General features: G+C 46.1%; 2 protein-coding genes across 3 annotated transcripts; both read right to left on the reverse strand.

The window, feature by feature from the left end:
- Positions 1-226: 226 nt before the first annotated feature.
- On the reverse strand, positions 227-26459 carry PABPC1L (poly(A) binding protein cytoplasmic 1 like). Of its 2 annotated transcripts, XM_055437677.2 has the most exons (15): positions 24300-26459; positions 21851-22044; positions 16076-16191; positions 14386-14525; positions 14138-14232; positions 11351-11488; positions 10954-11049; positions 6249-6515; positions 5270-5354; positions 4509-4637; positions 3876-3982; positions 2751-2844; positions 1202-1332; positions 718-795; positions 227-361 (listed from the first exon to the last, which is right to left on the reverse strand). In XM_055437677.2, the coding sequence occupies exons 1-14, from the start codon at positions 24490-24492 to the stop codon at positions 724-726; spliced, it is 1857 nt and encodes a 618-aa protein (XP_055293652.1). In that variant the 5' UTR covers positions 24493-26459; the 3' UTR covers positions 227-361; positions 718-723. The 2 variants fall into 2 exon arrangements, with proteins under 2 accessions (XP_055293652.1, XP_088699870.1); XM_088843744.1 differs by lacking the exons at positions 227-361; positions 718-795; positions 1202-1332; ... (2 more) ...; positions 4509-4637; positions 5270-5354 and having other exon boundaries at positions 6305-6457.
- Positions 26460-26587: 128 nt separating this feature from the next.
- YWHAB (tyrosine 3-monooxygenase/tryptophan 5-monooxygenase activation protein beta) lies at positions 26588-48402 on the reverse strand. The gene is made up of 6 exons (XM_055437671.2): positions 48219-48402; positions 33373-33675; positions 31034-31157; positions 29784-29947; positions 28760-28855; positions 26588-28504 (listed from the first exon to the last, which is right to left on the reverse strand). Exons 2-6 carry the CDS (start codon positions 33670-33672, stop codon positions 28448-28450), a joined length of 741 nt encoding a protein of 246 aa, XP_055293646.1. The 5' UTR covers positions 33673-33675; positions 48219-48402; the 3' UTR covers positions 26588-28447.
- Between the last annotated feature and the right edge of the window lie 22915 nt (positions 48403-71317).

Below are 71317 nucleotides of genomic sequence, written 5' to 3' on the forward strand. Positions count from 1 at the left end.
CTGTTTAGCACCCCGAAGCACCGTCAGCGGGTGGCCCAGCTCAGTCCCTGGCAGCTCTACTGTCAGGTTGACAGGCCCTCTGTGTACATTACCACACATCCAAAGCCCCCACCAACCAAGGCTCCCCTCCCTCTGCCCTGCCCATCTCCCTCTGACACAAGGCCTCCTGAGAGACAAGGTGAAGTTTGCAACATTTTTAATACATAAAGCAACAGGCAAGAGGTTGGCTGGGTGACCAGCCTTCACTCCACAAAAAGCTTAAGTACAGATACACCCCAATTGGGAAGTCACGGCTCACAGGGCCTTAGAGACAAGAGCAGGAAACGCTGTTCCTCAGCCAAGGGAGTGAGGATTCCATTTTCTAGGGATGAAAAGATAAGATGTTTCTAAAACAAGCACAGTAGTCTTTAAGTAAGGATGCAGACTAGCCCAAGCACCACCAGACGGGCCCCAGGGCAGGGCCGGCTTGTTCTGAGCTAGGCCCCCACGGTGGGCAGCCAGTGAGAAAACCACCCCTCCACTGGGCACCAGAGTCCATGCCAGTTCCCATCACAGTCTGTCCTCCTTGCCTCTCATCCTCACCGCCTCCCCTGAACGCCTCCTCGGGTGTCTCCGAGATAAGCCGGTGCCACCACAGGCTTCTCAGGGAGTCTGAACGTCCCTGCCCTGTCCTTACAGCCTCTGGGCTCAGCTCGCCCTTCTCCTGCCCCCACCCACCTGGTCTCAGCGCAGGTCCACTCCTCGTGTGTGCTCCGTGGCCTGGTGGGCCTGCAGCACTGCCAGAGCCTCTTCGACCTGTGGGGTACATGGCGGGGTGTGGTGCAGCAGCCCCAGCAGAGTCCTGAGACGGCCTCTCTTCCCCCACTTCTCCAGCATTGCTGCAGAGCTGTCATCTGACTGCTCACCAGCTCCCATGACATAAACCCCCCACGGCCACCTTCTACCCTAGCCAGACAGCGGTGGGGGGAATCCTTCCCCTAGGCTGGGTCAGAACACAACTCCCTGTTACACATTCCTGCCTGCAGAACTGCAGAGCATGGGAGGGGCCGAAGCTGCAGGCCCTTTACCAGGCTCTCCCCAACCCCCACCTCCAGCAGGTATTAGCAAGAAAACCCACCTCCCCTGTCCCAGCAGCAGATGCCTGGCTCCGTAACCGTCCTCCACCCTCAGGCCTCCCCGCTCCCCCCAGGCTCCAGGCCACCTTGGCGTTGAGGGACTCTGGGGACTCCAGCATGAGCAGCAGCTCCGAGTTGTCAATCTCCAGCAGCATGCCCGTGATCTTGCCAGCCAAGTGGGGGTGGACATTGTAGACAAGCGGGAAGAGACGCTCACCTGTACAGAACAGCTTCTGAGGCTTAGGCACACACCTGGTGGACAGCCCAGCATCCCCGGGGCAGGGGGTGGGAAGGGGATGGTGTATATCGTGGAACCAGAGAGGCATTTCAGGTTTCCGCCCCAGATCGGCTCCTTCCACGTGTGTCACTGAACCTTCTTAGGAGCCTCTTCCCCAAGTGTAAAGTGAGCACAGCAAGCCCCACCTTGGAGGCTGGTTTGAAGAATCAAATTTGACATTATACGTTATACTGCATAGGTGCTCTGGCACAGCCTTGATTGCAGTTTAAAGACTACACTTCCTGGACTTCCCTTGCACTCCATTGGTTAAGACTCTGCTTCCAGTGCAGGGGGCGCGGGTTCAATCCCTGCTCGGGACACTTAAGATCTCACATGCCTTGTGGTATGGAGGGGAAAAAACCAAACTACTCTTGTTCTTGGGCAAGAAGTCATGTGAAGGATCACATGGAATTCTAGACAGGATACAATAATGTGGAACTTGATTTTTTGGAGGGACGGTGGAGCCAAACACATAAGATAAATTCACCTTCCACCAGCGGGCATTTCCAGGGACAGGGCCTCGTGCTGGTGGCGATGTGTGGAGGGTGTAGCCAGGACAGGGCGTTAGATGCCATTAGTGGGGGCGGGAGGGCTTCTCCCACGAGGAGAGTGAAGAAGTTTCCAGGGCACTGCCCACAGAGCCTTCCCCCTCAATGAAGCCCATTTAGGTTTTCTTTGAGGGGTGGGTAGGAAAGTGACAGAAGCCCCAGTGAGCTGAGTAAACAATAGGGTGACGGCAATGGGGGCCTTCAGAGAAGAGCCTGGAGGTCTTGGTGAAGAGAGCCTGGGGACCATGGTGAGCTTGCTCATTCACTCATTCTTTTAATTAACCCTAACCCTTCAGCAGGGCCTGCCAGATGCCGGGAGAGAGATGCATGTACAGGAGTTCAGGTGTGGGGGATACCATTTATTTCCCCAATGAATGTCTATATCCTGCCTCCCAGCAATGGGCACTGGGTAACTGATGAAACATGGTGACAGCCTGCTCCCATCAGGAGGGGTGTGAAGAACCACAGCAGCCACCCTATAGGCCATCTGTTGGCAGAAACCCAAGACCCTACCTTCCTGCTCCTCCTCCTACCCCCTCGAGCTCCCCCAACCCATCTCCCCACATCTGGGGTTTCTCCCAGCCTAAGTCAAAGTCACTGAAGAGCGAAGCTGAAAGAAATCTCGGACTGCCTGGTCTGACCAGTGTTTGAAGATGAACAGGAGCCTGGGAAGTAAAGGCGCTTTGGACAAGGTCACCCAGCAGGCAGGTCAGCTTGAGGCTGGGGACCTGGTCTCTACAGCTGGTGAGTCAGCTGGTGGCACAGCACCCCCACCACTCCTGCTCCAGGGTAGGGAAACCAGCCACTCACCGATCATCTGCTTCTGCTCGTGCAGCGGTGCTGCAGCCAGCATGGACGCGGTCAGGGGCTCCTGTCCGGGGACACGCACGGCGGGCTCCTGGACCTGCACATGGCACGGGAACACATCCCTTAACCACACAGCTGGGCAAAGCTATCCCTGGCGGGTGAGCACAGGCCTCCAAGGAAGTCTCTGGAAGAAGGGGAGCAGGGGGCAAGATATGGACAATCGGGGGGTGGGGGGTGGGCAGAATCCCTAACAAGGGCACTGTGGACTAGAAGACAAAGTGACATTCGAATGCAGACGTGTTCCATGGTGCTAGGAACCAACGCATGCGGCCAACTGGAGCTACCTACTACTTACTGACCACCTGGTGCCAAATAAGCACTTTAATCAGGTAGCTTTATGGCTGCATCCTCAGCATGATTTCTGACCCTTTCTTGGTGGGCTTTCCCTGGTAAAGAATCTGCCTGCAATGTGGGAGACCTAGGTTTGATCCGTGGGTCAGGAAGGTTCCCTGGAGAAAAGAAGGGCAGCCCACTCCAGTATTCTTGCCTGGAGAATCCCATGGACAAAGGACCTTGGGGAATACGGTCCATGTCACTGCAGAGTCAGACTCAACTTTCACTTTTCACATCTTGGTAACTTTAAAACTGTTTTGCTCTCTAAAGCCTACTTTTGTTCATTCTGCAGGAAATAGTTTGAAGTATATACACAGAAATTCTAGACAGGATATGAAAATGCTGACTTGGAGACATTTTTAGGGGGCAGGGAGATAAACACAGTCTTTTAATTAAAGAAGATGTTTTCAGTTCCGTTCAGCAGACTGATCACATTCTCACTGCTCACCATGTAAATACTAAGGAAACCCAAGTTAATTCTGGTAATAACCCAGGCAAAGCAGCTTGTGGTGAACAAACAAAATGTGATCCTAACCTTTTCTCCCTTTCTGTTAGTAAGGGTGGGATGCGGCGGGGGAGGGCGGAATATCTCTTCTGATGGTACACATTAACAAATGAAACTTTACAAGCCAAGAAAAAGAAAGCCAAGGCCCAGAGACCAGCAACGCCTTAGACGAGGTTCTGAGCCAGGCACCCCTGGAGCCCAAACTAAGAGGGCAGCTGGGCCAGCCTTACCCTGTCAGTGCAGTGTGCTGGCGTGGAGTATTTGTGTGTCAGGAGAGGCCTGCTAGGGGTAGAGCATCCTGTCACACCGGGTCCTGTGGTCTGGGTGCCAATGTTGGCTGGAAGAAATAAGTAGGGATGATAAGGCCCAACAGCAACTCAAAAGCCTAACAGCTCAAAACCAGCATTCACACCGAATTCCCTAAACGGTGTAAAGGGTCAACACACAGGTGTGCAAACATCTGCCAGGAGAAGGAACAGACGCTTGCCTTATAGCCAGCACCTATGCCCCTGTTCACAGCTGCTGAGGTACTTAAGATTCAGATCTGGTGCTGAGTCCCTGCAGGTATGACTGCATTCACTCACATAACACAGCAGGAATACTGTTTTCACCCGGATTTTAGGGAAGAGGATACCAGGTACAGCAGCAAGCGAGATCAGAGTGAGTCAGTCCCAGAACGAGGTCTGTAGGACCCTGAAGCCCACGCCGACTACCACGCTGCACGGCCTCCAGTGCCGGCACTGCCCTCCAAGGCGGCCAGCGGCAGGGTCACCATGCAGGCCGGGTCTGACTCCCCACCAGCAGCAAGCCCGTGCCCCCCACCTGCCCTCCACTCGGTTCCTCTTGGCCCTGCCCACACTCACCCACTCGCCGGGTATGGGGCACCAGCTGTGGCCCATGGGTGGAGAGCTGCCTGGAGCTTCCAACAGGGGCCGACGGGCGCCGAGACACGGCTGCTGGCCGGACCACCGCGGCCCCGGGCGGGTAAGCGGCTTGTGGCACAGGGAACACGGTGAAAGTTTAGTGGGGTGGGACAATCAGAGGGACACACTGCACCCTGACGGTTCCAAGGTGAGGAAGGGGGTGGCAAGGTGAACATGAAGGGCAGACAGAGGAGGGAGGGAATTCACCGGAGACCCAGACCTCCAGGGGAGGGGGATGGAAATCTGCAATTACAAAGCCAACCCAACTCCTGTCTACCCGGGACCCCAAGAGGCATAGGTATCAGGACCACACACCCTGGTCCCCCAAAGTCAGCTTCAGGTCAGGATGAACTCCCCTCTGAAGAGAAGGACCATCCTCAACAGGACTGCCAATGGGGTTTCGCTTTCTCAGCTTTGCAGGAACTTTCACCACCACCAATCAGGAGAGCCTCTGGAGCTCACTGAAGGTAACAGCTCACGCGTGCGTGTCTTCTACATGCACACAGCCCTGTCCCTGGTGTTTTACACACATCTCACCCAGGCTCACGTTCACAAGAGGAAACAGGCTCAGAGGGGTGACACCACCCACCCAAATGACTAGGACGCAGCCGAGCCAGGCTTGACCCCCAAGTCCACATCTTGAACACATGCTGCCCCCCCGGGGGTGGGGCACATGAGGGGGGAGGGGCTGGGTCACTCACATGACGGTCTGGGTGGCTGGGCCGTCCACCTGGGGGCAGGCTGGATGGGTGGGCCAGAGCCATAGTACGGAGCCTGGGCTGGAGGCTGCATAGGAGAGAAAGACCTAGACTGAAGGGGGGTGGCAGCAGCGGGGGGTGCAGGGGGAGGGGGTGAGCACCTGCATCCTCAAGGACACCACTGCAGGAATGCCAGTCTGCCCTCCAGGGGACTGGTCAGCAAACACCCAGAAAGTTGGGGTGAAGGCTCCTGCTTCCTATCTCAGGAGGTCCGTTAGCCCTGAGCCCTTCAGGGCAAGATCTCAGGCTCAGTCCTTGCTCTACTGATCAGTGGTACTAGCCCAGTGACCTGGATAAAATGGTGACACATCCCACTGTCCCTCATGCCAGCTTAAGTAATCACAAGGGGAAGGAATGTTCCCATTCTCTGAGCCATTCATCTTCCGACAGACATCTTCCTACCCCTCCAGGTCACACAAGCTCCTTCCTCAAACAAGACCCCTCAGGACATTAACATTCAGGAGCGATGTTAGCAGAGAGCCCACAAAAATGACCACCTCAGTTGAGAGAATCTGTAAATCCTGCCAGTTTGGGAAAGTCACGGTGCCTGCTGGCATATTAGGGTAGAAGAAGGTACACGGCAAAGAAATCTAGGCTTGTCTGGCTTAATGCAATCTTTTCCCAATGTATTGGGTTGGCCAAAAAGTTTGTTCAGGTTTTTTCATCACAGCTCATGGAAAAACCCAAATGAACTTTTTGGCCAACCCAGTATTTGACCACAGAGTATCTTTCTCTGCACAATATTCACAAATCTCTCCCAGATCAGGAAGCACTGTTGGACACACTATTATGCCTTTCAGAGATGGGGTGACCACGGCTTCTTGCCGAGTGAGTTGCACCCTGGGAATCCCTTTCTGCCAGCAAAGCTCAGATCTACATGCTCTCCCTGGCCATCAGGGAAGGGGGGCAGGCAGGCAGTCACCTGGGGCACAGCGGGCAGGAAGTAGCTGGCAGGCTGCTGGAAGGAGCCCAGGATGGGGCCGCCCAGGGCCCGCATGGTGGAGAGGCGCTGCATGTACTGGTTGGTCAGAATGGCCTTCCGCTCTTCCTTGCGCTGGGCCAGCGCCACGTACAGTGGCTTGGTGCCCACGATGCGCCCGTTCATCTCTGTCACGGCCTTGGTCGCCTCTTCTGGAGAGGAAAAACACACAAAGCCAAACCCTTTGCTGTGGCCACCCTCTGTCATCACCTAAAAGCAAGACAAGACAAGGGCTGCTGGGGGTGAAGGAGGAAGACTCCTGGGGTCAAGCTCCCCTCCCTCCCCGGGAAGGGGGCCGGCCTGGTGCAGAGGGCACCCAGGAGAAGTTGCAATTGATGGAGGTCCTCTCACCCTTAAATTTACTGAGGCCCACCGCATGCCAGATGCTTGACAGGCCTTCTCATTTGACAGGCAGAGCCAACTGAGCGGGGAGGCATGGCCACTCCCACTTTACAGGTGATGGAAGCGAGGCTCAGAATGACTTGTCCAAGACCAGCCCACCTGCTACCTGGGGACTGATCCTCAATTACTAGACCATTCCCCAGTGTTAGTGAGAATAGGTACATTTCAGAGTTCATTTAGACTTCTAAATTTTTCTCCTAAAGATTTCCGTGGGACTTCCCTGGGGGTCCAGTGGTTTAAGAATCCACCACACAATGCAGATGATGTGGGTTCAATCCCTGGTCAGGGAACTAAGATTCCCACATGCCTCAGAGGTATTAAGCCCATGAGCTGCAACCACAGAAGCCACAACTAGAGAGCCCACGCTCTGCAACTAGACCCGAAACAGTCAAATAGATAAATAAATATTTTTAAAAAGATTTTCCTAAGTAGTGATGGGAAGCTGCCTTAAATTGTTACTATTTCTGCCTTCATCAGCGAGGCTATAATGAAGTGGGTTGATAGTTTGGGACAGGTTAAAATTTAGGAGCAGGGTTCTTCAGCCAGGTTACAATCTTAAACCTTTTGGTGGGCGTCACTATGATGAAAAATCTGTATTTCAACTACTCCCTGGGTTTCATTAAAACTACCCATATAGTTCTTTAGTTCATTTGTGAATTATGGACAAAGTGAGATGCTCTTAAGAGCTGTAGTTTCTGGAGACTCCATTAAAGGGATCTGTATTGAACAGGAAAATAATTTGAATTGTATTTTTGGTGCTTTATCACGTTGATTTTCTTTGCAATAGAAACAAAAATCCTATTATGAAAAAAATAATAATAACTTGTCCATGGTCACCCAGCCAGCGGTGACCACAACTCAAAAACCAATGCACAGTGCTGGAAAACCTCCACTGCCTCGGCAAGGCATGAGCAAGTTCTCTGGAAATCTCGGGAAGAGGTTCTTAGTCTTTTTTTCAAACTATTAAAGTAACCTTTCTGGGACTTCCCTGCTGGTTCGGTGGCTAAGACTCTGTGCTCCCAATTCTAGGGGCCCAGGTTCAACCCCTGGTCAGGGAACTAGATCCTGAATGCCCCAACTAAGACCCCGAGCAGTCAAATACAAACATATTTAAAAAGAAAAAAGAAGCCACTTTTCCAACCGGGCTCATATCGGTCATAAAGGTGATATTTAAAAAAAAAAAACAAACCTTTCTATTGTGGAAGGACTTTAGATTTATAGAAAAGTTGCAAAAGTAGTACAGACTTAGTACATACCTTTCACCTAGCTTGACAAATGTACCATGTTAACATGGGGACAAAACTACAGTATCAACTGATTGGGACTATACTATGAATTATTATCTACAATGCTAGTAACTGAACCACAGATTTCATTCAGATTTCACTGGCCTTTCTAACATTTCTCTTTCCCAAGATCCAATCCATATTGCATTTACGATTCCTGATTATTTTTTTTAGGATCGAGCCACTGGCCTGACTCCATGAGGACTTGAGCTGAGAACATTGTAAATCTGCTCTATTAGAGCCCACACCCAAACATCAGTGACTTTCAGCTGCACTTTGCTACCCATTCATATAAGGCCTTGACCTGAGGGTTCACAGATCCCCTCAGAAAGATCACTGGATAGAATTCTAGGGGGAACTTCGATGGGGAAAAAAATGGCGTATTTTCACATTAGCATTTCCTTCTATTCTGAATATAGGCAAAGAAAAAATAAAGTAGCATTAGCTGTGCAGACTTTGTCAAGAAGAATATTTTCCTATCACATTAATTATTGCTGACCTTGATCTTTTAGGCTCATTGCCAGTTCACTAGTCTTACAGTTGTTTTTCTTTTGGCCATGCCACGTGGCTTATGGGAATCTTGGCTCCCCGACCAGTGATTGAACCTGGGCTCTCAGCAGTGACAGCGCAGAGTCCTAACCACTGGACAGCCAAGGAATTTCCCCATATCTTAGTTGTTGTTTTTTTTTTAGATCTTATAGCTTGAGGCATTACTAAAGGAACACATACTGCTGTCACCTTAGTATTTTAACAAATATATTTCAATACAGCTGATTTTTGTAATCCTATGAATTTTCTTTTATGCATTTAAAAATATCTTCAGAAGGCATCCATAAGCTTTATCAGACAGCCAAATTTTCTTGGCACAAAAATAGCATTTTAACAAGTTAATAAGAACTCCTATTAGGTAGTTTTAAAAAGAAGAGAAAATTATACAATGAATACTTATGCAGAGCTTACTATGAACTTAATCTATGTAACATGCTTAAAACACTGTCATCTCATTTTCAAGCACTATTATATAAAATAGAAAATAAATTATATAAGTTTATGTAAGATTATATAAAATTCCCATTTTATAACAAGATAATCACCCCAGTGTGCCTCATCTCTAAGCAACCCAGATTTTAACAGTTTCCTTCAAGAGTTCCTCAAGGAGGTCAGTGAGCCTCCTGAAGTTATATGCAAGAAGTGTAAACAATTAGATCATTATTTCACTACTTATTGAGGGCAGCTGCTCCACTTGTAGGCCTTTTAGTTCTTAGGACACCTCTCAAAGTCGGTAGTATTACCCCCGTATTTTACAAATGGGTAAGTAAACCAAATGGCTTCCTTCAGGCTCTTTAACTAGTTAATGCTACGACTGGGATTTAGACCTAGTTCTGATTAACTTTAAAATCCCAGCTTCCAACCACAATACTATATAAAGTATGTATTTGCCAGGAAAGAGGGCCCAGAGCTTTATATAAATCAAAATTATCAGTTTACTGATTGTTCAATTGAATCAGAGTTACTGGTGTTTAATTCACATGTCCCATAGCTTTCTATCACGTTTTTTTTGAGAAAGGGTCCTTAACTCCAAAACTGTTAGAACCTCGTCCCCACTGGTCGGGGAGCCAAGATTCCCATAAGAACATTTAAAAAGGATTCAACAGGCAAAAGAACTTCTAGACCATTTCCTAAGAAACCAACTATCACCCTACATGTGCAGGTCCCAAGGCCCTCACCCATACTGATCTCTTTGGAAAGTTCTTCATTCCCACCTGCAGCTCCTACCTCTTCACAGCCAAGGCAAATGCTGTTGCCACTGCCACTTCTTACAGGAAGTCCTCCTTCCTGTTCTGCTAAGCTACCACAACTCTGCCTCCTATACTGACCTCACCCCCACCACCCCCTACAGTAGACTTGAGTTAGTGATGCATCTGACTTCCCCACAAGGCTATAAGCTACTCAAAAGCAAGGACTACATCTGACTTATTCCTCTGTGCTCCCCACAGGGCCTGGCAAAACAGTAGGTGCTCAAGTATGGAATGAATGATCATTGTGTCTTTCTTCTTAAAAATAATCTGGGGAGGGACTTCCCTGGTGGTCTAGTGGTTAAGAATCCACCTTGCAATGCCATGGACACGGGTTCAATTCTTGGTCAGGGATCTGAGATTTTACATTCCTTGGGGCAACGAAGCCCACGAACTTCAACAACTGAGCCTGCGTGCCATGACTAGAGAATCTGTGCACCGCAAAGACCCACGTGCCACAACTAAGACTTGAGACAGCCTAATAAATATTTTTTAAAATCTGGGGAGCTTTTAAAATTAAGATGCCCAGAGATCTACATTCAGGTTCTCTGACTTGGGTGTCTACTTTAGAACTCTCCAGGGGATTTTAATGAGAAGCCAGGGTTCAAAACCATCCAGGGAGTCCATCACCCTCATCTTACAGAGGAGGCTAGGAAGACATCTGCTCAAGGTCACAAAGTCAACATCACGTCTCTGATGCTACAAGGGCTGAGCACACAGCAGATGCTCAATAAATAATGAGCCAAGAATGATGTAGGCCAACTCTTTCATTTTCCGTATGGGGAAACTGAGGCCCAGAAAGGGGTTATATCACCGGCCAGGGCCAGACAACAGAAGTCAATGGAAATTTCGAGAGATAAATTTCTGGTATCTGGCATACAGTAGGCACTCAATAAATGCTTGTTGAATGAACCTAGGTTACAGTGAGCCCCAATAAGTCCAGCTGTGTGAGTGGGAGTATATTTCTACCCTCTTCCCCTCCCGTCCAGATAAGATGCAGATAAACAAGCTTCAGCTGAGTCAGACCCAGTTCCCACTCCAGAAGGAGCGGCATAGCACCGCCAACTCCCTGAAAGCCACAAGGCAGGGCGGGGGTGGGGTGTTCAGGGCAGTGAGGATGGGAGGGAAGGCCACAGACCCCCTGTGAGTGCCCCGGGCCCTCACCTTGGCACTGGTGATCACTCCATAGGGAGAGAACTCTTTCCTCAGTTTCTCATCATCTATGGAGTCATCCAGGTTCTTCACATACAAGTTCACGCCCTAGAAGGAAAAGGATACCCGATAGATGCGCCCCTTCCCCTCCAAGTCCCAGAATGCCTTGGGATGGAAGGAGGGGCTTATACGGGCTCCACCCACCAAGCCTCCAGTTCCCAGCAGGCAGCGCCCCGGCACCCCACCCGTCACTCAGCCAGCCCAGCACCTGGAAGCGGCAACCCCTTCCCCTCCCACCATCTCCAAAGCCAAGTTTCTGGAAGTGGGACTGCTGGGGGAGGGAGCCACATTCGGGGCGGCACACACACTGTCACATCGAAGCAGCTGCCCCAGGAAGCCTGACCCTCACCTGGTAACGGGTCAGCCGGTCCTGCTTCATCTGCTCGAACCTGCGCTTCAGCTCATTCTGCCGCTCCACCCGCTTCTGGGCCCGGCCCACGTAGAGCAGCCGCCCGCTCACCTCCCTCCCGTTCATGTTCACCACAGCCTGTGCAGAGAAGAGGCAGCCAATTACCTCACTGGTAACCACTCTCGTGAGCCCTTGGCCTTAACCTGGCCTCCAGTCCCATCTCCCTGGTCCAGGGGGCACCACCTGCAAGCCAGGCCAGCCTCGTTAGCTGAGAGTAACTGGTACCAGGATCAAGGCCATTTAAAGTTAATCCATTTTTTTTAAAAAAAAAACATGGGACAAAATTTCAGAGTAAACTGTAGATATTTAAATTGCTTTGAACTTTACTTTAAAAAGTAAAATTTTAATTTGCGACGTTTCCCATACTTAATATTTAGGTTCCAAGGGTAACTACACACTTATGATTTGAACAAAGCAACAAGGATAATTCTTTCAAAATGGTGTGATGCCATCATCCACAGCCTTCATGTTGGGGTTTCACAGCACAGAGAACCCTTTTTGCTAACTATGAAGGCTTTAGATTAGAAGCACTGACTTCTTAACCCTTGTTGATTTTTCTTCAGTTAACTGACCTAAGCCTACCAGATCCCAAACTGTTAGTGGTTTTGATTCCATGAAATCCCACATCTTCTGTAAGAGGTACAGTATCTTTCTGCAACCCATTCATAGTGAACTGAATCTGCATCAGTTCATCTGCAAAAATCTGCAAAAGGCAGACCCATATGTGTATTGACTCAAAGATGGGGATCAGACACTGGTGTTAGGGAGGAGAAATGTTTGGAAGGGAACTGAATTTTTAAGTGGTCAGTTCATTAGTAAACACTTTCACATGATGATGAGTTGCTTCTCTACCTAAACATGCAGATGAATGTAAATATATGTAAAAACACAGGGCCCCCAAGAACTGTCTGTCTACATTAGTCTCAGGTCATTACCTAAGACCTTGGAGACTACAGTTCCCCCTGCCAGCTTCATCCATCTACCCCAACTTATCATTTTATAGTTGGGACAATCAAAGTCTACATAAAGGACAGGGCACACAAAAAGTTCGTTTTCAAAGGAGCCCTTTACTTAAGAACAAAACTTCAGAGAAAGAAAGAATTGGTTCTAACTCCACTGATCTGTCTTCTTAGCTGCAACCTACTGGATCCTGATAATTACAGTAGAGCCCACCTTGGTGGGAGAGACAGGAGAGCATATGAAAAACCAGGCAGCGCCTGGCCCGTGGTACATGCTCAGTGAGAAGTGGCTGCTCTCAAGATGGGCCCAGGATCCCACCATAGGCTGAGCTCTTCTATGACCAGTGAGCTTAATGGGGCAGCAGCCATGGAACCAGCTTCACGGTGGGAGGCAAAATAGGACATTAACCCTTTGATACTCATGGTGCGACCTTGAACCTTTCCCTAGCTCAGGATATATATACTTAGTACCTACCAGCAATACTAGCGGAGAAGGCAATGGCAAGCCACTCCAGTACTCTTGCCTAGAAAATCCCATGGATGGAGGAGCCTGGTAGGCTGCAGTCCGTGGGGTTGCTAAGGGTCGGACACGACTGAGCGACTTCACTTTTCACTTTCCACTTTTACACATTGGAGAAGGAAATGGCAACCCACTCCAGTGTTCTTGCCTGGAGAATCCCAGGGACGGGGGAGCCTGGTGGGCTGCCGTCTATGGGGTCACACAGAGTCGGACACAACTGAAGTGACTTAGCAGCAGCAGCAGCAATACTAGAGATTTAACGGTGACACAAGACCCAGTCCCTGCCCTCAGTTCTATCCAAGGAGAATCTGTGCTAAAGATGCAGACAGACAGGAGGGGCACCTCAGCAGAAGCATTGAGGACAGGAAGAGGTGGCTTCCTGAGGAGGGAAGAGTATAAGCTGAGACCCATCAATAATCTACAGTTATACTGTCCAACATGGCAGTCACTTGTCACAGGCAGTTTCTGAATACTTGAAATATGACGTCTGAACTGACATGTGCTAGAGGCACCAGATTTCAAAGAATTAGTACAAAAAAGGCAATGTAAAAATCTCAGTGTTTATCAATACAAATTTTGTATCACAATCCATTGTATCACTTATATCACATTGAAGTGATCATTTGAATAACAAAATATATTATTAAAATTAAAGGAGTTTCTTTATCCTTGCTAGCATGGCTGTTGGACAGTTTTGAACTGCACACGTGGCCCATGTTATATTTCCAGTGGACAGCACTGGTATAAAGAAAATGGGAGGGGGAAGTGTTTTGAGAAAACGTTTGCAAAGTGCTTGGAAGCAAGGAATAACACGGCACTGTCCCTCTCTGGCCTCAATCCCACCATCAAGTCAAGAAGAGGGTAATGGCTAGGACTTCCCTGGTGGTCCAGTGGTTAAGACTCAGCACTTCCACTGCAGGGAGTGAGGGTTAGATCCCTAGTCAGGGAACTAAGATCCCACATGCCATGTGCAGGGCCAAAACAATGGCTGTCTCAAAGGCCCCTACTAGCTCTCGTGTAGTAAGATTCTGTGAAAAGCCAGCCAACCTCAGGGTATAGAAGCAACCAGAGGAGGCAGAAGGTATCTGCCTTCACCACAGGCATGAAGGGCCCTGGCTCCTGTGGACCCAATCTGGGGAGGGACTTTTTCCTCCATGGGCAGCTGGAGCCCTCTGCTCCTAATCTCCCTTGTTCCCAGGCCTGGCTCTGCACCTCCTCCATGAAACAGGGCCATGGGGATGCTCCTACCTTCTGGGCTTCCTCATGCTTCTCGAAGTTGACAAAGCCAAAGCCGCGGGAGTGGCCACTGTCATCCCTCATCACCTTGACACTCAGCGTCTTCCCTAGGAAGGGCAACTCAGCTCAAAGGGGTGTCAAGGAAGCCTCGAGATGTCCCCCACCCTCCCCCCAAGCATTCTGGAAGCCCCACGGGGCCCTCCCCACAGCCTGAGCTGGGAGTAGAAGTGATCCTCAACTCCCTTGGGTAATGCGCCCACCAAACTGGGAGAAGAGGTCCTGCAGGCGCTGCTCATCCATGTCTGCGTGGAGGTTCTTCACGTAGATGTTGGTGAACTCCATGGCCCGAGCACCCAGCTCCACCTCCCGCTCCCGTCGGGACTTGAAGTGGCCAACGAAGCTGTGGACACACCGACAGGGTAGGCAGCTGCCTATGGCTGCCATCAACCACTCCCATTCCTGCTCCAGCCCACCCAGCAGGCCTGGGTCACTTGAGTCAATTGCCGCCAGCCTTAGGGCCTCTGTACTCCTCATCCCGGGACTGGGCAGGACAATACTCCAAGACCCAACCACCTCCAACAGCCAAGATTCTGTCCCAGAGTAAGGTTCAGCTGACTTTCCTCTTTTGACAAATGCACTGGATCTCCTATTGCACATGAGGCAGCTGAGTGCCCAAGAGACAAGAGCACCAAGTTGGGAGTCACACAGAAAAGGGCTTGAATTCTTACTTGGTAGTTGCCAAGCTGTGTGATCCCAGACAAGTTACTAACCTCTCTGAGCCTCAATGGTCATTCCAGTAAAACGGGAGATCAAACTCACATCACAGGGATTTGCTTATTCATTTAACATGTATTGGGTGTGCTGGTTGTGAGAGAACAAGATGCAGTTTATGCCAGTGTCGCTGGGGCAGGTGGCAGGGTGGGGGTGGGGGGCCCTGAAATAATTTAAATGTAATATGAAGTTTAAAAATTGTAATTTCTAAGTCCACATAAACGTAAAATCTAAGAAACTATCCTAGATTAAGGAAAACAAAGCAAGCATAAGAAAACTTGAGGTACCTATAAGATATTTAGCACAGGATAGTTATAGCTGGCACCAAAAATAGAAGGAAACCCAGTAACAGGAAAACAGGCAACTAAAGCTGCCAAAAATAGAATCACGCTTCTGGAGATTCAGGAAAAGCCCACCAAAGTTCAGGTTTACTGATAGAGAAACTCTGGACAAAATGACCCTTGGCATTTCCCAGCTCAAAGTCTCCTCCACTGCTCAGTCTCAGGCTTAGGGCTGGGCCATCTGATGAGCAGAACCAGAACTAGAGGGGAATTCCCTCATGGTCCAGTGGCTAAGACACCACACTCCCAATGCAAGGGGCTGGGCTTGATCCCCGGTCAGGGAACTTGATCCCATATGCTGCTAAGACTCGGTGCAGCCAGAAAAAAAAAAAAAAAAAAAACAGAATTAAGTGAGAATCACCGGAGCAGATTCTCTCCAGCACCTGTGACTCAATTTTCCCATCTGTAAAGTGGGAAAGACGCCAAACTTAAAGGCATAAAAGTGGCAGGGTAAGCGTATGCCAACCTTCCTTCCTGTCTCCAACTCCCAGGAAACAAAAGGTTTAATAAAGTTCACAGCCATACCGAGAAGGCTGGAAAACAGACACCGATCACTGAGTCCATGGATGACTTGGCCATTAGCTGGAATCTCCAAAGCATCCCCTCATTTACTATTCAGAATCACCCTCCAACACATGTCAGCAGCCCCGTGTTTTACTTGAGGAAAGGAAGTCCCCGGGAGATCGAGCAGCTCATGCGAGGTCCCACTGCCAGTAACACCGCAGCCGCTCTGCGTACGGTGTCCGTTAGCTGGAAGCACTAGCACTGGTCCCAGGCTGGTGGTACCATGATTCTGCTCCTTTAGCCCTGACCCCATGCCCCCGACCTCCTCACTTACACTTTGCGGTCATTCAGCAGCATTCCGTTCATGGTGCCGATGGCATTCTGCGCAGCCTCATGGGTCTCAAAATGCACAAAGCCGAAGCCGCGGGAGCCGTGCTCATCACACACCACCTGCACCTCAGGAAACAGGACACAGAGCATCCAACAGGAGGCTCCCGCAGAAAAGAATGGCGGTCGCGATAAACGACCGATAACTGAGTGCTGGCTCCCTGCCTGTCAAGACAATCCTGCATCATGCAACAGCCCTGTTTTACAGATGGGAAACGAAAGCTCAGAGAGGTCAATCTATTTGCTTAAGATCAAGTGGGCATCTACACATTTGAGAACATTTTTTTGGCATTTTGCCTCTTGAGAAACCTGTATGCAGGTCAGGAAGCAACAGTCAGAACTGGACATGGAACAACAGACTGGTTCCAAATAGGAAAAGGAGTACGTCAAGGCTGTATATTGTCACCTTGCTTATTTAACTTATATGCAGAGTACATCATGAGGAACGCTGGGCTGGAAGAAGCACAAGCTGGAATCAAGATTGCTGGGAGAAATATCAATAATCTCAGATATGCAGATGACACCACCTTTATGGCAGAAAGTGAAGAGGAACTCAAAAGCCTCTTGATGAAAGTGAAAGAGGAGAGTGAAAAGGTTGGCTTGAAGTTCAACATTCAGAAAACGAAGATCATGGCATCTGGTCCCATCACTTCATGGGAAATAGATGGAAAAACAGTGGAAATAGTGTCAGACTTAATTTTTGGGGGCTCCAAAATCACTGCAGATGCTGACTGCAGCCATGAAATTAAAAGATGCTTACTCCTTGGAAGGAAAGTTATGACCAACCTTGATAGTATATTAAAAAGCAGAGACATTACTTTGCCAACAAAGGTCCATCTAATCAAGGCTATGGTTTTTCCCGTGGTCATGTATGGATGTGAGAGTTGGACTGTGAAGAAAGCTGATCGCCGAAGAATTGATGCTTTTGAACTGTGGTGTTGGAGAAGACTCTTGAGAGTCCCTTGGACTGCAAGGAGATCCAACCAGTCCATTCTAAAGGAGATCAATCCTGGGTGTTCATTGGAAGGACTGATGCTAAAGCTGAAACTGCAATACTTTGGCCACCTCATGCGACGAGTTGACTCCCTGGAAAAGACTCTGATGCTGGGAAAGGTTGGGGCCGGGAGGAGAAGGGGACGACAGAGGATGAGATGGCTGGATGGCATCACTGACTCTGTGGACATGAGTTTGAGTGAACTCCGGGAGTTGGTGATCGACAGGGAGGCCTGGCGTGCTGTGTGATTCATGGGGTCGCGGAGAGTCGGACACGACTGAGCGACTGAACTGAAGTTTCTGCTAACACAAGAAATACACATGTAGTGGAAAACATCTGGACAGTGAAAGAGGCAAAGAGAGAAAGAATGGAAAAGTGACAGAGAGAGGGGAAAGATAAAACAAGGAAGGAAAGAAAGTAGGGAGAGAGAAAGTGTGGGATGGCTATATTTTTATATAATTTTTAAAGGTTGCTTTCTATTTACAGTGATTACAAAATATTGGTTATATTCTGTGTGCTATACAACATACCCCTGAGCAATCCTACACCCAACACTTTGTACCTTCCACCCCCCACCTCTATACTGTCTCTCCTCCTCTCCCCATTGGTAAGCACTAGTTTGTTCCCTATATCTGTGAGGCTGCTGCTTTTTTAAATTATATTCACTCATCTGTTGTATTTTTTAGATTCACATATAAATGATATCATATAGTATTTGTTTTTTCCTGACTTATTTTACTTGGAATAATGCCTTCCACATTCATCCACATTCCTGCAAAGTGGCAACATTTCATTCTTTTTTATGGCTGAGTAGGAGGAGCCTGGTAGGCTGCAGTCCGTGGGGTCGCTAAGGGTCGGACACGACTGAGCGACGACTGAGCGACTTCTGAGCGACTTCACTTTCACTTTTCACTTTCACACATTGGAGAAGGAAATGGCAACCCACTCCAGTGTTCTTGCCTGGAGAACCCCAGGGACGGGGGAGCCTGGTGGGCTTTCGTCTATGGGGTCACACAGAGTCGGACACAACTGAAGTGACTTAGCAGTAGCAGCAGCAGTATTCCATTGCATATATAAACCACATCATTTTTATCCATTCATCTGTTGATGGACACTTAGGTTGCTTCCATACCTTGGCAAAGAAATTTTTGAACAGACACACAAAACTGTCAAGAATGACTATTTTGGGGAACTAGAGTTGCAAGTGATGGAATCTTTTTTATTTCTTTCCATATTGTTTCAGTTCAGTTCAGTCGCGTCCGACTCTCCGAGACCCCATGAATCACAGCACGCCACACTGTAGCAATTAACGGGACTTCCCTGGTGGTCCAGTGGCTAAGACTCCATGCTCCCAATGCAGGGGGCCTGGGTTCGATCTCTGGTCAAGGAACTAGATCCCACATGCCACAACTAAGACTTCACATGCTTCAACAAAAATTGTAGCCAAATAATGTTTTCAAAAAACATTTACCAATTAGTTATTTCAACAGCACACTTGTTTCAAATTTTGAAAAGATCCACAAACATCCTACTCCCATTCTGTAAGGTTCCCCTCTCAAGTTAGGAGAGACCTCAAGAACAGGAAAGATCTTGGGTTCATAGTCAGTTCCTCTGACTGAATTTGTACTAAGACCCCTAGTGACCATGTCATGGGGTCCCCAGCTCCCCTCACTGAGGAGACCGCCCCACTCAGCTAAGTGACAATTTTCTACCTTGACCACCATCCCATCCCAGTTTCCCAACCCAGTTTCTTTCTGGGCTGACCTGTGCGACACTTTTTCTAAAATGTAACTGTGACCATGTCTCTCCGGGAATAACGCCCAGCAGCTCCTACAATCCACAGAACTACACCAACCTGATAACTGAGGCTCTCCAACTGGCGCTGCGCAAGTCCTGCCTCCAACTCCATAACCAACACAAGCCCCTCCAGCCCCAAGTAGGGCCCCTCCACGTTCAACTCAAGCCCATCTCTCCCATTCAGATTTCATCACAACTGAGCCTCACTCCGAGCCAAACACCTGCTAAGGGCATCCCATACTGATATATTTGTCATAAGAACCCTTCCATGCAATTCTTATCCTCTGAGCCTCAAATGCCCAATTGGGAAAAATGGGAATAAATGACTTGTCCAAGGTCAGCCAGCCAGCAGAAATAATTATTTGATTCTTGTAGATGCTTAATGGGTTTCCCCACTGGTTCAGCGGTAAAGAATCTGCCTGCAATGCAGAAGAGCCTAGTTCAATTCCTGGGTTGGGAAGATCTCCTAGAGGAGGGTATGGCAACCCACTCCAGTATTCTTGCCTGGGAAATCCTATGGAAAGAGGAGCCTGGCAGGCTACAGTCCGTGGGGTCGCAAAGAGTCGGACACGAATGAGCAAGTAACATTTTGACATATGCTTAATGGGAAGTCCACTACTCTTTCAAGGGCTATCCGTGTTGTGAAAATTACCTGAGTTAACACTGGGTGGCCAAAAATTTCATTCAAGGGGTTCTGTAAGATGTTATGGAAACACACAAATGAAACTTTCGGCCAACCAATACATTCACCGCCACCCTACGAGGCAGGCTGTCATCGCCCCCTTTTGGAGGAAACTGAGGTAGAGAGCTTAAACAGCCAAACCAAGGTCATACTGCCCCAAGGTCATACCGCCGGAAGGTGGAAGAGGCAGGATTTGAACCCAGGACTCTTGGTCCCAAAGTCCAAGATCTAACCAACTATGTTACATTGCCCCTCTGCTTGGTAGGCTGGGCTGATGTCTGCACTTGGGGAGCCTGGCTAGAGATCAGGGGGAGTCCCACCATGCCTCACAAACCTTTCCTCAGCCACTCAGGGCACTGTCCTTCCTGGGCCTTTGTCTCCCTGGATCCCAGTGCATCTCCCTCAGAGCTCAATCTCCTGCTGTTGCTAAAAGTCTCACCATTTCCCAACAGCCTGAGAGCATGCAAGGGAGAGTTCTAACACAGAGGGTGCCGTCACTCCCAACCTCTCTTCCGCCCTCGCCATCTCCCCCAGAAGGCTGGATATGCCAGGGTCTTGGGTAGGATAACTGACCAGCCATCCTCATAAAATATAAAGGCAAACACTCAGGGTAATGGACCACATTGAATGCTTTGTACCTAAACAGGCCCCCAGCAGGGCTTCATTAGGCCTGCAAAGACTTGCCCAAGTCACACACAGCTTTTGTTCCAATCCTCAGTGACCCAGAGGGAGCCTCAAGCCCTCAATGATGGGGACAGACATACTCACCCCTGTTATAGCTTCAACTAAGCCGGCAAACCCACTGCTTCAGGTCCTGGCTTAGCCACTTACTTCCCGTAACATATAACTGGGAATAAGTGATCCCAATTCTGAGCCTCTCTGCCCTCCACAGTAACTCAGAGATCCTCCTGTTCACATCTTAAGAGGCCACTGTAGGAAATTCAATGAGGATGTATATGCAGAAGATCTGCACACGGAAAGTACTAGGAAAATCTGCTATTCTTATTGTAGGAACTTAGCACACAGTTAAGACTAGCCCTTCCACTGATCCTCAGAGATAGGAAACAGCCCTCTCCATCAGGGAGCACCTTTAGCAGCTAATGCACCTCCTCCAGGCTGTGTGCCCCTCCGAGTCACGAGAATACCCCCTCACTCAAAGAGAGGGTGTAAGTCCTCACTTGAGAACTTCAGGACTGTGCCTGGCACACAGTAGGAGTCAAGGAAAAGTTCTAACACATGGGGGTGCCATCACTCCCACCTCCCCAGAAGGCTGGACATACCAAGGGCTGCAAGGTAACTGACCAACCATCCTCATAAAATCAGGGAGCAAAAACACCCAGCGTTAGGCCTGTCAGGACAGACTAGCCGGCTGTATGGCCCCCTGACCCTCAACTATAAGTCAGAGAAATGCCCACATCTCTTCCCAAATGATAATACAGCCGTTAGCTCAACAAATATTTACTGAGCACTGACTATATTTCCATATCTCATGTAGGTACTGGGAGACAGTGGTGAACAACATCCCTATTCTTAGGAAATTTCCATTCTATCATAAGAGAAATGCTACAGACATGATGTCCACTGCCATCATGGCCCCAGTTAAGGGCCTTCTTGCATCTACTTGTTCTGTCCTATAATATCTACTGTCCTCTCATTCTGAATTTGGGTTGTTCTCATGACTTACTTTGGCCAGTAGAATGCAATGAAATGACAGTGTGCTAGTTCTGAGCCTAGGTCTCAGAAGGCCTGACGAGCTTCCACTCTCTATCTGCTGAGACCCTACTATTGCCATAAGAACAGCCTGAGCCAGCCTGCTGGAGGATGAAAGCCCACAGGAAGGAAAGCCAGGACAGTCCAACTGATGACCACTCACTCCCTAGAAGCAGAGCCATCCAGTTCTCAGTGGGCATACGAAGGATCCAGCCAAGAGCAGAAGAACTGCCCAGCTGAACTCAGCCCAAACCACCAATGGCAGAATTATGAGCAAAATAAATGGTTGCCGTTGACACCTGCTATCTTCAGAGGTGGTTATTCGGCAATAGTTAGCCGATCCATAGGTGAACACTTAATAGTTCTATGAAGATAAAACTGAGAACGACTATCATTCAGGTGCTAGCTGAACCTGGAACTTTACTGATAAGACCTTGTAAAGTGTAAAGTGAGGTGCTGCTTCCTAATCCTCTACCATCATTCAGGTGTCTAACCCAGAACCACCCCCCACCCCCCACCGCTGCAACAGGCACGCCCACCTTACAAGAGAGGATGCTCCCAAAGGTGGAGAAGGTGTCGTACAAGGCCTTGTTATCAATGGAGTCCTCCAGGTTCTTGATGAAGATGTTGCCCACACCTGACTTACGAAGTCCTGGGTCTCGCTGGGACCACATGATGCGGATGGGCTGGCCTTTGATCACCTCAAAATTCATGGTGTCCAGTGCCCGCTCCGCTGGACAGGAGGAGAGAAAGGAGCTAATTAAGGGCATTTTCTTTCCCTGAGCCCTCAACAGCTTAATTGGGAGCTGAGCCAATCAATAAATGAGCCACTGGTTGGGTCTCACTCGAGATAAGAGCTTGAAGGCTCAAGAGGAATAAATAGAATACATGTGTGTGGCTTCCAGTAGGCTCTCCTTCAACTCTTTTATCATGGCGAAATGAGCATGAATTTCTACCCCCACTTTATAAAAAGCCAAACTGAGGCTCAGAAGGGGAAATGATCAGGAGAGTCCCTATGACAAGGGTGGCAGCAGTTTAAGGAAAGTGAAGCTCAGAGGTGCTGGGCGGCAGGGTTGAGATTTGATCCCAAAGAGGATGGCTTTCGGGAAAATGAACATCACATCTCCGAGCCCAATTCTACACTTGGAAAGAGGTGCTGATGATTATACTACTCAAGGACTTCCCTGGTGGCTCAGTGAGTAAAGAATCGGCCTGCAATACAGGAGACTCAGGTTCAATCCCTGGGTTGGAAAGATCCCCGGGAGAAGAGCATGGAAACTCACTCCAGTATTCTTGCCTGGAGAACTCCATAGACAGAGGAGCCTGGTGGGCTACAGTCCACGGGGTCATAAAGAATCGGACACAACTGACTAACACACTTTCTACATCTAACAAAGGGAGAGAATATCACCCACCTCCAGCTTGTCAAACAGACTGAAAATTAAATAAGGTGTGGGACTCCCCTGGTGGTCAAGTGACTAAGACTCCGTGCTCCCAAATGCAGGTTCCATCCCTGGTCAGGGAACTAGATCCCGCAAGCTGCAACTAAGAGATCCCGCATGTTGCAATAAAGACCAGGTGCAACCAAATAAATAAATAAATCATTTTTTTAAAGTGTTAAAAATTAAATAACCTGTGCAAAGCGCCTTGTGCCTAGCTCAAATAGGCATTTGGTAAACAGCAGTATGTCTAAGCACAACAGCATATGCCCATCGTCCTGCCAGGTGGCATGCTGTCCCCAGCTCCAGGGACACTTCTGGTTTCAGAGGCATGGAGGGGAACCGTGGAATACTCAGTGGGCAAGTTTGGAGAAGTCTGGGTTTTCCATCTAGTCCTGCCATAAACAGCCAGGAGTAAACTCCTTGTCCTGTCTGGAGCTCAATTTCCCATTCTATTAAAGCAGGTTGTACAGGACTTGGCAAGAGGCAGTGGCTGGGTGAAGCAGAGCAGAGGGGAAAGCTCCCTGGAATCCAGCTCAGTCACCTGCTGGGAAACCAGCTAAACCTCCCCAGCAAACTCCCAGAGGCGGGAACCTCCCCAGCCTCCCAAGAGCCTGAGTAAAGGCGCCCCCTTGTGGACCTGGTGGCGCAGGCCTCTTGTGGTTACGTCTCCAGAGTCTCACACCTGCTATAGTTACCTTATACCTGCTATAGGTACCAGGATTTTTCTTAGGTTAGCACTTACCGAGGGCTTACAATGTACCACATGACACTGGAACTACTTCCTAGACACAACCCCATTCCCTCCATGCTCCTGAGGAACAAGCCTTAGTTCCATTTTACAGAAAAAGAGGTGCCAAGTATGACGACTGGCTCAAGCTCACACTTTCATGGCAGAGCTCCAACAAAACCCAGCGCTCTGAAGTTTTCTCCTCTTGGCTCTGAATAGAAATCAGGACATACACAGCTGGCAAGCTCTGATCGATCTTATCAGTTCTGAGAAATGGGCTGTGGACTCCAGAGGGGAGGTAGCTTTTCAGGGTTCCCCAAAGTGGAGGCGCCTGATGCAGACAGACCTCCGGGATCCGCTGTCAGGAAAGGCCGCAGGCCAAGGCCGATCCCTCCTGGCTGCCCCTCCCACCATCACCTGTGCCATCCGGGGCATCTTCCTCACCAGGTGGTGTGCATTGCTTTCCTTCCAATCACTCTACAAGGCAGGTACCACCCCCATTTTGCAGACAGGTAACTGAACCTCAGAATGACTCATTTGCTGGCCTTCTAATCCCAGGTCTGGCTGACCCCAGAGCCCTTGGCTGTTTTCACTCAGCAGCATCACCTCTCTTCCAGAAGACGGAGCACCAGTGAAACAGAGTAGGGGCACACTAATCGCTAGTTCCTGTCTCAGGGCCCCTCTCCTGCAACTCTGGGTCTTAGTTTTCCTGGCTGCAAAATGGAAGGTGCGGGAGTAGCCCGAGATGAAAGCGCGCAGGTGGCTGGGATGCAGCCTGTCTGGCCGCCCCTCGGCCCCACCGCTCCCCCGGGGGCTCACCGTCCGCGGGCTGCTGGAAGTTGATGTAGGCGTAACCCAGCGAGCGGCGCGTGGCCACGTCGCGGCACACGCGGATGGACAGGATGGGGCCAGCGGGCGAGAACTTCTCGTAGAGCATGGCCTCGGTCACGTCCGGGTGCAGGTCGCCCACGTAGAGCGAGGCGAGCGGGTAGCCCGGGCCGCTGGCGTTCATGGTGGGCGCGCGGCCCCGCGCTCGGCGCCCGCGTGCGCTCACCCCGGGACGCGGCAGCGGGGGCGCGCGGGGCGGTCGGCTCTTCCCACCCACGTCCGGCCCCGGCCGTGACCGCCCCCGCCGCCCCGAGCCAATCGCCAGCGCGCTCGGGTCCCGCCCCCGCAGCTGGGATCCCCCCCTCAGCCTTCTAGAAGCCCCAGGTGGGGGGCATCTCGGCGACGGGAAACGGGGAGAGCCCTCACCTGGCCCCGGGTAGGGCTCCGGGCCGGCGCCAGCGGCGCGGAGAGGGCGGCACTCCACGGAGAGACCTGGGTTTTGATCCCCATCACGTCTTTGGTTCTTCTTCGCCCGTTTCCCCTCTGTGTGAAATTTAGAGGATTCCCTCTACCCAAGGATGAAAGGCGACCGTGTGCTCTGCGCGTTTTACACACAAACGGGAGAATTCCCTGCAGGATGCCTTTTCAAAATGTGGGCCTACCTCCTGAAAGGCTTTCTCTCATCAAGACAGCCTGGGTTTAGTCCCAGCCATCTGGAACCCTCTTGGTGATTTGCTTTTGCGCCCGCACCCCGCGGCACAGGATGGGAGATCTTGGTTCCCCGGCCAGGGATCGAACTTATGCCGGGTGCACTGGAAGCACAGGGGGTTCTTAACCACTGGACGGCCAGGGAAATCCCCCGGCTTGGTGATTTGGGGCTGAAGGCTCCATGTGAGAATTCCGGACCACTCTGAGGCCTTCTTTGACTGGAGTTCTGCCAAGAGCCTTTCGTGGGACATTCCCTGATCATCTTTCAGCGAAGCCATCCCACCCCTGCTCCACCCCGAAGGTTCACCAAGTTCAATCTCTATGGAAACTGTAAGGACCTAACAGAACAAGGTCATGGTGGTGGCCCCAAACTAAGCACCAAGACCCTTCTGTCAGTCTTCGTTTGCAGCCCCAACCAGTGGTGTGGAGTCCTTTTTGAAAATATTGGTCCAGCCTACCGTGAAATGATACTTCCCCTGAGCCTCTCCTGTTTCCTGCTTCAGTAAAACAGGTAGGTTCCCACTGACCTTTGGTTGGGTGTGACAAGAGGAACAGCTTGCGAACCAGGGGCAGGAGTGTGTCTTGGCTGCCCCCTCTGCACTATCAAGCATCAACCACTTCTAACTTGGGCTTAAATTATCTTCCTGTCTTGACCCCTCCTCCATCCTCCTGGGAATGTGGATGTTTTCATCTTTTTGGCTGCACCCCCGTGGCTTGCAGGATGTTAGTTTCCTGATCAGGAAGCAAACCAAGGTGCAGTGAGTGAAAACGCCCAGTCCTAACCACTGGACTGCCAGGGAATTCCCAACGTGGATGTTCTGAGACTGGGGCAAACCCCTCGAGGAACCTCAGTGCTGCAGGCTATCTTAGATAACATTAGGGCAGGTAACAGAGCCTGTACAACCTTGGAGATGACTAGGACTTCTGCTACCATCTCATTTGGTTACATCTCAGGGTTTTAAAGAAAGTGGTGGTGGTGTATGAGTGGAATGCAAAGTAATAGTCCATATCACCAAGTCATCAAAGCCACAGATGAGGATCTAACACCTTGATGGTTTGTTGTGGAAGGTGGACAGGCTCTGTGTTCATTCAAAGTAACTCCTTCCTAACACAACTTCTGGCTCGAAAGGATGAACTGAAGCTGCTGCCTCCTTTTGAAGAGTGAAAAGTGAAAGTCGCTCACTGGTGTCCAACTCTTTGGAACCCCATGGACTATACAGTCCATGGAATTCTCCCCTTTCCCTTCTCCAGGGGATTTTCCCAACCCAGGGACTGAACCCAGGTCTCCCGCATTGCAGGTGGATTCTTTACCAGCTGAGCCACCAGGGAAGCCCAAGAACACTGGAGTGGGTAGCCTATCCCTACTCCAGTGGATCTTCCTGACCCAGGAATTGAACCCAGGTCTCCAGCATTGCAGGCAGATTCTTTACCAACTGGGCTATCTGGCTCAAAAGGATGAAATGAAGCTGCTGCCTCCTTTTGAAGAGTAGAGCCCCAAATAAGTGTGCTCAGAAGTTAGCTAGTTCTGGTGGTGATACGGGTGACGCCACATATCAAGTGCATCAGCCAACTAACTGATAAAATTTTTTATTTCACTTTTGAGTTTTTACACTTTTCCTGATTATTCCGTGTAAGGTGGAAACTAGAACTGTTTAAAAGACATACACAAATCTAGTACATCAATAACCGGGGTTTTTTCTTTTTTGCTATACTATTTTCACAACCACGGGTGTGCTTGCTAGGCAATATAACCATCACAGAAGCAAACGTGAGGCAGAATACTGGTGAGGAAAAACAAAGCGAGAGCTACCAGATATACAGACAGGCTCGTTCCACATTCACTACTGCGTTTTCAAGCGGCAAGTATTAACTGCACATTTTTGTTCAGCTAGAAAGGAGAGAGGTTTTTCTTTTTTTTTCTTTTTTTTCCTTTTGGTTTGTTTGAAATCAGTGCATGAATGTTTCTTTTCTTATTTCAGCAGATGGACAAACAGATGGGACACTACGGCTACGTGGAGTGCTCGGGGAGGAAGGTGGAGATGGAGACTGGTAGGCCAGGCTATTCCTGACTCTCCCCATCGCCGTGTTCATGCAACTTCCCTGACATCTGTCTGTGAACCTGACGGGATGGGTACCCTTGGGAGAGCTGGTGACAGGTGCTAACAAGCATTATCAGGGTTGGCTGCAATATAAAGAGAAACCATGGATATTTAAAAATACTTTTTGGAGTCAGATCTTGGTGTGACTGAAGAGCAACCACCATGCTGAGAACTGGAGGAAGACAGAGCTGAAATGTGGGAAGCTCTTTTCAACTCTCTGAAGCAAGGCTGGCTCACCAAAGTGCTCACCAACATCCCTCACCCCCTTGTGGACCCCCTGTCCCTGCCCATCTAGTACTAAACCACGAACAAAAGGCAAAGAGAGAGAATGCACAAAGAAAAAAATGTAAGGAAGCAGAAGGACAGAAATTTAGAGAAGACTAAAGTCAACAGTCAAAAAGGACTGTGGGAAAGAATGTTTAGATTTCAAAACTGTAAAGCCCCGAGCTAGGGAGAACCCAAACACCGAGTACTTACTCCTCAAGTATCTCTGCAAAACATTATTCTTAAAGGTATTACCCAGGAAACAGATAAGGCCATTCATAAGATACACGGCTTTTTCTTTTTCCATCTTGAGTTCATGGTTACAGGGAAAACAGATTCCACTACCTAAGCACAAGTTGCCAATCAGTAAACAAGCTGCTATAGGGGAAGGGGCTGGAGTCACAGGTGGTCTATGAGCAGTGGACCTCTGCATGCTGTCATAACCCAGTTATCTGCAACCAAGAATTTTCACTTCTGGCTTCGAGTTTCTTTGGAGGAAGACACTGTGGCCATCTGTGGTCACGAAGCCCCAATATACCAAGTGTCTAAAAGCCCTGATCAGAATGGGCAGAATACTAGAAATTACTGTAAAACTCGAATGCCAAACAAGAGGTGGCCCACTCCAAGTCCCAGTGTCACAACAGAATCTATAACTTTCTGTACAACTTTACAATGGAACTGTATTTCAAGGACAACTGTTTTGAATCAAATTTAACTTTCCAAAAAGTTACACATAATTCAGGTCTATTTTTTTTCTACCAGTAAGAGTTCTGCTAAATTACAAAACCCCATAATCACAGTGTTCAGTGTTGTTTTTTTTTAAATGAAACACACAGTAATCCTGTCAATGTTAATCAAAATCAAAACTTCAGAATGCCGTGGCATTTATGTGACCAATCTGAATTTTAGATACAAATACCAGCTGTTCATCCCATGGACCATTTTTGCTAGGCTGAGGCTGTGAAAAATTGAAAGTCGACATACGTTTCTGGTTTTTTTTTATCGCACAAAGGGATATACGTGGAGGGTACAGAGTGACACTGAAGAGATCACGAAGCACGGTAGACATTAGTTCTCTCCCTCCCCAGCATCTCCTTCGTCTCCCTGGTTTTCCGACGTCCACAGCTGCAAGAGAAAAACAGAGCTATACACAAAGTCGGGCTCTGAGAACTTTCCACGGGGAGGTGGCCCACTGTTATCACCTCATCTCAGCTGTTTATAATTATTCTCATGTGACTGCAGACAGTGATGAAAACGGTCAAAACTTCAGCAGGCGTTTATAACCAATTAAGAAAATTAACTGCAGGTACAGGGCACAAATCCTGTCCTGAGTCAGAGGAACAGGAACCAGCCGCAAGCCCCACCCCCGGACGCACTCACAGTGAGGTTGTCCCTGAGCAGCTGCATAATCAGGGTGCTGTCTTTGTAAGACTCTTCATTCAGTGTGTCCAGTTCAGCGATCGCCTCATCGAACGCCTACAACAGAGAGCCTTGAGCGGTCACAGGTTCCTTGGAACTAGTTTAGCCCCGTTTCCTTCCTGCTCCCAAGTGACTTATCATTTCTCTTCCTGTACAGTATTCTTGGGGAACCCAGGTTATTGTTACCTTGCCTGCTAGTCCTGTCAGTAAACATGTGATGCTGGTTTCTAAAGCATCAACCAACCATGACAAAAATTCCTAGCTAAGAACTTTACTGTACCTCTCAAGTCAACAAGTATTACTCATGCTAAATGAATTCACATGATATTAGAATTACCAAAGACATTTCTAGTAATCCCTCCCCCTCTTCTTCATTAAGCGGAAAAACAAAAGGTTTAGATACAGGAGATAAATGGGGAACAAAAGTTCACATCATTAATCTGAACTTCAATTAAGTGATGGAACTCTGAGCATTCATTTCACACAGTTTTTACCAGTTAAAAAAATGTTCAAGGACTGTGCATATTGAAAGATGACAAAAACACATAGAAAAGGCAGTATTCTACCCAAAGAGAACAAGATGTAATTCAGGACACAAAGAAACAAGATCTGACTTCGTTCTCTACACCTCCTGCCATAACCTCCCACCTCATTTCAAAGACGACACTGTGGAGCAGAGGTCTACAGCCCAGAGCACGATGAGAGCAACAAACTGCCTCCTCCCTGGACTGCCTACAACCTCCACCCCAAAAGAGCAACCGAACAACTCAAAGGCCAATCAGCAAGAGGCACTGAGAAGGCGTCAAGCAGTAACAGATCCGTACTGACTCCATAAAAGATGGAATCAATACAGATGGTTTCTCCTTCCCCCAGAAAAATCTTCACAGACGTCAAAAACAATGATTTACGTTCGGGTAATCTTAAAACAAGGTTTTAGAAAGCACGAGCATTTTTACTATCAGAAACCCCTGAAGATCTTTCTCACCGTTTTTGCCAGGCTGCAAGCCTTTTCAGGAGAGTTTAGAATCTCATAATAAAAGACGGAGAAATTAAGTGCCAGGCCCAGTCGAATGGGGTGTGTAGGCTGCATTTCTTTCTTACTAATTTCAAATGCTTCTTGGTAAGCCTGCTGGGAGTTCGACACAGTGGCTATAAGAAAGAGAAAAAACATGAAAGGGTGGTTCTTTCATAAGGTTGCACTGTATGCTAGATCCACTACCAAATTATTCTGCCAAACTGGGCTGAAGCAAATGTGCTATCAGATGTCTCTGCTATCCGATTAATAATCATCTGTTAAACATGTACTCTAATCTGAAATGCTCTGCTTTGAGGGAAAACAAAGACAATGAGGATAAAGTCTACAAAAGCATCAGGAAATACAGGAATAACCCTGAACAAAACGGACACGGAAAGCAACGTGCTCTGATGGAGAGGCCGTGGACTCCAGTCAAGACGCAGACGGGGATGCATTCCCAGCTCTTAATCGTGTGCTTTGGACTGAGTGACACCCTCTGTGAGTCCTGGTGTCCTTATCAGAAAAAAAGCACAGACTACACTCCCAGGCCTACACTCCAAGAGCTGTGTGAGGAATAAATGGGACACACAGGAGGCACTTAATCAAGGAGAGCCACAGCCACCACTACACTAACACACGCGTGTGACAAAAGATGCATCTCTCTCCACGGGGCAGCTTCACTCTATCACACATTTTACAGGTTCACATCTAAGACAGCTACCAAACAATCCTTCAAATAAAGATCTTTCTAAATGCACTGCTGCCCCAGACTTTTAATACCCCCATACTTGTCCCTGAGATGTATCCGTCAACCCCATGACCCTGTTCAGGGGCTTCCCAGGTGGCATGAGTGGTAAAGAACCTCCCTGCTAATTAATGTAGGAGACACAAGAGACCCAGGTTCGATCCCTGCGTCAGGAAGATCCCCTGGAGGAGGAAATGACAACCCACTCTAGTATTCTTGCCTGAAAAATCCCATGGACAGAGGAGCCTGGCGGGCTACAGTCCATGGCGTCACAAAGAGTCGGACATGACAGAGCAACGGAGTGCACACACACTACACAGGACCCTGTTTATCACTCGTCAGCACTAGGCTGTGGTTCTTTCAATTCTGACTACAGACCAAGCAAAAACTCACAATTATTATGAAGATGGTCTCTGCTACTGGTCAAATTCCTCAAAAAAAAAGAGAAGAAAGAAAAGACAAAAAAGTTACTTACTTTGTTTATTGTCTCCAGATGCCACCTCGGAAAGATATCTAAAATAATCGCCTTTCATTTTCAAGTAGAACACCTTACTTTCTGGTTGTGTAGCATTGGGAATAAGGTATTTATCCAACAGCTCCTAAAAAATGATCCACATTCTGTTAAGAATCTGGAAGTATTACTTACAAGATGTTAAAACTATGTTTGAGATTTGAAATACTACCAGTTCTAAATAATTGGAGGGGCGGGGGGGTGGGGGACGTGATTGCAAAATACATGATTTTCAACCGAAGTTTTTAAATAGTTTTTAGCCCAGGTCATAACAGATGCCAGTATCCATTAAAATCCCCCTTTGACAGTCCAATAAAGGGTTAAAGTACAGCCATACAATGGCATGCTACACAGGCATTAAAAATGATGATGCCGAACTACACTGATAATGTGGAAAGGCTCTCCAAAAGAAGTCTGAGTGGGCAAAAAGAAAAACGGATAATAAATACCAAGTGAATCCTATTTTAATATTAAAGTAGATATGCACACATGCATATAAATGCCTAAGGGAAAAGCCTAGAAGGATATTTATCAAGATGTTAACAATGGTTTTCTAGGTGGTAGTATTAGGAGTGATTTTTTTATTTTCTTATTTATACTCTTCTGCCTTGTGCTTTAAAAAAAAATTCGCATTAATTCTGTAATTAAAGAAAAAAAAAATTCTTTCCATTTTGGAAGAAAAAGTGTGACAGTAGGGAGGAATTCCAAGAACTAACTTTAGAATCACTCAGACCTGGGTAAAAATCCCTCCTCTGCTGCTTACCACCTGTATGACCCTGGACAAAGGACCTGATCGCCCTGATCCTGCTTCCTCAGCTACACAAGGGGAAGCCCAACAGCCATCCCCTAGTGCAGTTACGAGGATAAATGAGCCAATGTTCACAGAGTGCTTAACACGCCACCTGGCACTAGTAAGCACTCCAAAAGTAGCTAAGACTATTATTAATAATAAATTCCTTTAAACATTTATGCTTACAACAAAAGCAGTTCTGAAGGAGTCCACGCTTCGTATACAGAGCAATATTTTCGAAGAGTTGTTTTAGAATGTGGCATCCTGAAAAACTGGTTAAGAGGCAGTAAGTACCATGCTTTTCTTCACATTCTTTCAGATGCTCGTAAAAGCTGGTCTACCGTTCAGGAATTAGGGAACTTTCTTGCCTTGGGAGTGCATGCCATACTTCATCTGAGTACCAGATGGACCTAACATTCGGGAATTAGCGCACCATTAACAAACCCCCAAATGACCAACAGGCAACAAATTTAGCCACGACACTCTTACACCACGAGTCTAACAACAAAAAAAAATTAAACAGCAGCTTGATGCAAAAGCTTAGCAGTTAAGAGGGACCAAATCAATCAAAGTGAGAGGATGCGGCGGGGCGGGGGGCGGTAGTTGTTTTAATAATCTGTGCAGACAGACAGGGTGTGACTCCTTATGGGTTAGACATGAGGAGTCCTGCCTGATGGCTAACAAGCTCTGTACTGGTTTTCAAAAGAAAGGTGTCAAGGGCAGTTTAACTCGGAAAGGCAGCCAGCACGGGAGGAAGTAGATCCACAAGTGTGAATTCCTTTTCCCTTCAAAGCAGCCCTCACCATTCATTTTTACCTGATTTCACCTGGAAGAAAAAGAAAGTTCCTAGTGGGCTCAGGACGTGAGGGAAAGACAGTCTGATCATGATTTGCTCTAAGGTATGAGGCAGGCCCTCCCACCCACCCCCAGGTGATGGCTCGAGGGAAAGCAGTGAGGAATCAGTGGTCCAACTCAGGTTCATATGAAACACTGCAGGGGAGAATCCCCACACCACTTGTGACTTGCCTTTGGAATGAAGGCCCAAGCTGATGGACAGGGCTAACTTACAAAACTACCAGTGTGCAGGGACGAGGGAACAGCTCAAAGACAGGTCAGCTTGTGGCTCCCTTCTCCCCTACTGGAGAGGACACCGCTGTCAGACTAACACAGAGAACAGCCTCTCTGTGGCTGCATCTATTAAAAATTCTGCCTCTCTGCCCTCAATTTCTAAAGAAAAGATGGAGGGATGTTGAGTAAACGTTCCCGTTTTCCAGAGGTCTTTGGAAGACAGAGGAAAATATCCCACAAGTGAATTCGCAACCTCTGATCAGGTAAGAGCTGAGGGGGGAAAAAAAAAATCACATCGTGTGCTTAAAACTTAGTTGCAAATGGTTTGCGGCTTCCTGGTATATTCAGACACCTTTCTCTCAAGAGCTGTTTGAGAGCTGGCATTTGTTCATGAAATGAACACTACTAGGAGGTGTTCGTTAGAACAGGAATACTGGCCTCTTACCAGCACGTCATTGCAGATGTCCTGCAGCTCGGCCTCGATCTTCTCGCGGTACTCTTTGCCCATCTGCTGCTTCTTCTCGTTCCTCTCAGTCTTCTGTTCGATGCTGGAGATGACACGCCAGGACGAACGGCGGGCGCCGACCACATTCTTGTAGGCAACGGACAGCAGGTTTCTCTCCTCATTGGAGAGCTCGTGCCCCTGCTCCGTGACCGCCTTCATGGCCGCAGCCATGTCATCGTAGCGCTCGGCCTGCTCGGCGAGCTTGGCTTTCTGTACCAGCTCACTTTTATCCATGGTCATTCCCTGAAACGAGAGGGAGAGAGAATGTCAAGCTTCGAGGCCCAGGAGGTGCGTATGTGCCAATCTCCTTCCAACCCATCTGGGAGGAAACACAGCTAAATGGGAAATGTCTATTTGCAAATGCCTCCAGGAATACTGAGCAGGAGCACCCACGGGGTTAGGAACTTTGCTAAAAAGGTGTTTTTACTTTTTAGCCATTAATCTTCGCAGCAGTCCTATAGGTAGATACGTTCACAACACTCCCTTCCCCCTCCATGAGGTGAAGACATGGAGGTTCCGAGGAGCCAACTGCTGTGTCCAGGGCAGCACAGCCAGGAGAGAGCAGAGAGCCAGAACTCAAACGCACATCTGTCTCTCGAGCTGTTTTCCTCCACTTTCCTAATCTGCCTCCTCAACACCAGAGATGGCTCAATTATTGAGAAGCTTATGTTAAACATACATCCTTTTCTTCTTTCAAGAAATATCTAGTTTTCACCAAATCTGTTTTCCCCCATACTATAGGGAAAAACACCATGCAATGATTGTTTCAATCAACCTTAAAGCAAAAGATAGGACTTTCAGTGTTATATTTGGCAGTGCCCATCAAGTGGTAGGTACCTTAAACATAGGAGCCATTTTTATCCCATCTTCTGCAAAGTGCTAACTTTGGTACAAGGACACACTGTCCACGAGAGCAGATTTGGCTCAACCTTGCACCAGCTCAGCTATTTACAAGAAACATGACCTTGGTCAAATCACTCAGCTTCTGAGAACTTCCGTGTGCTAACTGGAGAGGAAGAACACTGCCAACTCTCTGGGGGCCGCTGTGAGGCGCAAGTGACCCCATCTGTGTGAAGGCACTGTGGAAAGCCTACGGCAGCAGTCCCCAACCTTTCTGGCACCAGGAACTGATTTCGTGGAAGACAATTTTTCCACCAGCCGGGGGTGGGGGGTGGGATGGTTTCAAGATGATTCAAGCACAGTACGCTTATCGTGCACTTTATTTCTAACCTGACGCCACCACTGATCTGACAGGAGGTCCCAGTCCATGGCCTGGAGGTCAGGGACCCTTGGTCGAGAGCATTATATACAGATACCAGGCACTGACTCTGTACATGGTACAGACTGCGAGGGACCTGGGTGTATCCACCAAGACGCACAGCAACAGAGCTGGGAACCGCGACTGAGTCTGTTGAGAAGTATTCCTGAAACAGACGAAGATCTCGGTGATTTCAGCTTTTCATTTTCTCAAACTCTCTATACAGCAATCAGTGAATACCTCTTAAAATGATTCACCTCACCTCAGTCAATTCCCAACCATACTAATTACCATTACGGGAATTCCCTGGGGGCCCACTGGTTAGGCCTCTGCTCTCTCATTGCCAAGGGCGTGGATTTGATCCCTGCTTGGGGAACTAAGATCCCACAAGCCTCAAGGCAAGGCCAAAAACAAACAAAAAAAAAACAAGGCAAAAATAGCCATCATTAATATAATGCAGTAATTTTTGGATAACATGTATCTAAAAAGAAATATTAACCAATAAGAGATCGTTTTATGTACTGCTGGTTTAAATTTCAATAGCATTCACCTATGGCACAGTGTGAAACTAATATCTTGAGACGGAAAAAAATAAAATACTACTTATAGTATTTAATAACAGTAGTGGGAATACCAATATTTTTAAAATAAATGCTTTCATTACTTTATACATCATATCACAATTTAAGACTCTGGTTTTGCCTTCACAGCCATTTCTATATTTTCAAGAGAGAAATTCTACAGACAAGACTCTACCACATGAAAATGTCTTATGAGATGAAGGACAATTTTAAGATACACCCTACATCTAGACAATTTAGAAAGAGTTGGTGCTCCAGTTCAGAACTGTGGGTTTTCTTCCCACCTCTTTTAATCTAAATCACATTAAGAGTCCTATGTAAGGCTTGCTGACTCGAATCTCACACTCTAGGCAAGTCTCACCTCGACCTGTCTGACATCTCCACCCACATCACCAGAAGGAGTCTACAGCAGAGATAATAACCCATCTGCTCACCTGCATCTCCCAGCACCCCTCTGCACTTAGGAGGGGTCATATGGTTCACTCTGTTCAATAAGGATAAAAGATGCTACTTCCAGGTGTTGAAACTGCAAAAAGCCACGCACGGCTCTCTTCTCTTACTGCAGCCATGTCACCTAGATGGTGCTGTCACAAAACAGCAGTTTCTACAGCCTGAGTCCCTGAGTGACTGAGCAGTGCAGAGACTTCTGCAGGCCCGGGGTGGACATGCAGGGTGAAAGGGAAATAAACCCTTGTTGGCTCAAGCCATTTAGACACTGGGGCTGTTGGTTATGGCAACACAACTTAGTCTACTCTGATACACAAGCATCACAGGTACACTAAAATTACATACTTTCTCCATATATTCTTGATCATGACATCTTTCTGATCAGGACACTATCTTCACCATTAGACAACCCTACTTCACGGTCCCTAGAGGTAAGAGGAAGAGGGACACCAACTTATTAATAACAGTCCTGGCCAAAGCCAATTCAAAGTGAAGCCATCCCATGGAGTTATTACAAAAGAGTAATAGAAAAATAGAATTAGCACTGCTAAAGGATACTGTGAAACTCTTCGGCCTACTAGGCTCCTCAATTAAGGTCCCCTCACCCCCCTTCTTCTCTTCCCAAACATTAAAAGTTCAACCATACCTCGCCAAATAATCCTGACTACTCCCTGAGACCTCCCAAATGTACACACCCTATTTCTCAAAATAAAATGTGGCCTTTCTGGTTTGGAGTCGACTATTTCAGGCTTCTCTGGGATCCCTGCAAGAGCTCTTAGAGATGGAGAACCATTATGATACAGTAAAACTGAATGCATGCCTTAAAAAATGTATCCATCTATTTAAAAATTTCTTACCTACAACCCCCACCCCCAACTTACAACAAACAAAACCCATAGCTAAATATCTGATGCCTACTGCTTACATAACTTGTGCTTATATAACAAGGATTTTGAAGCAGCTAGACCAATTTCAACAGGAAATGGGTTACACAACACCCAGGAGTTTGGAGGAAGGCAGCAGACAAGGGAGAAATGAAATTGTTCCCATTTCTACATCCTGATAAACCTCCTATCCATCATCTGTGCCTAGTCCCACTGCTTTCAGTCTTTCATTTTCTTTAACCCCCTTCATATCTGCCATCAGATCCATTTTAAAGCTCTGATCAAGTCACTCTCTGCTCAAAATTCTTTAAAGTTCCCAACCACCGCCAGTAAAATCAGACTTCCTCCCTTGTCAGTGGAGGCTTTCCAAGCTATCTTACCAGACTTTTCCCCAAACAGGCCTTCTACACAGTAGGTGCTTCTGTGAAAATGGTTTTCTTCCGCATGCTTTTTGGCCTTTGCTCATCCAGCACTCCCTCTACCTGGAACAGCCTTTCCCATTTATTCTGCATTTAAAATTCTTCAGAGCATGGCTCAAATGACACCCCCTCCATGAAACCTTTCTTAACCTGCTTAACCTAAGTTGTCTAATAAGACTGCCAGGCCACATGTTAAAATTGTACTGTTTTGGATATATGGAGTTTATTTTTTAAAATTACTAAAATTAATTTCATCTTTTCCCCTCACATTTTAAAGGTAGCTACCAGATAATTTTAAACTACATGGGACTCACATTCTATGTCTACTGGACAGCACTGCTCTAAGCTGAAAACAGTCTCACAAAGCATTTCATCTACACTTCTCTTTAATGTCTTATCACGTTTCTTCAGTACTAAAATTATTTGTCTACATCCCTTAAGTCCCCTCCCACACTACAAACCCCTTTAGGGCACATCCCCCGCAGCACCTTGCAGAGAATCAGCATGAACAAATTTTCACTGAATGAACGAACAGATCCTAAAATGGCAAATCTGGTAGTTCTGTCTCTTCTCAAGTGATTCAAAGCATCTATAATTCACAAGCACATTAGATCCTCAATACATCCGCACCTCACTCCATGTACTTCTGACTCCAAAATTCCCCTCAGTCATGCCCTGATTGTTACTCAAGAACTGAGGACTCTCTTCTGGCTACTCCATCCAACTGAAATTCTTCCCTGGCTGGCAAAGGCCTTCATAATTCGGATCCTTGGTACCTGTTTCTCACGCACTGGTCTCCAACATGTACCTTTCTCGCAGGCTGGACATCACCAAATACCCTTAAATGTCAGGCTTAAGCATGTCTAAAATTACTTCTGTAGTTCCCTGTTTAATTCCTGCTGAGGCACACTCTATCCATCCACGTGGCGTTAGAAGGCCTTCACTGACTACCCTAGTCCCCACTGATCCACCCGGACTACGAATTCACATACACCGTAGCCTCGTACACAGTCCACGCTTCTCTAGGCCTCCGCTCTACACGTTCTGCGGCCCCAGTGATGAGTGGTGGACCACGGACAGTGTGTCACATGTATGTCTTCCGAAGGAAAGCTTCACAATTCTTCCTCATCTAGTGCCTAAAACTCTGCCAAGTACAAAACTAATCCTCAAGTATTTGTGAATTTTTTCAGCAAGTCATTACTGGGAGGCTACTTGTTTGTGGTGTGAAAAGAGGCCTCTGTGTGAGAGCAGGGGCTGCCACACAGCCTTGTCAGTTCAGTTCAGCCCCTCAGTCGTGCCCGACCCTGTGACCCCATGGACTGCAGCACACCAGGCTTCGCTGTCCATCACCAGCTCCTGGAGCTTGCTCAAACTCATGTCCATCAAATCAGTGATGCCATCCAACCATCTCCTTCTCTGTCATCCCCTTCTCCTGCCTTCAATCTTTCCCAGCACCGGCGTCTTTTCCAATAAGTCTGTTCTTCACATCAGGTGGCCAAAGTACCAGAGCTTCAGGATCAGTCTTTCCAATGAATATTCAGGACTGATTTCCTTTAGGGTTGACTAGGTTTGATCTCCTTGCCGTCCAAGGGACTCTCAAGAATCTTCTCCAAAACCAAAGTTCAAAAGCATCAATTCTTTGGCGCTCAGCTTTCTTTATGGTCCAACTCTCACATCCATACATGACTACTGGAAAAACCATAACTTTGCCTAGATGGACCTTTGTCGGCAAAGTAATGTCTCTGCTTTTTAATATGCTGTCTAGGTTGGTCATAGCTTTTCTTCTAAGGAGCAAACATCTTTTAACTTCACGGCTGCAGTCACCACCTGCAGTGATTTTGGAGCCCAAGAAAATAAAAGTCTGTCACTGCTTTCATTGTTTCCCCATCTATTTGCCATGAAGTGATGGGACCAGATGCCATGATCTTAGTTTTTTGAATTTGAGTTTTAAGCAAGCTTTTTCACGCTCCTCTTTCATCAAGAGACTCTCTAGTTTCTCTTCGCTTTCTGCCTTAAGGGTGGTGTCATCTGCGTATCTGAGGTTATTGATATTTCTCCCAGCAATCTTGATTCCAGCTTGTGTTTCATCCAGCCCAGCGTTTCACACGATGGATGTACTTTGCATATAAGTTAAATAAGCAGGGTGACAATGTATAGCCTGGATGGACTCCTTTCTCAACTTGGAACCAGTCCATTGATCCATGTCCAGTTCTAACTGTTGCTTCTTGACCAGCATACAGATTTCTCAGGAGGCAGGTCAGGTAGTCTAGTATTCCCATCTCTTGAAGAATTTTACAGTTTGCTATGATCCACACACTCAACGGCTTTGGCACAGTCAATAAAACAGAAGTAGATGTTTTTCTGGAACTCTCTTGTTTCTTCTATGATCCAACGGATATTGGCAATTTGATCTCTTGTTCCCCTTCCTTTTCTAAATCCAGCATGAATATCTGGAAGTTCTCAGTTCATGTACTGTTGAAGCCTGGCTTGGAGAATTTTTAGCATTACTTTACCAGCATGTGAGATGAGTGCAATTGTGCAGTTGTTTGAGCATTCTTTGGCATTGCCTTTCTTTGGGACTGGAATGAAAACTGACCTTTTCCAGTCCTGCGGCCACTGCTGAGTTTTCCAAATTTGCCAGCATATTGAGTGCAGCACTTTTCACAGCATTATCGTTTAGGATTTGAAACAGCTCAGCTAGAATTCCATCACCTCCACTAACTTTGTTCGCAGTGATGCTTCCTAAGGCGCACTGACTTTGCATTCCAGGATGTCTGGCTCTAGGTGAGTGATCACACCATCGTGGTTATCTGGGTCATTAAGATCTTTTTTGTACAGTTCTTCTGTGTATTTCTGCCACCTCTTCTTAATATCTTCTGCTTCTGTTAGGTCCCTACCATTTCTGTCCCTTCTTGTGCCCTTCTTTGCATGAAATATACACGGCCTTGTCAGCTCAGTCAAACTCAGTCTTCCAATTTCTGAACTGTTGCCCTAACAGCAGCTTCCTCGGAGCGGAACAGCTATGCCCGTGAAAGAGACAGACAAGGAATTAAATAATAAATGTGGAAATCTTTTTTTAAAAAGTACACAGGACAAAACAAATTGGAAGTAGTGTGATTCCGCTAATAGTGTTGATACATCACTGTTAGCCCACAAATGTGAGCTGGGAATTAAAAAAAAGAAAAATAAAGGAGTCGTGAGAAGGAAAAACAAGTCTAGGTTAATCTTGTACAGGAAGAGTATGTTACAATGTTCACATTCCTAGATAAGATTCCACCCTTCAATGTCCTGAAAAATGGGACACGCTTGTTAACTGTAACACTTTCATTTATTAGTCCCTAATTTCCTTCAAAGGTGCCAGTGAAAGTGAAGTGAAGTTGCTCAGTCGTGTCTGACTCTTTGCGACCCCATGGACTGTAGCCCACCAGGCTCCTCCATCCATGGAATTTTCTAGGCTAGAGTACTGGAGTGGGGTGCATTTCTTTCTCCAGGCGATCTTCCCGACCTGGGGATCGAACCTAGGTCTCCCGCAGTGCAGGAGGACGCGTTACTGTCCTAGCCACCAGGGAAGCCCAGGTGCCAGTAGTTAGGGTTTATGGATCAGGACCTACTGTTCCCCTGGTGAGACTTTTGAATCAAGGACCCACCAAGGAAAATACTGGCAAGACAGCCTTTATTTGCTCCTAAAAAGCCTTAGAAGACCACAGTCTCCTCATCAGGCCTGCCTGGCACTAAAGCAGAGTCAAGACACCAGAGTGAACAGAGGAAGCCGCTGACACATGGCAGAGCACAGGTCTCAAGCACAGGTTTCCCCATTGCTTCTCAAGCATTGCAGGCAGCCCTTGAGAGGACTGGGGCACGCTGGCTGATTAAACCAGCAACTGCTTAGTGAAGAAGGGGAAACCGTCTTAAGTAGCCAACAGGGGAATGGCTAAAAAGACACAGTTGGCACAAGATTACATGGCCACCAAAGGGATTGCATGTCATAGATTTGTTAAAGAGGTATAATGGGGTGAGTTTACAACAGTCTTCCATTTTGTAAAATGTCCCCTAAAGAATATTATGAAAAATAATTCTAAAGGTGCCCATGAAACAACAGGATTTCCCTCAAATAAATGAAACCCTAAATAGACAGTAAATGGTGAAACAAAAGTATAAATGAATCAACCTAGCCCCTCCATCTGGATTCTTTGCCTAAGGGACAATTTTTTTTTTTTCAGCCTGGGTTAGAATCCTGAGAAAAGGAGACATCCAAGAATAAGAAAGGAAAAAAATTAAAAAACAACTATTCATTGCTAATATTTAAAAAAAAAAAAAAAAGCACCGCAAAGGACCTTATGGAATGCGGGTTTTTGAAGTACTAGCTTTCAGCTATGTTTTGATTATAAAGAAAAGAAAATGCCCAATTCTAAAATTCTGAGGTTCTGAGTTTAGCAATTTGCTAGAAATTTAACATGAGGATTCCATTATCAGCTGTCAGGATTACCAAGGGCTTCCCTGATGGCTCAGCTGGTAAAGAATCCACCTGCAATGTGGGAGACCTGGGTTCAATCCCTGGGTTGGAAAGATCCCCGAGAGAAGAGAAAGGCTACCCACTCTAGTATTCTGGCCTGAAGAGTAGGACATGACGGAACGACTTTCACTTCATAGGATTACCAAAGTTCCAGCATGAAACCCATGTGAGTGGGATCTGTTTCTAAGAAAGCCCTACACACAACACATCTGGGCTTCTAAAAAGAAATCAGGTGATTTAAAAACTAATGTCTCTGAATCTCAAGTTTCCTCACATGTTAAAAGGAAACACTAACAGCTATCAAAAAAGATCACGTACAAAAAAATGCCTAGACAGTGCTGGCCAAAGTGAAGGCTCTTACTTCACAAAAACATAATGTACATAAGTTAGTATGCGTTGCAATAACTGCAAATGAAAAAAGAAAAAACTACTAGTATTTCCAAGCACTTTTTTTCGGAGTTCAGTATAGTATGGTCCTCCCCTCACAGAGCTGAAACTCCCAGGTTAGAACATGAGAAGGGAGCACACAAGCATCTCCTTGACAAAGCAACCAGGCAGAATTTCAGGGAGGTTTAGTTTTAAAAAGGCTGGGTCCTTCCTGGTTTTATGGTTTGGAGGGGTTCTGAGAGAAAAGGGTGGCTCTAGGCAGAGACAAGAAACACAGATGTATGAATAAAATGCATTTGTTTCTAGATGCAAAAGAAATCACAGGCCAAAGTAGAGAAGGAAATGAGAAAAGGTAGAATCTGGAGATTTCAGCATCACTGACTCAAAGGACACGAATCTGAGTAAACTCCAGGAGACAGTGGAGCACAGGAAAGCCTGGTGTGCTGCAGTCCGTGGGGTCATGAAGAGTTGGACCCGATTTAGCAACTGAACAACAACAAAAGAATTTGGAGAGGAGACTGACAGGGCACCCTAAACATCTACGCTAGAAGGCTCCACGGGGTAAGGAACTGACAGTAAATTCTGAATAGCATTCCCTGATGTGCCAGCCCAGACACAGCATCCACAGCACCGTCAAGTCAAAGGCACAGTCCTGGAGCCGCTCCGCTGAAGGAGAGACAGCGGCCAAGTGACTGCGGGAGGGACTGAGAGCGCCGGGCCCAGGTGTTTGGTGGGCGTTGCCCAGAAACAATGAAGCACTCCAGGTTCCTGAAGAGCTGTTAACTACTCACCAAAAAACACCCACTCTAAAAGCAGGTCTGTGTGCCATGCTACACACAAAATGATGTAATAAATTTAATTCCATTCACATGCTTACAGGCTCTCTGTCAGAAAATGAAACGCAGCATGTGTAAAATACAAAGGCAACAGCTCTGATATCCAGCCAGCACTGAACTGCGGAGAGAAATATCACTTCTATTTTGAAATTTGTTCCTTCTTTCATGTCAGTTGTTGTGTATCACTGTTAATTATGTCCAATTAGCCAGAATCAAACCTAAAACAATCAAGGTGTTAAACCCAAGGTCATACAATGTGAATCAACAGCAGACAGGACAATAATCTCTTGAAGTGATCGATAAGAAAGAATAAAATTTCTTTAATGTGCTAATTCTGATTCAGAAAGATAACCAGTTGGTCAACCATGCGAACAGGGTTCAAAAGCTTTGGGCCCAGCAACACCATAGAACAACACAGTCCAATTTACCAGTTCTACACACCAACCCCACAGGCTACCTGATCTCTCTGTGAGGACTGTTTTCTCACGCATAAAATCAGCAAATCTACCTTAGAGGGTTCTTGTAAGGGGTACATTAGTTCACGATGCAAAACATTTAGCATACTCTCCGTAAGCACTAAAATGGCAGCCACAGTATATTCCACACAGAAGTCAATAAATGGTCAGCCAGTGAAGGAACACTTACTTACACACCTCATTTCTTTTCAATCCATTTGGCTTTCTTCAAGACTTTTAAGAGGAAGGTACATGTTAACTTACCCATGCCTACTTTTAAGATAGCATTTATCAGAATCTAGAGAGATGTCTTTGTTGACTCCCACACTGGACCGTGAGCTTAAGGTGGGAATCCAGACTTCCATCTCTGGGCGCCCAACATGTGGCATGATGCCTGGCACGATGCATGTGAAACTATCTGTCCAACTGATGCAGTTTTTTAAAGAAGTGAACAAGGCTGCTATGGAGACAGGTAAGCAGACCACATATGACCTATAAAATACAGAGTATATTTATACACTGTTTTAAGAGTGCTCTTTGACAAGAGCCATCTCAGCTCCAACCAGGAGACCACAGTACATTTTCTGACCAATTTCTCAGGTACCCCTTGTTCTATTTATAGGTTCAAACTGAGATCCCAAAGCCCTCTGACTCCTCTCTTCACAAGTCCAAACCATTAGCTACACAAAAAGCCACACCTGCTTATTAGTAAAAAATAAAATATCCCTTGTTTATGGTCAGCCTCAATGTGCAAAACAGGGGGTTGTATCAACTCCTTTCATCTCAAGTATCCTAAGGGCTAGGCATCACTGTCCCAGTAATCTGTCCATGGTCCCCCAGGTGTACTTGGCACATGCTCTTCTCTGTGTAGCACTGTCTCCTAAAGATCAGTTATGATTCTGAATGATTACTGAACAAAAAGAAAGAACACTTTTTCAACGAACCACACACAGTTATCAGTGAGGTGTGAGAACTGGCCTTAATTTATCTAGCTTTAAAAATCAAAATCAAACTAGCAGTTCAAACAGCATATGCCAAAAACTCATCAGGCTTTAAGGCGAGGTCTGTGGGCAAACAGTAACAAATGGCAAGGACTCATTTCGACTTTATTGTCTCCTCCAATCTCTGCCCAGGTCAAGGCCATTCAGAAATAACTTTTATTGTTGGGTCTCTTAGGGAAAACAATAAAATAAACTAACCAGTACAGGAAAAAACTTACATAACAGAGGGCTGGCCAGATTATAAAAAAAAGTCACCTTACTAACCTACAGTCTGCTGGAAATGCCTTCATCTCAAGGCCATCAATCAATTTCATCTCATTGTAACAGAAACACATAATTATATTTATGTTAGAATACCTTTTAGCAGAGAAAGCAGAAGAATGGTTGACTTTCAACATACACATGACAAAACAGAAAGTCCTTTCGTCCATTTTCGCCCCCTAAGAAGTCTCTTCAGAAAAATTCCCTCAGAATCTAGCTCTGTCAGTTTCTCCCATCATGACAGAGAAGACTAGAATCTATCCGTGGGGAGACCAAGATGGTTCTAAAACTTAAAAATTGCTATTATACAACCAATTTCTTGCCTCCAAGCTAGTGAGAATCGTCACTTCTCCCTAAAAAAACATAGGAACCTAGGAACTTAAATTCCCTTTACAAGTAAATTTTAGTTGGGCTTCCCTGTTGGCTCAGAGGTTAAAGCGTCTGTCTGCCATGCAGGAGACCTGGGTTCGATCCCTGGGTCGGGAAGATCCCTTGGAGAAGGAAATGGCAACCCACTCCAATATTCTTGCCTGGAGAATCCCATGGACAGAGGAGCCTGGTGGGCTACAGTCCAGGGGGTCGCAAAGAGTCACGACTAAGCGACTTCACTTCAGTTCATTCTCTAAGGACCCTCATTTAAAGGAAAACGGCTTAGTTTGATCCCACTAAAAGAGCTGGCAGCACAAAAGGACGTTCTAATTCAGAATTCTTTCTCTACTTATGGAGATATATTAATAGAGAATTGGTCCTGACCAAATTCTATCAGAACCACCTAGGACTGGATAAATCAGTGTGCCATAAAGTAATTGATGAATTATCTCCCTAGTATGAAGCAAATACTAGAAAAACTGGATTTTTCAGAAGCTTCCTTCCTAAAGCACACTAGCAGTATCTTCCCTGCATTCCACAATAAATATACTCCCCCTCCCCCCCCACAATACACTATATTTCCAAAAATAGCTAAAATTCTTGTCCAAACACATTTACTTGAATAAAATACATGTAAAGAAAAATTAACTACTACATGGTGTTCACATGAAAGATATACATGTGCTGTTTCTACCACAAATAGAAATCTATCACTAGAGTCAGACTGCCTGGGTTTGATTCCTGGCTCTGGCACTTACCCAGTGCTGCATGTGTGTATGCCTCCAGGAAAATTATTTAACCTCTCTGTGCCTCAGATTCCTCAACTAAAATGGGACTAGCAGTACTTACCTGTCATAGATTGTTATGAAGACTTGTTAATACGTGTAGAGTGCTTAGAACAAAGCTTGGCACATACAGATAACAGCTATTATTACTGCTTGAAACTACGATTCAGTTGATGAATAAACATTGGATGGACTCTCTATGTGCCTATGCGCTATTGCACGTATGCATGTGTCTTATCTTTATATATATGTATGTATACTCAGAAATATAGTCAAATAACATTTATTAAACATCAGGTATATTTCACACCCTTATTTTAATTACTGGGTTTGTCACAATAATACATCAAAGACTATTACCATTTGGACTGACCAATGAGAAAATGGACTCAGAAAGACTGAAGATGCTCCACAAATCCAGTTCCATAATAACGTACCTTTTTTTTTTTTTTTTGAAAGCAACATGTATACAAAGTAGCATTGGGTCTCATCAGAATGCAGAGGGGAGGGCCTTAACAGTGAACTCTGTGATTAAAACACAAAAGCTTATATTTAACAGTTTACAGTTTGTAAAAAGGTCTCCTGACAAGCCTGGAGATAGAGAAGCCAGAGATTAGGCAGAACACTGAAGATTGCACAACTAGAAAATGCTGCAAGGAAGGGTGGAATCGAATTCATCTGACTCCGAGTCCAGTGCTCTTTCTGCTCTGACACCCACAGCCAAATGGGCAAAATACTCTTTCTGCAGTGGCCCAAATCTCTGGAGACTCTGCCTCAAGAACTAGCATTATGGGAACGTGCTCAGCCTGGTTCTCTGGAGGCTGCCTCCCCGATCTATACAGCTCTGATTCTAAAATGGCTCCAACCTAACACAAGCACTGCCTGATGGGAAATGTACAGAAGATTATAGGGTAGGAGCCATACTCCTGAGACTGACAGGCCATAAATATTTGCTACTGATGAATGAGGGTATTCAACGTGGAAACCAGGTGTGTGGTCTAGGCCAAATCATCTCCTTTCTCTGAAGGATTTCATGTGTAAGACAGGTGAAGGGTTTCTTATCTCACTGAAAGGAGGTAACAGGGAAATAGTTCAGCAGTTGCTACTGGATTATTAGCCTTCTACCATGAAGATCACCTGTAAAATTCTAACTTGGATCCAGTACAATGACAGCGACACAGATCCTAAAAAAATGAGGGCTCAGGCAACTGACACATTCCTAACTAAGAAATGGGGTGCCCTGGAAGCAGTCAAGAAGGAAATGACCAAGAATCAAGAACACATATTAATACATAAATTTCTAACATGAAAAGGCAAAAAGCAGAGTACCCACGTGTCTAGTTCTGTAAGCTGCATCTGTGTGTGATTTCATATGAACAATTGAGACAGAGTGAGAAATGCAGACAATTTTTCATATTCTTCCAAGTGCTTCATCTTTCTGTTTTGGCTCCTGTGGCCGCCTGATGTTCTGTGTTCATAACAGCATCTTGCCAAATCCTGTCTCCCACACAGGGCAAGTAAAACCAGAACCTGATGCGATCTAGCCTTACTAAAGGGAAAAGCAGTGACGGCAAGGACAAGAGACAAAAATTTTTACAGAAAGGTTGGCAAACTGTCTTACCAATACTGCCACCTCTGAAAACCCCATTACACGCAGAGTACTCCATTTGCAATAGACAAAGATGCACTCATTTTGTGCAGAAAAGGGTCTTAACCACTCCCATCCCTTCGCCACCACCAGGGAGGCCACCAGGCAAATTTCAGTCCTAAAAACGTGTTAACACACAGTATGGGGAATTTGGGGCGAGGACACAATGACTCTGGCATTAAATGACGGTAAATGCCGTTGGGAAAATATTCCGATTCTGAGCCTCAGACATTATTTTTTTCCTGGGGATCCGGCCTGACTCAGTACCCAGTTCCAACAAATGCATTTTCTTGATACAAATCTCAACCCTGTGCCTCCTAGGCAATCTCGGGTCCTGCCAGGCTCCCAAACCAGCGAACGATGATGAAATGGCTTTACTGCAAAGTGGGAGGGGGGTTTTCCCTTTGCTCTCTCCCAAGGTTAAACCTGTTACCCATTCCGGGATGGGCGGGGGGTGTAACGAACAGAGGAATTGGGGCTGCGAGATCGCCTGTATTTGGTTACATTTTCATTTTTGAAAACCGGAAAGCGAGGAACGAGGGTGACAGAGCTGAAAGGGTCGGATCTGGCCTCTGAAGGTGCAGGGAGAGGTCGCGCGGGGATCAAAGATGGGTCGTGAGGAACAGTCGGGAGTCCGCGGCTCCTCGTCCCTTCCCGCCCGGTATGGGGAGCCGCACCCCACCCGCCGGGCAGGGCCGCGGGCGGCGAGGGCGGCCCGGGCCTCTCCCAGAACGACGGGCCCGGCCCCGGAAACAGGGAGGGGCCGCGGTGAGGCCGAGCCCGCGCCGCGGGCGGCCTCGCGGGGCCGAGAAGGCCGCGCGCCGCCGCCCCCGGAGCCCACCCGGGAGGTCGCCCTCGCCGCCGCCGCCGCCGCCGCCAGTGATGGGGGAGCTGTGGGCTCGGGCCCCTGGGGGCCTCGGGCGGACCCCGCGCCGCACTCACCGTGGGAGGACTGCAGGGGGCAGAGAACCTTGCGAGCGGGGCTCCGGGCGCAGTGACCGCTTCCTTGCCAAGCCCACTCCTCCGGCGGCGGCGGCGGCGGCTGCAGAGGCGGCGGCGGCAGCTACCCCGGCTCCGGAATCGGCGGCTGCGGCGGCTCCACTTCCGCTCCGGTCACCACTTCCGCTCCGGCTCGAGCCCCGCCCCTGCGCCGCCTCCTCATTGGGCGAGCGGGGCACGGGGTCGCCCTGGCCGCCCGGGAGGGGCGCCGCCCGAAGGAGGAGGGAGGAGAGCGGAGGGCAGGGGCGCCGCGGCCGGGGCGGGGCGGGCCGGGGGTCTGGCCCCGGGGCGCGGAGGAGGCGGGCGTGGCGGGGCTCGGAAACGGGGGCGGGGAGCGGAAGAAGGAGGTGGGCGGAGTGCAGGCGGGGCTGAGAGGGCTCTGGAAAGGGGCTGTGTGGAAACTGGGGGGACTGGGCGAGGCTTGGGGCTGGGCGGGCCTGAGGCTTAGGCTCGGAGCTCGCCGGGGCCAGGCCCAGGGTCCGAGGTCGCTGGTTCCCACCCCTGCCAAAAAGGAGTCGTCACGGGGTCGGAGGTGCAAGTCAGCCCCCTATTGCTGCATGCTCTGGAAATACTAGATTTAGGGAAGGACTGCAATTGCTCATCCATAGAGTTTTGCTTCGGAGGAGGCAATGGCAAGCCACTCCAGTACTCTTGCCTGGAAAATCGCATGGACAGAGGAGCCTGGTGGGCTGCAGTCCATGGGGTCGGGTAGGACACGACTGAGCGACTTCACTTTCACTTTTCACTTTCACACATTGGAGAAGGAAATGGCAACCCACTCCAGTGTTCTTGCCTGGAGAATCCCAGGGACGGCGGAGCCTGGTGGGCTGCCGTCTATGGGATCGCACAGAATCGGACACGACTGAAGCGACTCAGCAGCAGCAGCAGCAGAGTTTTGCTTTAGTCCTCCCTTCAGTCCTTCAAAGTACGTCGTTCTGTGGATAGAGGAAACCGGGAATCAGACTGCCGATGGTCGCTAGACGTGTCCGGCTCAGTCATGTCCGACTCTTTGCGACCCATACGATTATACAGCCCATGGAATTCTCCAGGCCAGAATACTGCAGTGGGCAGCCTTTCCCTTCTCCAGGGGATCTTCCTGACCCAGGAATTGAACCGGGGTCTCCTGTATTGCAGGCAGATTCTTTACCAACTGAGCCATCAGGGATTCCTGAATACCCTCTACTCAAGATCTTAAAGGAAGTTTAAGGAAAGGAACCAGGCCGTCTCTGCCCCCTACTCCTCATGACTGCTCTCACCATTTGTCAACGTTAAGCTCTTCCCAAGGCAGTTCTTCAAAATGCCGCACCTCTACTGCCCCCACCCCTCCACCCTCGTCATTCATTCTTTCAGCAAATACTTACTAAGCAGGCTTTGTGTTTAATGTTGGAAACAAGAACAAGGCAGAAGGGGCCCTGCTGTCTGGGAGTTTACAGGCTGGTAGGAGACAGAACAAAGTAAACAGTCCTTGTCATTTCTGCTTTAACTTTACTTAGGTTATGATCAACTTCTAATGCCTCATCCTTCCCTCAGACCTGCTCCCATCAACTGCCAAAGTGATTGTTGAAAAAGCCAGTTCTATTTGGTGTCTCTTCTTTCTTAACGCTTTTGGTAATCACTCAGACCTTGAAGACAGTCGATAAGCTCCTTGAATGTGACAGTCAAGGTTCTCCAGAAGCTGCCCTCATCTTTCGGCTTCTGCTTGCTGTTTCTTCTCCGTCCCAAGTCCCCAGTTCCTTATCCTCTCAGTATGCCAGTTTCAGTCTTTCTAAACCATTGGTGTTAGTTGCCAACATTTTTTAAAGATTGAGAGATTTCTGTGTGAAGGAAAATTTGCATCTCTGCCTTTGTCCAACAAGCCTGTGTCCACATTTCTGTGTGACAACAATCGGCTGAAACCAATTGGTTTAGATCAGGCATGAGCTTGCCAAAGTGCCAAGGTACCCACCTGACCTGAGACTGCCTTCATCATTTACAATGTCTGTCCTACAGGCATCTGTGTCAGCGACTCCTTACTATACCCCCTTTTAACTTGAGCAATATTGAAAGTGTTGTGTAATATACATGGTATGGACTTGACATCAAAACCACAGGATTTGAACCCTGGAAAAGTTTCCCAAGTGCAAAAACTTCCCCATGGGAATCCATCTTTGGCAAACCAAGGATCCATAGTCCAGAGACTGCTCAGATTGAAATAAACCTTCGTGTGATATGACCTTAGGTCCCCATCCAGTAAATACCCTAGAGGGTTTGAGGGCTAATGTTAATTACACCGCAAATGACATCATCAGTGCATTGAGGGAACAGAAGTGCCCTTTGCCAGGCATCCCTGGGTGCCTGCTAACAGGCTGAAGGATTAGTTACTTTCATTACCTCTGCATTCTCAGCCAGGGGTCAGCAAACCACAGCTATCAACTAACAAAGAAGCAAGGAGATACTAAAATACAATGTGGCAGATGCAGCCATGGAAATGTATATGCCCATGGCATTATGGGAGCCTAAGGGAAGGGCACCTAACCCATCTTGAGAGAATGGTGAGAGAGCAGGAAAGAATTTCTCAAAGAGGTGATATTGGAGCCCTAAATTTCATAATGAATTTTTAAAAATTAATAGGCTTTATATTTTCAGAATGGTTTTAGATTTATAGGAAAGTAAACTAGATAGTCCAGAGAGTTCCCATCTATCCAATATCTCCCCATCACAGTTTCTCCTGTTGTTAACATCCTGGATCATTGTGGTACACTAGTTACAACTGATGAGCAAATATTGATACATTTTAAGCTAAAGTACATAGTCTGCATTAGGATTGGTTCCTTCTACTGTACAGTTCTAAAGATTTTGACAAATGGATAATGTCAGGTATCTAGCATTACAATATACAGGACAGTTTCACTGTTGTTTCAATATGTTGTTTTTAAAATGCCCTGTTCTTCACCTATTCAGCTCTCACCTTCTCCCCTCACCTCAACCCTTGGCAGTCACTTCTCTTTTTAGTTTTGCATTTTCCAGATGTCGTAGAGTTAAAATCATATAGTGTGTAGCCTTCACTAACTGGATTCTTTGATGAAGCACTATGATTTTAAGATTCCTCTATGTCTTTTTATGGCTTGATAGCTTGTTTTTTTTATGACTGAATAATATTTGTTGTATGAGTGTAGCCCAGTTTGTCCATTCACCTGTCGTTATGGGTTGACTCAAGCTCTCCAAAAAGATAATACTGAAGTCCCAATCTCTGGTACCTATGAATGTAAACTTATTTGGAAAAAATAAAAAGCCTTTGCAGATGTAATCAAGTTATGATGAGGTCATTAGTGTGGGCCCTAATACAGTATAATTGATGTCCTTATAAAAAGAGCAAGAGGGGACTTCCCTGGTGGTCCAGTGGCTAAGACTTCTTGTTCCCAATGCAGGAGGCCCAGGTTCAATTCTGGTCTGGGAACTAGATCCGACATACCACAACGAAGATCCTGCATGCTGTAACTAAGTCCTGGTACAGCCAAATTAATTAATTAATGTTTTTAAAAAGAGGAAGAGGTCAAATGGACACACATATAGTGAGGGAGGAGAGAGGGTAATGCCTTTTGATGACAGAGTGAGGGATTGGAGTGATCCAGTTATAAAGCAAGGAATGCTAAAGATTCAGAGCTACCACCAAAAGGTAGAAAGAGGCAAGAAAGGATTCTACCTGGAGTCCCAGAGTGAACTTGCCCCTGTTGACACCTTGGTTTTGGGCTTCTCATCTCCAGAACTGTGAGAGAATAAATTTGGTTGGTTAAGCCCTTGGTTTGTGGTACTTGGCTACAGTAGCCCTATAAAAATGATACACCTTTCAAGAGACATCTTGATTCAGCTTTTGACTATTATGAGTAAAGCTGCTATACACACCCGTGTGCAGGTTTTGGGTGGACACGAGGTTTCAACTCGTTTGGATAAACACTTGGGAGCATGAATCCTAGATCATCTGTTAAGATTGTTTGGTTTCAAAGAAACTGCCAAACTGTCTTCCAGAGTGGCTGTACCATTTTGCATTTCCACCATCAATGAAAGAGAGTTTCTGATGACCCACATTCATGCCAGCATTGGGTATTATCCAGTTTGTTTTTATTTTGTTTTGTTTGCTTTTAATTTCATCCATTCTTAACGTAAATGTGTGATGTAATATCCTGGTTTGTCTCTCCCAAAGTTTCTTTTTGTTCCTACTAGTCTGAAATTTTGTAGTTAATGCCCTTGAGTCACCCAGTAGGTTTCCTTCCATCCTTTCTTCCGTTTTTTCTCCTTACCTCCATCCCTCCCTTCTTGTCTCTTCCCTTCTTTTTCTTTCTTCTTCTGTCTTTGTTTCTCTTTCTTTCACTTTTTATTATGATAATTTTCAAACAAATACAACAGTAAATAGTACAGTAAGCTGTATGAACTCATAACTCAGCTTTATTTTACTATTCTATTATCCCTCACAGTTTTTGGCAGCACTATCTTACAGCAAATCCCAGACATATCATTTTATATCATTGCTTTTGTAAATATCTTAGTAAGTAGCTCTAACTGTAAGAACTTACATAACCATAATTCATGATCACACTGAAGGAAATTAACAAATAACTCCTTACTATTTTGTAAGAGTCCAGGTCCAATTTTCCCTAATTGTCTTAAAAATTACCTTTCACACTGGTTTATTTAGATCAGGATCCAAACAAGGTCTACACAAGGCATTTAGCTGCTAAATCTCTTCAGTTCAGTTCAGTCGCTCAGTCGTGTCCGACTCTATGCGACCCCATGAATCACAGCACGCCAGGCCTCCCTGTCGATCACCAACTCCCGGAGTTCACTCAAACTCATGTCCATCAATTCGGTGATGCCATCCAGCCATCTCATTCTCTGTCGTCCCCTTCTCCTCCCACCCCCAATCCTTCCTAGCATCAGAGTCTTTTCCAGTGAGTCACCTCGTCGCATGAGGTGGCCAAAGTATTGGAGTTTCAGCTTTAGCATCAGTCCTTCCAATGAACACCCAGGACTGATCTCCTTTAGAATGGACTGGTTGGATCTCCTTGCAGTCCAAGGGACTCTCAAGAGTCTTATCCAGCACCACAGTTCAAAGCATCAATTCTTCGGCGATCAGCTTTCTTCACAGTCCAACTCTCACATCCATACATGACCACGGGAAAAACCATAGCCTTGACTAGACGGACTTTTGTTGGCAAAGTAATGTCTCTGCTCTTTAATGTACTATCTAGGTTGGTCATAACTTTCTTTCCAAGGAGTAAGCATCTTTTAATTTCATGGCTGCAATTAGCATCTGCAGTGATTTTGGAGCCCCCAAAAATAAAGTCTGACACTGTTTCCATTGTTTTTCCATCTATTTCCCATGAAGTGATGGGACCAGATGCCATGATCTTTGTTTTCTGAATGTTGAGCTTCAAGCCAACCTTTTCACTCTCCTCTTTCACTTTCATCAAGAGGTTTTTGAGTTCCTCTTCACTTTCTGCCATAAGGGTGGTGTCATCTGCATATCTGAGGTTATTGATATTTCTCCCAGCAATCTTGATTCCAGCTTCTGCTTCTTCCAGTCCAGCGTTCCTCATGAGGCTAAATCTCTTAAGCCTCTTTTAATCTGTAACCGTTACTCCTATTCCTCCTTTTTAAAAATGCAGTTGATTTGATGAAGAAACTAAGTAAATACTCTTGTAGAGTTTCTAACAATCTGAATTTGGCTGATTGAATCTTTGCAATGTTTTAAAAATGTGACACTATCCCTTGAACATCCTGTAAACAGGTAGTGAGATCTAGTGGCTTGATTAGATGTCAGTTTTTGGCAAGAGTGTTTTATATGCAAGACTGTATAGTTTTTATTTCATCAGATCAGGAGACATTTAAAATCTAATTGTTCCTCAATGATCTCTTCCAATCTGAAAACTCATTTCTTTCAGCTCTGAAGTATTTTTGCGAATTATTTCTTCAAAGATTTCTTTCAATTCATCTCCATGTTTTCTACATCTTCACTCCAATTATTTGGAATCTGCGGTCCTGGAATGATTTTTTAATTTTCAGTTCAGTTCAGTTCAGTCGCTCAGTCATGTCCGACTCTCCACGACCCCATGAATCACAGCACGCCAGGCCTCCCTGTCCATCACCAACTCCCGGAGTTCACTCAGACTCAAGTCCACAGAGTCGGTGATGCCATCCAGCCATCTCATTCTTGGTCATCCCCTTCTCCTCCCGCCCCCAACCTTTCCCAGCATCAGAGTCTTTTCCAGGGAGTCAACTCGTCGCATGAGGTGGACAAAGTATTGCAGTCTCAGCTTTAGCATCAGTCCTTCCAATGAACACCCAGGATTGATCTCCTTTAGAATAGACTGGTTGGATCTCCTTGCAGTACAAGGGACTCTCAAGAGTCTTCTCCAACACCACAGTTCAAAAGCATCAATTCTTCGGCGATCAGCTTTCTTCACAGTCCAACTCTCACATCCATACATGACCACGGGAAAAACCATTGCCTTGACTAGACGGACCTTGGTTGGCAAAGTAATGTCTCTGCTCTTTAATGTACTATCTAGGTTGGTCATAACTTTCCTTCCAAGGAGTAAGCATCTTTTAATTTCATGGCTGCAATCAGCATCTGCAGTGATTTTGGAGCCCAAAAAAATAAAGTCTGACACTGTTTCCACTGTTTTTCCCTCTATTTCCCATGAAGTGATGGGACCAGACGCCATGATCTTTGTTTTCTGAATGTTGAGCTTCAAGCCAACCTTTTCACTCTCCTCTTTCACTTTCATCAAGAGGCTTTTGAGTTCCTCTTCACTTTCTGCCATAAGGGTAGTGTCATCAGCATATCTGAGATTATTGATATTTCTCCCAGCAATCTTGATTCCAGCTTGTGCTTCTTCCAGCCCAGCATTCCTCACGATGTACTCTGCATATAAATTAAATAAGCAAGGTGACAATATACAGCCTTGACGCGCTCCTTTTCCTATTTGGAACCAGTCTGTTGTTCCATGTACAGTTCTGACTGTTGCTTCCTGACCTGCATACAGGTTTCTCAAGAGGCAGGTCAGGTGGTCTGGTATTCCCATTTCTTTCAGAATTCTCCACAGTTTACTGTGATCCACACAGTCAAAGGCTTTGGCATAGTCAGTGAAGCAGAAATAGATGCTCTTCTGGAACTCTCTTGCTTTCTCCATGATCCAGAGGATGTTGGCAATTTGATCTCTGGTGCCTCTGCCTTTTCTAAAACCTGCTTGAACATCTGGGAATTCACGGTTCACATATTGCTGAAGCCTGGCTTGGAGAATTTTGAGCATGACTTTGCTAGTGTGTGAGATGAGTGCAATTGTGCGGTAGTTTGAGCATTCTTTGGCATTGCCTTTCTTTGGGATTGGAATGAAGACTGACCTTTTCCAGTCCTGTGGCCACTGCTGAGTTTTCCAAATTTGCTGGCATATTGAGTGCAGCACTTTCACAGCATCATCTTTCAAGATTTGAAATAGCTCAACTGGAATTCCATCACCTCCACTAGCTTTGTTCGTAGTGATGCTTTCTAAGGTCCACTTGACTTCACATTCCAAGATGTCTGGCTCTAGGTCAGTGATCACGTTATCGTGACTATCTTGGTCTTGAAGATCTTTTTTGTACAGTTCCTCTGTGTATTCTTGCCACCTCTTCTTAATATCTTTTGCTTCTGTTAGGTCCATACCATTTCTGTCCTTTATCGAGTCCATCTTTGCATGAAATGTTCCCTTGAAATCTCTGATTTTCTTGAAAAGATCTCTTGTTTTTCCTATTCTGTTGTTTTCCTCTATTTCTTTGCACTGATCACTGAGGAAGGCTTTCTTATCTCTCCTTGCTATTCTTTGGAATTCTGGATTCAGATGCTTATATCTTTCCTTTTCTCCTTTGCCTTTCGCCTCTCTTCTTTTCACAGCTATTTGTAAGGCCTCCTCAGACAGCCATTTTGCTTTTTTGCATTTCTTTACCATGGGGATGGTCTTGGTCCCTGTCTCCTGTACAATGTCACGAACCTCCGTCCAGAGTTCATCAGGCACTCTATCTATCAGATCTAGCCCCTTAAATCTATTCCTGACTTCCACTGTATAATCATAAGGGATTTGATTTAGGTCATATCTGAATGGTCTAGTGGTTTTCCCTACTTTCTTCAATTTAAGTCAGAATTTGGCAATAAGGAGTTCATGATCTGAGCCACAGTCAGCTCCTGGTCTTGTTTTTGCTAACTGTATACAGCTTCTCCATCTTTGGCTGCAAAGAATATAATCAACCTGATTTCGGTGTTGACCATCTGGTGATGTCCATGTATAGAGTCTTCTCTTGTGTTGTTGGAAGAGGGTGTTTGCTATGACCAGTGCGTTCTCTTGACAAAACTCTATTAGCCTTTGCCCTGCTTCATTCCGTGCTCCAAGGCCAAATTTGCCTGTTACTCCAGGTGTTTCTTGACTTCCTACTTTTGCATTCCAGTCCCCTATAATGAAAAGAACATCTTTTTTGGGTGTTAGTTCTAAAAGGTCTTGTAGGTCTTCATAGAACCGTTCAACTTCGGCTTCTTCAGTGTTACTGGTTGGGGCATAGGCCTGGATTACTGTAATATTGAATGGTTTGCCTTGGAAACGAACAGAAATCATTCTGTCGTTTTTAAGATTGCATCCAAGTACTGCATTTCGGACTCTTTTGTTGACCATGATGGCTACACTATTTCTTCTAAGGGATTCCTGCCCACAGTAGTAGATATAATGGTCATCTGAGTTAAATTCACCCATTCCAGTCCATTTTAATTCACTGATTCCTAGAATGTCTATGTTCACTCTTGCCATCTCCTGTTTGACCACTTCCAATTTGCCTTGATTCATGGACCTAACATTCCAGGTTCCAATTTTACTTTTTTATATTTGCTTTTATTGATTTATTTGGTTGTGCCAGGTCATAGTTGTAACATGTGAAATCTTACCTGTGGCATGTGGGATCTAGTTCCCTGAGCAGGGCTTGAACCCAGGCTCCTTGCATTGGGCGCTCAGAGTCTTTGCCACTGGACCACCAGGAAAGTCCCTAATTTTATTGCCTTTTTTTTTTCTCCCTCTCTTTTATTTTTTTACATTTTTGTGTTTGGGTCTGCTTTTCTGAATAGTATCTTCCAACCTGTATTTAGTCAGAGCTCTGTGCAAGACACAGGATCAGAAACCACTCTAGGTATTTTAAGCAGAAAGGATTCAATATAGGGTTGAGGTTGATGAAGTCAGGAGAATTTTTTTTCAAAGTCTCCATAACTGTGACTGAGAGGTTACCTTTGCTACTCCTGCTGTTGCCATTGTAACTTCCTGACCACAGGAAGCTGGGAACTGGGTACTGGATCAGGGAGTCTGATTACTGACATTTGGTTCAAAAGTAAAGTTTAAAGACAAGAGGGTTTTTGTTTGGCTTGAATAAGAAGTTGAAATTGTGGGGTAGTCTATGACATGTCAACTCACATGAGGACTTTGATGTCCATCCAACCAATTTTGGGCTTTCGTTTTAATGGAACAGAAGCTGAACTCCTGACTCAGAGAGTTGTAAGGTGTAATCAGAAACAGAGCTCTGATAGCTCTCACTAACTTTGCCAGACCAGAGTAGGCTGTGTCAAGGAGACCAGAGTTCTCCAAACTCAATGAATTGAATTTTGGTCACATAATCACTTTGGCTCTTCATTTACTTCATTCCAGTAAATGAAGTCACTGGAAAGGTAGGCATCATTATGGAAACAAATATGAATCTGTATTTTGATTTCATGATAACTAGAAATAAGTTTCAAAATATGTCTAGGTTTTGCAAATGTGTACCTGCCGAGGAAGTGGTGAGGCATCATCACACTCCAGTACTTGCTCTAACCTTAGAAAGTTCATGGAACTATCCGCCTCCAGTCTCTTTCTTCAGAGTGCCAGCTGAGCAAAAAGAACCATTAATTTCTTGGGTGTTTGTCTGTGTATTTTAAGAATGATATTTTGTAGTGTTTAATTTTAAGTAAGCAAACACCTGCTGTATTCATTTTAACTCATGTATTTTTATTACCTGGTTATGCATGAATATATTTTCACTGTAAGAAAGCTAAAATATTAAAGATAAAAACTAAAGTCTCCTGTGATCCCCACCCTCAATGCCATTTCTCTTCCCCAGGAAGTAGTGAAAAGTCAAAGTGTTCATAGCTCAATTGTGTCTCTTTGCAACCCCATGGACTGTAGCCCACCAGGCTCCTCTGTCCATGGAATTCTCTAGTAAGAATACTCAAGTGGGTAGCCATTCCCTTCTCCAGGGGATCTTCTCAAGCCAGGGACTGAACCTACCTCTCCTGCATTGCAGGCGGATTCTTGATCGTCTGAGCCACCAGGGAAGCCCCAGAAAGTAACCAAGTATCAGTTATTTAGCAGCATGCATCTGTCAAGGGAGGTGAGGTTTTGCTGCAGTAAGAAACATCCTCAAAATCTCAGTGCCTTACCACAACAAAGGTCTATTTCTTGACCCTTACATGTTTGTCATGTGTTGGCTTCAACTGTATCTCTGGACACAGATTGAGAAAGCAAGAAAGTTATGGTAATCTCAAAGCAGAGGGAAAAGAAACAGTGAGGAACCTCTGCTGCAAAGGCACATATCATTTTCACCCACATTTCCTTGGTCAAAGCAAATTATATAGCCAAGTCTACTTCAGTGGGGATGTATAATCTTCCATAGAGAAGGGCAGTAAAAATTGTTCTGCAGTTATAGAGTACATAAAACTATAGAAATAAGCATCATTTTATTTTTATTAAATTTTTTTTTTTTGTCCACAGCTTGCAGGATCTTACTTCCTTGGCAGCGAAAGCTCAGAGACCTATCCACTGGATTGCCAGGGAATGCCCAAGTGTCATTTTAATACAATTTATTACAATATTGAACTTTACTTTTTCATGCAAAAATGTCTTAAAAGTCTTTCCATGTTATGAAAATAGACCCGTCTCTCACTTTAAAATATATCTATATCTATGCTTATTTACTTGGCTGCACTGTGTCTTAGTCGCAGCATGTAGAGTCTAGTTCCCCGACCAGGGATCAAACCTGGTCCCCCTGCAGTGCAAGCACCGAGTCTCAGCCACTGGATCACCAGGATAGCAGATCCATTTCCTTTTTATTGGTTTATTTATTTTTTAAGCTTACTTTTTCCTTATTGTTGCATGGGTGCTCAGTCGTGTCTGACTCTTTGCCACCCCATGGACTGCAGCACACCAGGCTTCTCTGTCGTTGGAACTGTTTCAAACAGTTGTATTAATATGTCATAATATGGATGCAGTATTGTTTAGTTAGCTATTTCCTCATTTGAAGACATTCAAATTGTTTCTAATGTGTTCTTATTGCAAACAAAGTGTAGTAAATATCCTCAAACTTGCCCCTTGGGCACACACGCAAGGTGGGTACAGAGAAGTGGAATTGTTTGTGAATGGCTCACGAATAGTTCTAAAGGAACTGCCAATTCTCTCTCTGTATCCTAGTATGGCACACTCATCAGGAGAATTTCAAAGAGTTTGACACAAAGACTGTTTACAAAGAATAGTGTAGTATCCCAGGGCTGACAACGGTGAGGCTAGACCTGAAGGAACAGAAGTGAGTGCTGAGTAGTCATGTGGAAAGGGAAGGGTGAAACCAGATCAATATGGCCCCGTAGGGAAGGAGAAAAGGGAGTAAATGTCTCAAATCACACTTTTCCCTCTGGTCCCCTATGGGACTGACCTCAACCAGATAATAGACAGCCAGGGAGTCTGTCTATCTAGCCCACCCTGGCCTGCCTTCTGGAACATAGAAGAGGTAGAAAAGATAGAAAGCCAATCTAAATGAGCAAATAGAAGATACTCATCCATTCTCTTATCCATGGAACAAGAAATGACCTAATTGCTTGCCAATATTATAAGAAAAAATAAGGTGCTTAAAAGTGCACTTTGAACTTGCATTGCCCTAATTGTGGTACTGGAGAAGACTCTTGAGAGTCCCTTGGATTGCAAGGAGATTAAACCAGTCAATGCAAAAGGAAATCAACCTAGAATATTCATTGGAAGGACTGATGCTGAAGCTGAAGTTCCAATACTTTGGCCACCTGATGTGAAGAGCCAACTCATTGGAAAAGACCCTGATGCTGTAAAGATTGAGGGCAGGAGGAGAACGGAAAAACAGAGGATGAGATGATTGGATGGCATCACTGACTCAACAGACATGAATCTGAGCAAACTCCAGGAGACAGTGAAGGACACTATTCATGTGTTGCAGTCTATGGGGTCGCAAAGAGTCAGACACAACTTAGCAACTGAACAACAATTATTAGTGAGGACTTTTGTTTATAACCCAGACAAGCTAGGCTTAAAAATAATCTAACCCTGAGGGAACCATAGTTTGACCAGGTCTCAAAAAGCCCCTAGAGGGGAGGAGGGGATTGCGACACATAAACCTGAGTCACAGACTCCTCCCTAAGAAAATCCCGCCGGCGCCAAGAATTAAGAAACTCCTCCTAAGGAAAGTCCCGCCGGCGCCAAAAGTCGAGCCAATCAGAGTAAAAATGGTAAAAACCCCCCCAAAACCCCGCGCGCGTAAAGCTGGCCAATGGGCTACTACCGTGTATGTATAAACTGACCAGTAAGCTACTGCCAGGTTGATCTTTTGAACAGAAATAGGTGCTTGTGCAACCCGCCTCACCCAAAAGACCGCCTCATTGGGACCTCGCTTTAAATCAGCCAATAGAGACCCAGTAACTAAGCTTCTCGCTTCTGTACCCGCGCTTCCCGCCTCCGCCGCTCCTATAAAAACCCCTCACTCCAACCGTTAGGCGCGCAAAGCCTACGGACAGACTTTGTCGCCCCAGGTACCTGGTATTCGAATAAACCTCTTGCTGATTGCATCCGGACGTGAGTGGTCTCGTTGTTCCCTGGGCAGGGTCCTCCTAGAAGGAAGGATCTCCCTGGAGGTCTTTCAACCCTAACTGCTATAGCAAGGGTCGCCAACCTCCGGGATCTAATGCTTGATGATCTGAGGTGGAGCTGATGTAATAGTAATAGAAATACAGTGCACAATAAATATAATGTGTTTGAATCGTCTTGAAACCACCACCACCGCCGCCCCCAACCCCCTGCTGCCCGGCAGCCTGTGGAAAAATTATCCTCCTTGATGCCAAAAAGATTGCAGACTCATGTGATACAGAATCCAACTATTGACAATTCATAGTGTTTACATTTAATTAGAAGCAAAGAAATCTTGTTGTTACTGTTTGTAGAAGCAATGGGGTTGATTTGGTCGTTTGTACCACCAAGTCTTCTGGGACTTGGGCTACTTTAGTCTTGTTGCTTCATTTTACATGAATTGTTCTTTTGGACCAAGATCACCTCATGGGTACAAAATGTCTGTTTCAACTCCTGCCATTGTATCTGTATCCAAACCAGAAGGGAAAAAAGAGGGAGAAGGTGGAGGTATTGGGTACAACCCCACTGCCTCTTAAAGGTTCTAGAATCTGTTATGTGATTATCTGATTTGTATCTTATTGGACAGGACTCAGGTACATGGCCAAACTTGGCTATAAGGAAAGTTGAGAAGATTAACATTTATTTGGGAGACTATGTGCCTAGGCACAAGGGAGATGACCTGTAAATACTGTTTTTAAAAGCCCAGGAACTGGACAGACATCCTTCTCTGGAAGGTGAGTGGGTCCCACTTTCTAGGAGTGTACCTGTCCTCTGACCTGGTCCCAAACCCCTGGCTCTTTCCTTGGGGACACTCTTCCTTATTCAGTATTCTTATGGCTAAATTTTAGTAGATACGAGTGTTACCCTTTTGCGGACTGCGCAGGTACTACACCCGTTTCCTGATAGTTTGGAGACCCTAGAGTTTCTCATTTCTTTGAGGAAGAAATAAAGGTAGAGATGTTTATTAAGGGACATTTAGTGGTCTCTTCCTCAGGTGCTCAGAATAATGCCCAGCCCATTCTTTTCTGTGTTTTTAGCACAGGAGTCACATCCTATATGGAGGCTAAGTTCTAAAGACAGTTCTTTTTTCTTTTCTTTCTTTTTAAAATATTATTTATTCATTTGTCTGCATTGGGTCTTAGTTGTGACCCATGGGATCTTTGGCCTTCGTTGTGGCATGCGGGATCTTTAGTTGTGTCATGTGGAATCTAGTTCTCTGACTAGGGATCAAACCCAGGCCCCCTGCATTGGGCGAGTGGAATCTTAGCCATTGGACCATCAGTTCAGTTCAGTTCAGTTCAGTCGCTCAGTCGTGTCTGACTCTGCGCGACCCCATGAATCACAACACGCCAGGCCTCCCTGTCCATCACCAACTCCCGGAGTTCACTCAAACTCATGTCCACAGAGTCGGCGATGCCATCCAGCCATCTCATTCTCTGTCGTCCCCTTCTCCTCCCGCCCAGGGAAGTCCCTAAAGACAGTTCTTAAAGAAAAATCATACACAGTCAAAATTCTTAAAGAAAGATCATACACAGTCAAAATTATTACTGATACATTGTTATCCTGCACGACTTTGTAAATGTGTATCAGTTAGCCAGGACTGCCTAACAAGCCACTTTAAAACTCAGTGACATAAAACAACAATGATTTACTTTCATATATGCAGCTGCACTCTGGCTGATCCTGCAGCCAGGCACTCTCTGGCATGGCAGAAGCATAGAGGCAAGGCCAACCCTGCAAGCACACTTTAAGCCTCTGCTTGAGTCAATAGCTGCTAACATCCCATTGGGAAAAACAAGTCATGCAGCGAAGCCTAAGGTCAGCGAGCAGGTGGAGAAGTATACAGGAACACAATCCAGGTCAACATCCCCAAAATCAAAATTTTGCTCTTCCTCTAGAAGTGCTGTGGGAGAGGGAGTGAAATGTTTTTAAACAATTTAAATTTACCAGAAAATTGATTTTTAAATAAATCACTCAAATGAATTGGTCAAGTTGTGGCCCTCGATTCTTCCATTGCTTATTTGAAGAGGTCAAGGAATCCATCACCAACCACTTGCCCAGTTAGTTGAACGTTGCGAAACATGAATGATGAAATAGTCAGCACTTGGGAATAGTCATCATTAATGGCATGAAATCCATAAAATAATATATGTATTATTTCTGAATGAATTGGTCAAAATACGTCAGTTATTACAATTGGCAAGGCCTGGGTCGCAGGTTCACTGAGTGGATGGATGACAAGCATAACCATTTTCATCCTTTAAATCCCCCCTCCCCCTCTCCCTCCCCCTCCCCATGAGATTGACATTGGTTACCGACCAGTCGTTCCCCCTCTTTGAACAGCAGTGCAGATGTAACAAATACACGGGTTCTATAGTGGATACAGTGACGTCCTGCCCAGACCCCTCACTCCAGGACTGAGGCACTTATATTCCTCCAGCTGCTGGAAGCATAGGCTGCTGACAGCTCTCAATTGAATCATTCTTGAGGATTTGCCCTCCGCTGAAGAAAGCAACCTAGTCCAAGTTCTACACGTCCAATGACTGGCTGAAGTAGGAGTCCCAAAGGCCAGCCTCCATGCCATCCTAGCTGCATACTTACCCCTCTGCATCAGCTGAGGCCTCTGGGGACTCTAACCCACAACAGGCTCTGAAGTCAGATGGAACTGGGTTCTGAGTTTTATCCCAAATATTCACAAGCTATGTGGCCTTAGACATGATACAACCACCTTAGCCTCAATTTTTTAATCTCTGAAGGCGAAATAATAATAGCATATGCCTGTTATAGTTACGGTGAGGATGAACAGAAATAATACATGTAAATCACATGGTACCTGGCACATGTTAGATTGTGCTGAAATGTATTCCGTTTTTACTCAAATCTTTGCCCGGACTTCCAAAAGCCAGTGTCCTCGGCAGAAATGGATCTGTTGTGCAAGATTCTTTCCAGCAGATGACGCCAGTGGGTAAGGCTGCAGTCCTATCCAGCTCAGTTACAATTCTCACTTTTCTCAGATTGACATCAGTTTCATCGGGATTATCTCGTTTGATTCTCTGTCATCAACTATTTCTCAAGGGCTAACTATTTCATCATTAATTCTGTCATCCCTTTCTCAACATGTGCTTACTGAGTTCTTACTCTAGCCAAAGAGCAGATTTAAATCCCTTCTAAAGCATCCTTTCTAAAGCATCCCTTCTTAAGCATTTGATTAAGAAATAAAACAAAAGAGGGACTTCCCTGGAGGTCCAATGGTTAAGAATCCACTTTGCAGTGCAGGGGACATGGGCTTGCTCCCTAGAATCTGCATGCCACAGCTAGAGAGAAGTCTGCGTGTTAACACCCAGCGCAGCCATAAATAAATACATAAATATGTATGTATATATATATATATATTTTTTTTTTTTTAAAGAAAATTCCAAGACCCTGCTGGCAAGCTGGACTTTTACAGATAAAAAAGACAAGGTTTAGCCACTGATTTTGTTCTGGTCCTGACTTGCTGCCAACTCGTGTTCTTGAAGGAGGATGCTTTCAGTAAAGCGCTGAAGCCCAGGAAGCGTGCTCTGCGTGAAACTGAGGCAGAAAGGCGATTCCTCTGCCGGGCAGCTCAGGCGGCTCCCCAGAGACCTTCCGTTGTCCTTCCCAAGGGCCACTGATCTGAGGGCACGGCACGTGGTTCTTGAACTGGTTAAAATGGCCCAGTCAGAGAAAAAAAACAAAAATCTGTGAAGGAAATGCTGACGGCTTGGGGGGAGGAGGAGTCAGCCAGCCTGAATGCAGGAGCTCCTGGGAGAAGCAACTTTGCAGCAGTTCCTTCAGCTGTGCCAGCGGTCAGCGAACATCCCTGGAATGCAGGAGACCAGGCCGGCTGAGGTCCTGGTGGGACAGAGGGTCCCCCCTCAGCCTTTTCTCACCCACTCCAGAGCTGTGGGCGAATGAGCTCACCGGAAGACCACCCCAGCAGTGCAGTTTAGGGGTGCCAAGAAGGGCTTCTTCCACAGATGAAATCCTCTCTCACCAACCAGGCTCTGGGCCCCAAATGCCACCGTTAGTGTTTCATTGTCCCTTAAAATGAAAATTGCGAGAGTTAAGAACAGAAGAACAGAACTCCTCTATATAGGTAGGGATGTGCGTGTGTGTGTGAGAGAGAGAAAGAGATTGTACTGACTTGGAGAAAAGTCTGTAAATGTGCACATCAGCTATTAACATGGCTTGTCTTGAGCCAGAAGGTGTGGAGTAGGTTAGAAAGATTAATGGAGGATAGGAAAAGAGGATGGAAGGAGTAAGTGAGAACAGAAAAATCACATTAAAAAGGATGTTCATGATTGTAAAGCTTCTGCCTGCAATGTGGGAAACCCGGGTTCGATCCCTGGGTTGGGAAGATCCCCTGGAGAAGGAAATGGCACCCCACTCCAGTACTTTTGCCTGGAAGATTCCATGGACAGAGGAGCCTGGTAAGCTACAGTCCATGGGGTCACAAAGAGTCAGACATGACTGAGTGACTTCACTTTCACTTTCATGATTGAAAGAATTATTATTTTGCGTAACAACCGATATGACTTTATTCCGGGATTATAAAGTTGAATTAACATCAGAAAATGAGGGACTTCCTTGGCGGTCCAGTGGCTAAGACTCCAAACTCCCAGTGCAAGGGGCCCAGACTTGATCCCTGGTCAGAGAACTAGATCCTACATGCTGCTACTAAAAGGTCCTGAGTGATGCAACTAAGATCCGGGGCAGCCAAATAAGTCAAATAAATAACAATAAACCTTAAAAAGAAAACAACATTAGAAAATGAACTCATATAATTTACCACTTTAACAGAGTAAGGAGAAATGTCATACAACCTCCTCAGCGGCAGTGGTGGTGGTTTAGTCGCTAAGTTGCATCTGACTCTTGCCAATCCCACGGACTCTACCCTGCTAGGCTCTTCTGTACATGGGATTCTCCAGGCAAGAATACTGGAGCAGGTTGCCATTTCCTTCTCCAGGGGATCTTCCTGACCCAGGGGTCAAACGCAAGTCTCCTGCATTGCAGGCAGATTCTTTTACCAACTGAGCTACGAGGGAAGCCCAACCATCTCAGTAGATGCAAGGAGAGCATTCAATAATATAGAATACAAGTTTATGATTAAAAAAAAAAGACCATCAGAAATTAACAGTAGACGTGAACTCCCTTAATGTGATAAAGATTTCCTGCAAAGATCACATGGCATATTTAATGGGAAGATATTGAAAGCATTTCCACTGAGATCAAAAAAGAAACAAATTCCTAGTATGTCCATTTCTATTTATCATTGTATTTGAGATCCTAGCCAGTGGAAAAATAAAAGATATGAAAGGAAGAAATTTACAAACATGGTCACATATAAAGAAAATTGCCAAATCTACCAATAAGCTAATAGAATTAAAAGTAAATTTAGCAACATCACCATATACAAAGTCAGTATACAAAAGTCAATTGTATTTTTATTTATCACAAAAATGAAATATAAGAGCTTGTTTAATAACATTGAAAAAAATACCATTTACTTGGTATCACAAAACCCAGATAGCTAGGAGTAAGTCTAAGGAAATATGTGCAAGACCTGTAAATTGAAAAGCTTAAAACATCACCAGGAGAAATGAAAGTTCTAAATAAACAGGTATTACTGTTCATGGGTCAGAAGACTTGATATTGCCAAGAGGACAGTTCCTTCCAAATGATTCTAAAGATTCAGTGCAATTTTTGTCTTTGAAAAAATAAGGAATATTTATTATTGGTTTCAGTTTCTATAAAAGGTTACATCTGTTGCTCACGAGTATAAAGATATGCATGAAAGATACCCACTAAAATATTAACAGTAGCCATATACCGTGATGAGAATTTAAGGGATTTTTTATTCTTCCTTGTAATTTTAAATATTTAAGAAATTTTATAGAGAGTATTTGATTAGGAAAGTGTATTAAAAAACAAAACAAAATCAAGAAAACTATTGCAAGCCACATGGGAAAAGCAATGACAAAAGCTGAGACTTTAATGTCAGATAGGATTCAAATCCCAGCTCCTCCATCCGCTAGCTGTGTAACTCAAAGCAAATTGCTTAGCCTCTCTGTGCCTCAGTTTCTTCCTCTTTAAAACCAGGGGTTGAGTAGATAGCTCTTCTTTTTACCTGCCCAGCATCTTTCCCCTTGATCTCCCTTTGGCAATCATCCCACCTAACTCCCACCACAGTTCGCTTGATTTGTGCGAAACTGGCGAGCCCAGGCACCCACAGGGTCTAGTCTGGTCATGTAAATGAGGGAAGTGGGCCAGATGTAAAGAAGGAACATGGGTAAAAGAAATATTTTACTTTCTTCTTTAATCCACTCTTTAAAAAAGATAAAAACCAACATTGTAAGATTTATGACAAATGGTTCTGATATGAGGCTTCAGGACTGAAACAATAGGGCTCAGTGGGGACTGTGGAGAAATGGAGAACCGTGCTCTATCCAGAGGGGACCCTTGTCACAGGGTGAAGTGCACCCATGTTGCTGGATTTCCAAATTGTAAAGAGAAGCAGAAATCTGGATTGTTATGTGAAATCTCTTGAGATTTCATTTTTGGCAATGAATGCAAAGAAATTTTTAAATGCTAGGCGGGCCCAAATGGTGGAGAACAAATAAAACGAGATTCTGTCTGAGTGCCACATCTGAGCCTGAGGGTCCATGTGTGTGATCATTGGCCCAATGAGAGAGACAGATGGGCGGGGCGTAGGGGCAGTTTTGACACAGCATGATAACTGGAAAGATGGAAAGACATGATGTCGTGGGGGCAAAAAAGAGAAGCCGGAGTGGGGAAGAGGCGGGTCTTTGAGGAGGAGATGGCACCCGATCTGTGTCTTAGAGGAGAACTCAGCAGGCCAAGAACTGGGGTGGAACAGTCCAGGCAGAGATAACAGTCCAGGGAAGTTCCGTGCTCAGGAATCCAGCAGATGGGCAGCTCAAGTTCAGATGGGGGTGGGGAGCAAGGAGAGATGAGCCTGGGGAGATGGGCAGGTCCCTGTGGAGGGTGCCCTTGACCACATCACGTGTATATGCAACCATTTCTTGATTTTCCCACATTGTAATTCTGCTCTTTTTGATAGAAAACCAGAGGTTGTTTCTATTCCCTGCCATGCAACCATTTCCTGTGATAATTAGCAGTCCTTTCAGCTCTCAAACTTGGCAAAACTCCTCTCTCTCCTCCCTACACCCAACTGCTCTCGGGCTCACCCTCATGTGTATTTCTTTTTTTCAAATTTATTTATTTTTTAATTGAAGGATAATTGCTTTACAGAATTTTGTTGTTTTCTGTCAAACCTCAACATGAATCAGCCATAGGTATACATCTCATGTGTATTTCACTTTCACCCCTGGAGTACCCAAGAAAATAAATACTTTTGACCTTTGTCAGAACGCCTTGGACTTGCCAGCATAAAAGAAACAAAATTTGCACAGAAGGAAATGTTTCAATTCCTCCCAAATGGCTCCCTTTTCTCTTATGTCCTGAGCCAAATGCAGTTTTTTTTAATTAACTTATTTATTTATGGCTGTCCTGGGTCTTTGTTGCTGCAAGTGGTCTTTCTCTAGTTGCAGCAAGTGGGGACTACTCTCTCGTTGCAGTTGTGGGCTTCTCATAGCAGTGACTTTACTTGTTTCAGAGCATGGCCTCCAGGGCATGAGGGCTTCAGTAACTGCCGCACGTGGGTTTAGTTGCCCTGAGGCATGTGGAATCTTCCTGGGCCTGGGATCAAACCCCTATTCTCTGCACTGGCAGGTGGATTCTTAACCACCAGGCCACCAGTTCAGTTCAGTTCAGTTGCTCAGTCGTGTCCGACTCTTTGCGACCCCATGGACTATACAGTCCATGAAATTCTCTAGGCCAGAATACCGGAGTGGGTCGCCTTTCCCTTTTCCAAGGGATCTTCCCAACCCAGGGATCAAATCCAGCTCTCCCGCATTGCAGGTGGATTCTTTACCAGCTGAGTCACAAGGAAAGCCCAAGAATACTGGAGAGGGTAGCCTATCTCTTCTCCAGCAGATCTCCCCAACCCAGAAATTGAACTGGGATCGCCTGCATTGAAGGTGGATTCTTTACAAACTGAGCTATCAGGGAAGCCCAATATGTGCCAGGAGCTGTGCCAAACTCTCACCATACATGAGCTCATACAAGTCCATACGAGTCTCCTCCCATATTATAGAAAAGGAAGCTGAAGTCCAGGGAAGCTTAATGATAGAAACTTGTCCAGTGTGATGAAGCTTATACATCTGATCTCAAAGGCTATGCTGTTTGAAATGGAATGAAGTTGATTGTGATGATTCTTTTTTTTTTTTTTTTTCTTAGTGAAACATATGGGATCTTAGTTCCCTGACCAGGAATTGAAACCACATCCCCTGCCTTGGAAGCACAGAGTCTTAACCACTGGACTTCCAGGGAAGTCCTGATGATTTGTTCTATGTGTCAACTTGACTAGGCTAAGGGATGCCCAGATAGCTTGAAAAACATAATTTCTTGGTGTGTCTATGAGGGTGTCTCTGGAAGAAATTAACATTTGAAGCAATGGCCTGAGTAAAGATGGTCATCCACTGTGTGAGCGGTCATCCTCCAATCTCTTGAGAGTCTGATTAGTGCAGAAATGTGGAGGAAGGGTGAATTCACTCTATCTCCAGAGCTGGGTGGCGCTAATGGTAAGGAACCTGCCTGCCAATGCCGGAGACATAAGAGATGCGAGTTCCACCCCTGGGTCAGCAAGATCCCCTGGAGGAGGGCATGGCAGCCCACTCCAGTCTTCTTGCCTGGAGAATCCCATGGGCAGAGGAGCCTGGCGGGCTACAGTCCATAGGGTTGCAAAGAGTTGGACACAGCTAAAGCCACTTAGCGCACACACACACACATACACACACGAGTTCCTCTTCACCAGCCAGATACATACTCCCACCTGCTGCCACTCCTGGCAATATTCCATGTAGAAGAATCTCTGTCAGCCTGGGCCCCAGGAGAGCAGAGCAACCGCCACCCCTGCAACATTCAGTCGACATGTAATATGAGGAAGACCTAAGTCTTGTTGTTCTAAGACTTTGAGAATTTGGGGGTTATTTTTTACTGCAGCATAACCAAACATCTTCTGACTAACCCAGTTAATATTCTCTTCTGTCCTGCAACTACAACCAAGACTTTGTTGGTTAATGTCCATACTTTAAAATGAACAGATTACAATAAACATAAGCTATTTCTATCCCGTGGAGAAGGCAATGGCACCCCACTCCAGTACTCTTGCCTGGAGAATCCCATGGACAGAGGAGCCTGATGGGCTGCAGTCCGTGGGGTCGCTAAGAGTCAGACACAACTGGGAGACTTCACTTTCATTTTTCACTTTCATGCATTGGAGAAGGAAATGGCAGCCCACTCCAGTGTTCTTGCCCGGAGAATCCAAGGGACCGGGGAGCCTGGTGGGCTGCCGTCTATGGGGTCGCACAGAGTCAGTCATGACTGAAGCGACTTAGCAGCAGCAGCAGCAGCAGCATTTCTATCCTGGCATGTGTGGAAATGTCTTTATTTGCCCTCATACTTGGTTATGTTTGCCTGGGAATAGAATTGCATGTTAAAAATCTCTTCAGAACATTCAACATACTGGGGTAATGGCCTCTGGCTTTTGAATTCTGGTGGGAAATCTGATACTGGGCTGAGTATTTTCGCTTCATAAATGAATATTTTTAAAATCCAGGAGAAACTCAGAATCTTTAAAATGTATTGCATCTGACACAATCTTTTAACCTTTTTCTCACGTTCTCTCTCTTGGTCTTTTCCATCTCTATTTATTTGTTCTAAGTTGGAGGAACTTTCTTCAACTTTAAATTTCAGCCATCTATTAAAGTTTACTGGAGAAGGCAGTGGCACCCCACTCCAGTACCCTTGCCTGGAAAATCCCATGGACAGAGGAGCCTGGTGGGCTGCAGTCCATGGGGTCGCTAAGAGTCAGATACGACTGAGAGACTTCACTTTCACTTTTCACTTTCATGCATTGGAGAAGGAAATGGCAACCCACTCCAGTGTTCTTGCCTGGAGAATCCCAGGGATGGGGGAGCCTGGTGGGCTTCCGTCTAT

The sequence above is a fragment of the Moschus berezovskii genome, chromosome 15 (assembly GCF_049115385.1).
Source record: "Moschus berezovskii isolate FMDL1 chromosome 15, NW_MosBer_1.0, whole genome shotgun sequence".
Classification (NCBI taxonomy): Eukaryota; Metazoa; Chordata; class Mammalia; order Artiodactyla; family Moschidae; genus Moschus; species Moschus berezovskii.

Bases quoted from the DNA above. Each gene is read 5' to 3' on its own strand.
- PABPC1L (XM_055437677.2), bottom strand. From the start codon at position 24,492: ATGAACGCCAGCGGCCCGGGCTACCCGCTCGCCTCGCTCTACGTGGGC. The intron at 3,983-4,508 runs GTGAGTGTGGGC...TATTTCTTCCAG, and splicing joins GCCCCATACCCGGCGAGTGG to CCAACATTGGCACCCAGACC. The intron at 796-1,201 runs GTGGCCTGGAGC...TGTACCCCACAG, and splicing joins CAGAGTCCCTCAACGCCAAG to GTCGAAGAGGCTCTGGCAGT.
- YWHAB (XM_055437671.2), bottom strand. From the start codon at position 33,672: ATGACCATGGATAAAAGTGAGCTGGTACAGAAAGCCAAGCTCGCCGAG. The intron at 31,158-33,372 runs GTAAGAGGCCAG...ATCATTTTTTAG, and splicing joins ACATCTGCAATGACGTGCTG to GAGCTGTTGGATAAATACCT. The intron at 29,948-31,033 runs GTAAGTAACTTT...TCTTTCTTATAG, and splicing joins ATCTGGAGACAATAAACAAA to CCACTGTGTCGAACTCCCAG.